The following is a 72,089-nucleotide window of genomic DNA, read 5'->3' on the forward strand; positions in this document are numbered from 1 at the left end:
TTATGATGAGAAATCTTATCACTTGGCTAGGTGGTAAAAATTGTTTGTTCCTTGGAGGAAAAATGTTTCACATGAGGTGTAGCAACCACATACTGCATTTGATTGTATTGTATGGCATGAAAGTAGCTGATGAGTTTATAGAGGCTATTAGAGATTGTGTTAAATATGTAAAGTCTTTACAAGCTAGGAAATAAAAGTTTGATATAGCATTGCCACAATGTAGATTGTCTGGAGAACTTAGTTTAGATGTGGACACAAGGTGGAACTCCACTTTCATGATGCTTAAGAATGCAATTAAACTGCAAGAAGGTTTTGAAAGACTTAGTGAGTTTGATTCTGATTTCGATATTCTACCATCTAAACAGCAGTGGGAACAAGGAATAGAAATATGTAAATGTTTAGAGGTTTTTAATACTGTTTCAACTCAGTTTGCAGGGATTAAGTATCCAACTGCAAATCTGTATTATAATGGGGTTTATGAAATTAACAAATGCATCAACAGTTGGGAAGACAGTGAGTTTTTTTATATTAAAGAAATGGGGTCGAAAATGAGAGAAAAGTTTAATGGATATTGGAGTGAGAGTAACTTGATTATGAGCATTGGAGAGGTTTAGATCCAAGGTATAAGGCAAAATGGGTAAGGTACACATATAAAAGAATGTTTGGAGATGCTAAAGCTGCAGAACTTTATGAGAAATTCAGAACAGACTTGTTCAAAGTTTACAATGCATATGAATCTCAAAACAGCACTGCAACTCCTGCTTTCTTTAGAAACTCTGTCGCTCGCATGAATGTAAGAAGCTCAGGTGCATCTAGCACAGATTATGCTAGTTTTGTGTTGGAAAATTATGAAGATGACGTTCAGAAATCTGAGTTAGAGACATACTTAGCAGAACCAATTCTTCCAACTCTAACAGCTCAAGATGAAATGAACTTTGATATATTGGTTTGGTGGAAGATGAATGGTTGTAAGTATCCAACTCTGGCAAAGATAGCAAGAGATGTATTGGTTGTGCCAGTGACTAGTGTGGCGTCAGAGTCCATGTTCAACGATGGTGGAAGGGTCCTAACAACTCATAGAACTTCACTAAGTCCAGATTTAGTCCAAGCATTTCTATGCTTAAGTGATTGGATGTCAGACTTCTTTGATGCAGGTAAATCTTCGTTTCTTTTCCTTTACTTAATTCTTTTCCATATTAGAACTGTAACATATTAATATTAGATGAGCTACCATATTAGATGAGCTACCATATTATATTAGATGAGCTACCATATTGCACTTGTTCCAGAACTGTAATTAGAACTGTAACATGTAAAAGCATATTAGATCTCATACGCTAGTAGATGAGCTAATATAGTGTCCAAGTATTGAGCTACCCTAACCAGGTTTTTGTGATTGTGAATGCAGATATGGAAGTCGTCGACTGAAGTTGATGCAAAATGAAACCAGCAAAGAAGATCTAGCCTGTTTGAGTGTAGTTTTTTGTTTGTAGTTGCAGACTCTGTTGTTGTTTGTTTTTTCATGTGTGATGTGACTGAGGTGTTTGTGTGGTTTGTATTTCTTACACCTTAACAAAAAATACTGTCAAAAAACTTGAAGAACAACCTAAATTTTCAGAATTTCTGCATTTGCTTCTGTGACAGGCATTATCGGATTTTAACGGATAAATATCCGTTATCCGATAGATTAACGTTAACGATATCGGTTTGTATTTTTGATATCCGCCGGATGTTAACGGATATCGGATATCCGATAATTCTTAACCTTAACCTTATCGGATTGTCTAATATCCGGCGGATATTTATCCGTTGACAGCCCTAGCGGTACCCCTTTTTTTTGCTGACACTATAAAACTGAAAATAATGATTTTTTTTGACTGACTCTATAAGACTGAAATAATAACTCTTGATTTTTTTTTGACTGACTGACTGACTGATGGGGCCAAAAACAGTGATGACCCTGCCCCTACTATACCTGACACTTTGAGAGAGAGATATTGGACTCCTAAAAATTCTCCTTAAGTTGTATGAGCGTTCGCCGCCCTTAGATAGATTTGAGCACTTATATTAGGTGTCGTATTTCTTTAGTTGGTCGACATTTGTAAGCTTCGTCTCTTCTCGTCCATCCAGATCAGTTAACCGGACTGCAAAACCTGGATAAATGCTTTTGATGATGTATGGACCCTCCCAATTAGGCTTGAACTTTCCTCTTGGGTCAGAATGTTTTATAGGTCTGACTTTTTTAAGAACTAAATCTCCTTCCTTTAAGCCTCGCGGATGAACCTTCTTGTTGAAACTTTGATCTATTCTCTCCTGGTAAGCCTGCGCATGACATGCGACATGTATCCTCTTTTCATCAATCAAATTTATTTGTTGAACTTTCGATTATATCCATTCATCTTCCAGTACCGTGCCTTCTTTTATCACTCGCAAGGTGGGAATTTCAACTTCAACGGGCAAAACTGCTTCTGTGCCATAAACCAAAGAGTATGGAGTCATACCAGTTGGTGTACGGATCGAAGTACGATATACCCATAGAGGATAAGGTAACTTCTCACTCCAATCTTTGTATGTTTCTGTCATCTTCTTCAGGATTCTTCCTAATGTCTTATTTGCAGCTTCCACAACACCATTGGTTTGCGGCCTGTAAACGGTGGAGTTACTTAACTGGATGTTGTACTTTTTACACTCCCTTTTTACCTCATTGCTAACATAATTGGACCCATTATCTGATATAATCTCATTTGGCAATCCGTAACAACATATAATGTTGTTTGTAAGGAATTTAACAGTCTGATTCCCCGTAGAATTCTTTACGGATATTGCCTCAACCCACTTCGTAAAATAATCAATTTCCACTATGATGTATTCATGCCCATTTGATGCAGAAGGATTCAGTTTCCCGATTACATCAATGCCCCAAACAGAAAAAGGTCATGGTGATGTAAGAGGGTGCAACTCGGTAGGTGGAAAATGTAGTAAATTGGCATGTATTTAGCATTTATGGCATCTTTTCACGTACTTGAAACAATCTGACTCAATTGTTGTATAATAATATCCCATTCGAAGAATTTTCCTTGATAACATGTGTCCGTTCATATGTGGACCGCAAATTCCTTCATGTATCTCACTAAGAAGGCGTCGAGCTTCATCTCCATCTATGCACCTCAATAAAATCCCATCATAAGATTTTTTATAAAGAACTCCTCCGAGGATGATGAATTGAAAGGACATGCGCTGTATGTAACGACGCTCTTTTCTGATCAACCGTCTGGCATCGTTCGATCCTCTAAGTAATTCTTGATATCATGGTACCATGGATTTTCGTCAGGTGTTTCTGCTTCGATCTCAACCGCGTACTAGTAAGCTGGTTGCTCTCTTCGTGCCACCTCGATGGGTTTGACTGTGGAATCTCCTGGGATCGGGATTAGTGATGCTAAATAAGCTAATGCATTTGCAAACTGATTCTTATCTCTATAGAGATGATGAAAATTAATGCAATAAAACTTCTCCACCAGCTTCATAAGGCATCCATGGTATGGAACTAGCTTTTCTTCCTTGATCTTCCAGACTTTCTGTGTTTGGTTAACAATCAGCAAGGAATCTCTATATACCTCCAACTTCTTGACTGATAACTCTAAGGCAGCTCTCAAGCCAGCAATGCATGCTTTATATTCATCCATGTTGTTAGTACAGTTGAAATTCAATCGAATAGAAATCGGAATGCGTACCTCATCAGGAGATATCAAAATTTCCCCTGCTCCTTTGCCAATTGGGTTCATTGCTCCATCAAAATGCATCTTCCACAATTCACCTTCATCATCTTGTTCAGCAACAAGAATATGCTCGTCAGGAAATTCTGTTATGAGTGTCTCATAATTTGGAATAGGTTGTGCTGCTAAGTGATCCGCTATTGCTCTCCCCTTTATTAAATTTTGTGTTACATAAGTGATGTCAAATTATTCTAACAACAACTGCCACCTGGCCGTTCTCCCTGAGATCATTGGCTTTTCAAATAGATATTTAAGTGGGTCCATTCTTGATAACAACTGCACTGAATGAGATAACATGTAATGTCTAAGCCGTTGAGTAGCCCAGACAAAGGCAAGGCATGATTTCTCCAATGTATAGTATTTTGATTCATATCCGGACAATGTCTTGCTGATATAGTAAATCTCCCGCTCTTTTTTACCATCTTCATCATATTGTCTTAAAATTGCCCCCATTGATGAGCCAGTTACTGATAAATACAACAACAAAGGTTTCTCAGGGACCGGAGGGACCAACATAGGTGGATTGGATAAATACTTCTTTATCTGATCAAACGCCTCTTGGCACTCTTCATTCCACTTCTTTTGCGAGTTCTTTCTTAACAATTTAAATATTGGTGCGCAAATCGGAGTTAGTTGGGCGATGAATCGACTGATATATTGAATTCTTCCTAGAAAACCTCGCACTTCCTTCTCGTTCTTAAGGGGAGGCATATTGATGATTGCATTTGATTTCTCTGGATCAACTTCTATTCCTCTGTTGCTGACAATGATCCCTAGTAGCTTTATTTATTTTACCCCAAATGTACATTTATTGGGATTAAGTCTCAACTTGTACTTCTTGATCCGGTCAAACAGCTTATGTAGGTCTGATGGATGATTTTCTCTTCTTTCGGACTTGGCAATAATATCGTCTACATACACCTCCAAATCCTTGTGCATCATGTCATGAAAAAGAATAGTCATCGCGCGTTGATAAGTAGCTCCAGCATTTTTAAGACCGAAAGGCATTACCACATAACAAAATGTCCCCCAAGGTGTAATGAAAGATGTTTTCTCCCTATCTTCTTCTGACATTTTTATCTGATTATATCCTGAGAACCCGTCCATTAATGATAGTAATCCATGCCCTGCAGCATTGTCAACAAGGATGTCAATATGGGGGAGGGGAAGTCGTCTTTTAGGCTTGCCTTGTTAAGATTTTTGTAGTCGATGCACATTCGGACTTTTCCATCCTTCTTCGGGACCGTTACTATGTTAGCCAACCATTCTGGATAATTTGTAACCATCAAAAACCCAGCTTCATATTGCTTGATTACTTTGTCATGTACCTTCAAAGACCACTCTGGTCGGAGCTTACGCAATTTCTATTTGATTGGCTTCATTCCGGGGATGATAGGTAAGTGATGTACTACCATGTATGTGTCTAACCCTGGAATATCTTCATACGACCATGCAAATATATATTTGTATTGTGTTGGTATTGTTTCAACATTTTGTAGGAATAAATGGCGTCTCGTTCCACATATTCGTGTTTGTAGGTAAATCCATTGAGTCCAACTATTTCTAATAAACCAGAATGTCCATAATATGTTCACCTGTTGGGTATAATCCAGTTTCTTCTTTGTGATTTTCCGTTGTTATATGTATTTGCAAAATTAGCTTGAGGATAATGTACATACGCTGTTTAGCCATTGTCAACTGAAGATTAGTCAGTATAATCTACCCGGAATGAAATAGAGTTTTGGTGCCTTTTTTGTTATTTTGCATTTTATAGAAATTTCTGAAGTCATTACTGAATAATGATGATTGTATGTGGTTATTCATTGATTTTGACCAAGATGAGATAGCTTTACAATACCAGCATTCTTTAGTTTTCCTGCCAGTACTGTATTTTAGATATTTTAGCTTTACAATGTGTTGCACTAATATACATGCTTAAGGTTTTTGGCCTCTTTGAGTTGTGTTCAACTGATGTTTAATGAATCTCATGTTGTGGAATGTCTCTTTCTAACACACGTCAGTGTCTAACTTAACACCCACCTCTTATTATGTGCAGGATTATACTTTTGTCTATCTTCCTAGATGTTGTAACGACATTTGTTGATGGAACTATAGTAAAGTGTATCCGGTGAAACATATAAGTGCAGGTCTGCATATAATACTCTCTTTTGATTGTTTGTAGTTCATTTTATATTTTGTTTCTTCATTAATAGTCATTGTTTGATTTTTGCATGCTGATATGGAGCTGCTCCAGAAGTTATGAGCCTAAAGAGGTATGTTGTGTCATTCAAAAATATCGAGACTGGTAGCGTTTTATGGTTAGGGCTTTAAGTTTTAACATCCACACCTATCAAGGCCAGCGTTGTTCTTGTTAAATGGTTTTGCTCAATGTCATGTGTGCAAGTTAACCAACTGTTTGTTTTTTATTACAGATTATTCTGCAAGTTATGGGAAAGCAACAAGAAAACCAACATCCTGCCAACAACAATTCAGTACCATAAGAAGTTTGTGCAGGAACGAGAACTTCTTGAGTAGCTTTTGTTGCTTTAATTTTGAGGAGCAAGCACTTTTTTTTGAACAACTAAAAGCATGTAATTTGTGCATAGCTTCTTCAATATAATCTCTGGCGCTCCTTCTATACGATTATGTTTACATAATAATAAGTTATATACTTTTCCAATGTTCAATCATTTTATTTAGTGACTTTTATTATTGATGGATGGGCTGTCGGAAATGTTTCAGTTTATCGGAAACTTTCAGGTCCCGGTCACCTGAAACTGCCAGGTTGCCGGTTCAGGTCATCTAAAGGTGTTCTGCAACGGAAAATATAGTGTTGCAACTGAGAAACCAAAAGACACATGTTATTTGTTTAGTGGTCATTTGATTAGTTATAGAAACAATTAGTAAAGATTATAACACAATCAATACATTGCAAAGTAAATATAAAGTGTAAAATGTCAATAGTTAGGTTATTTATTGTAATGAAGATGAAGGGTTGGACTATTTAATTTTCCTAATGGACTAAAAGAGTTAGATAAAATACTAACACATTATATAACTGCCTATGGGTAATCATTTTTCTTAGTTAGGGAAATTAGCTTTTATTTTTCCCTAACACTTTCTTTCCATTACAAAAACTTGAATATGGTGTAGTGTAAATTGGCATTAAGTGGTGGATTCGGACAAATGTAAGTAGACTTAAGTTTGGTGGAACTCATGTGCTTAGCTAACAAGACTTAGGACCAACTAGTGGACTCCTAAAAATGGTCGAACATGTGGATTCATTTTAGTCCATGCTACTCGGTTTCATTTTACTGTCAATATTAAATTGGGCTTACCGTGCCTTCGTTACTAGATTCGGTTCGCGACAACATTTTTAATTTAGACCCAATGTTTATGCGAAATTGCGGTGTCTACACTTGTTTTAAAGTGAAAGGTCTAAGTTATTTTTGAATAATTAGAACCTGATGAGAAAAATGTGGTTAATTCTGATCTTTATTTTGGTCTTATCGAACAAGCGATTGTATTTGTACAATCGGTTTAGCAAAAGAACTAAGGTACTTAGTCAAATTTTGATTTGCTAAACTATTAGGGGAAATTTCTTCGGGCCCTTGGTAACATATCAAAACAAAATTACTTTGTAGTTTCGGTTTTGATATTGGTTATTGTTAGAACACTGCTCGGTCAAACTCGCATGCGTTGCTGACTCAAGCATGTTTGTCAATGTTAGTGATCAAAATATAAGTCTTGATTTCTAGCCTATTTATAGATGTCTCGGACTAGGACATAGTTTGATTAATTGAGCTTAGACTTCACGACGCTTATCACTTGAAGACGAAGAACTACTAAGAAGAGCTTGTGGAACTTCATCGGCAAAAGGTATGTGGAGACTGAAACTCATCTATCACTTGGAAAGTCAATTTCTACTCTATATGCTATATCGAGACATAACTCGTGTTAAAATATAGTTTTGTCTATACACATTTGAGATTTCGAGCTGAGTATATCTCGCTTACATATTTTGTCGAAATATGTGTTGGTAAGCTTTCGCTTCGACCAAGTTCATCTTATATCATGAGAAAATTGCCGAGTAACATCTTACATGGTTTGTGTGATACAAATTGGTGTAAGACTTGGAATGTTTCGATAATGATTATTTCAATAACTTGAAAATTGCTTTGATGCTAATAGTGTGTGAAAACGACTATTGTCATTATAGAAGAGTGTTTCAATGATTGAAATAAAGATTTTAGAATCTTGTAACCATATTTGGATACAAGCATAGTGTGTTCACACATTAGTGTATAAGTCCAAAACCGAGAGCCTAAAGTATGCATACTTGTGTGTATACAAAAAGGTTGTAGGAGACTGGGTAAGTATGCGTACCCGTACGCATACTGGCGGAAGTTCACGTCCGTGAATTTCTGCTGAGTTTGAAAACCAAAACCAAACACATCCAGTTACCTAGAGTACACGTACCCGTACGCGTACTGGCGGAAAGTTTACATCCGTGAATTTCTACTGAGTTTGAAGAATAAAACAAACTCAAATCCGGTTACTTAAGTACGCATACTTAAGTGGTTATTTTCTAAAATCGGTTGTATATGAGTCTAAAACATTTATCAACAAGGAATGCAATCTTTGCAAACCGTGGCTGTAATGTTCATGTATCGATTCGAGTGAATCAAACCGATTTTGCTTCAATTGTGTTCTTGTATAAATACATGAGAATATAGCAATTGAACAACTCTTTAACTAGTTTCATTGAGTCATTTGAACTAGTTATGGTTAAGATGAATAAGGTTGATATGAGAGTAATCATATGGCTAACCTCGGTTAACTATTTATGAACCAACATGGTGTACACGTTTGGGTACGGTTACATAAACCTAAATGAGGGTACATTTCATTTCTGTGTAACAAGCTAAGTTCGATCTAACGGTTGAAAGATATTAGCTTGGTTGAATCAGGGTTTTCATCTAACAGTGATTATTAAATGCTTTGTTACGAAGGTAACTTGGATTGCACACCCTGATTTGAAAATATATAAAGGAGAACTCTAGAAACTGGGAAACCTAATCCCCACACCTCATGTGTGTTACTAGTTGCATAACTAGAGTCGATTCTCCTTTAACCTTAGGTTTCTTCTCGAGACCCTGTAGGTTAACGACTTGAAGACTTCATTGGGATTGTAAAGCCAGACCCAACTATTCTCTTTGTAGTTGCGTGATCTGATCTTGTTGTTTCTATCGTGATTGAGTGCAATTGTAAAATTGGCTTGAGATTTATATCTCCGATAGGCAAGATAGAAAATTAATCACAAACACCTGCTTCTCATAGTTTGTGATTTGATAGGTGTCTAAAACACCTAATTTACTATGTAGTAGTTATGCTTTCTTTGCTATTTTTTCTTGTTGATTTTGTATTTTACGTTTGTTTTGAGTGTTTTAGGTATTTTGGAGTCATACGGAGGAAAAGAAGAAGAAATCACCCAACTTGAGCATGGAAAGGGTAAGAAGGTCATTCACAGCAAGCACTATTGGGAGCCTGGTAAGGTTAAGGGGCAACTCGACGTTAAGGGGCTACCGTGGGGTGACTATATTCCAGCAGTGGGTGCAAATAGCTGTCCCGTTTTCATAACCCTAAAATCGATTTTATCATTCATTCTTTCAGTCCCACCAGAAACTGAGAAAGAGAATTGGAGGCAGCAGCTGCTGCTGTTAATACCAGATCGAGAAACTGATGAGAGCTGATATTTTGATCGGTCTACGATTGTAAAGATCGCAAAGAAATGATGAAGGAACTGTTGTATATATCAGATAGTGAAGAGTATTGTTGCTGTTGAACAACACAGAGAGGATGAAATTGAGGGTTATGGGGATGAATCAAATCGAGAGTTGCTTTTAATGGGAATTAAGGAGAAGACAAGAACTGATATGGGTTAGATGGAAATGGTCGAACTGAGAGAGGAAATCAAATCGACGACATGAATTAAGAAGAATTGAAGTTGTTGAATTAGTGTTGTTCGGAAAGAAGAATGGAACAGAGATTATGATGGAGTAGCTGCTGTTGGTCGTTATGTAGAAGAAGGCAGAAACTGCAGTTGTGGGTTTTGATAATTTAGGGTTTTCCTGTGAATTGGAGGGCTGAATTTGGTGATGGGTTAGAGACGAAGCTGTTGATGGTATCTGCCGAGAATTAAATGGGTTTTGGTTTGAATCTGAGATGGAAATTCGTGGTAGTTGCTGTTGATTTAGGCGATGGAGAAGAATAAGACGGTGGTGGTGATAAAATTGTATTGAATTTACAGTCATGAATGTTGCGGTCGAGATTCAGTAGATCGAGAAGAGAAGATGGGTTTTGAATGGAGAAATTTGAAGAAGAATAAGATGGGTTTCTGGTGGAGTTGAGATGAAATTCAGAAATGGGTTTGATTGTTCTGCTGCTGCTATAAAGATGAAGTCTGGAGTTGAGCTGTTGCTGTAATGGGTTGTGTATGAAATTGATGAATGAGTCGCTGGAATAGGTGTATGTTATGATTCTTACCAGGAGAAGACTAAAAATAATAGGCCTGAAATCGGCCTGAGAATTGTCGTAAAAACAGAAGAAACTATGTCTATTTTTCTGCTCAGGCGAGTTAACTCAGTGCCGGCGATGATCGTTCCAGACGAGTTCGATGACCGATCCATCCATGTGACTCAGTAATTCATCTGATTAAGACCGAGTCAGAGCAGCTGATTCAGTAGCTGACTATCCTACCTTGACCCAGTTGACTGACAGCTTGACCTTCTTGACCGTTTACTTTAACAGAACGTCGACAACAACAGAACTCAGGTGGCCGGCGGCGACATTTCAGGTAGGATTTCCGGTGATCTCGAGGACTTTTCAGGAAACCCAAATTTAAAATTTTTTGTGTGGATTCTTCTCATGGGTGTGAATACTTAGATTTGGAAGTTGGATGGAAACTTGGAAGATTTGGAGAATTGGACTTAAAATTGGAATTAGGCTCAAATTGGGAAAGTGGTGTTATTATGGAATGAAGATTCTTTTCCTACAAGAATTGGATAGCATTGAAGCCTATAAATAAAGAAGTTCTCTATAACCTTTTACACACCTTTTACACACACAACACTTCTCTTTTCTTTATTCTTTGTGTGAACTCCTTAGCATGAGTAACTAATTTTATTAATTAAGGATGAATTCCTAGTTCTTAACATGTTTTGAGTTTTGTTTTAAATCTACTTTGAAGTTTTCACATGATTATCGTTTGTTTTTACTAATAGGAATGTTTATACATTCATGGTTGATTGATAGATTGTTTAGGATGCATACTAAATTGATTTGTTAGTTGATCTAAAGCGAGTGAAAGTTAGGGGATAAGTAATCGTTTCTTGACTCTTTATACAAGTAGCAAACACGAGATCTTGCAGAGGGATTCCGTGGAGCAATTGTGTGTGGAAACAACGTTAGCAAGTAGACCTTGAGCTAAGAGTCTAACTACTAATATCAACCTAATAAATTCATAATTCTTAATGCGTTTAACTAAATTACATCTTGAGTGAGCTACTACTAGGTGGTTTGGTGAATAGAATCGGGTAGTCGAGAACTTCCGTATCCGGTGATACTAGGGATTTAGGGGGTTTAGCACTGAGCTACTTGCTTTACCTACGGTTGGTGATAATCTGTGACTAATAAAAAGTAAAAAATAACATAACTTGAATCATTGTTTTGCAACGAAGAAGGATTCCTTGATCTAATCTCTCTTATTGATTTCAACTTTATCTTTTTAATTGCTTTGTTTATCCTTTTACTTTATAAAATCTAAAACCCCCCTTTTTTGTGACATTATAAGACAACTAAAACCTCTTGCTCCTCGTGGGAACGATCCTTACTATCGCTATATTACTTGTTAATTAGTGAGAAAAATACTAATTAATTTGTTGTTGTTAGGACACGCATCAAATTTTGGCGCCGCTGCCGGGGAGCAGAGGAGCAGCTTTAGTTGTTTTTATTATTCGTTTTATTTTTGTTTTTAACTTTATTTTCTAGATTTTTTATTTCAGGTACCAGTTTTCCATGTACGGTGGACAAGAGCAAGCATATTACAACAATCAATACGGTTTTCAACCTCAACATTATGCCAACTTCCAACCATCTTTAGGATACAATCAAAACCAATCTTTTGGCTATGGTCAATTTCCTACAAAACCTTATGGATATTCTCCTACATATCAAAAACCTTGTAGTAGGTATGTAAGTCAAGCACCAAGGTGGGATAAGTCTACTTCTAAATGGCTTCATTCGAGTTGTATGCAGATTATGAAAGAATTGCAAGATATGCGAAAAATACTAGACCAACTTGACCGTGATAAAAAGAACGTCGCACAAACCAGTTTCTGCAACACTTTTTCTTATCCGACTCTGGATCGTAGTTATGATCATTCACCCATTCAAAGGGAAGAGTCCTGGGAAAGAGAACCTATTGTAGCCAACGGTGGTAAGCGTGTGAACGTCAAGAAACTTGCACAGAAATTATACAAGTTGGAAGATGATGGAACCTCGGAAGAGCTTGTTGCAGAAATTAGTAGGACAATTCATATGGAACTTAAACGACGTCTGGATAAAGATTATGAAACCGATGAAGATTCTTATTATGGTGAGTCTGAAAGTGAAGATGATTGTGTTGAAAAGGACCAACCTTTGGAGACTTTTGATGACGCTAGTGCAGCCTACTCGAGCCTTGATCTTAATAATGATCAATCACCTATTCAAAAGGTAGAGCTAGAGGAAGATGCAATTAGTGCTTTTAAAAAAATTCCTTAGGGAAAGAAATGAGTCCGCGGTAGTGTATGAGCGTTGCAACAATGAGGAAGTTATTCCAACTCCGATCTAATAACGATCCTTCACTTATTCAAAAAGAGGAGATTGGTGTGACTTACCTATTGTTATAAACGGTGTAACACCCTCACAAGATCTTAATTTATACCGATGAAAATCATTTTAGTGAATCCCGATTCCGATGATGAGAATGTTGAAGAGATGATGCTAGAGGATGAAACCAAATTCATTGATTTTGTGGAAGACCCAATTGAACTTGCCAATGATTTTAATGATGCGAGACTTTGGTTAAGGTAGAAAACGACGAAGAATGTTGCAAGGTTTGATAGAGGACCACGATATACAAGAGGTAAGTAATTCACTTGAATTTTTTAAGATGAAGAGGATTCCGTAATACAAGAAATTGTGCAAGGTTTGTCAAACCCTTTGCATATTGATTCTTCTCCTTTACCTCTTATTGGTTTGAATGTATGTGCTTCGAAAGTATTTTTGGATGATTTTGTTTCTAGATATCCACCATTGGAAACACTTGATGCTAACACTATGCAGGTTTGCCAAGAGAAATACATGGAAGTTCCCAAATTCTATGTTCTTTATACACTTCCGAGTGTGGACAAGAATAAGTGTGGGGGAAGTTTCTATCGAGCGATAATTTCACTATTGTTTTCTTGTGCTAACATTTGTATGGAGTTATTGTTTGCAAAACAGGTACTATGGGTGGATCCCAAATTTTCGATTGTTAGTATATGGGGAGTGAATCTTACAAGAAGCCAAGTCGGGCCGTCGACTTTAAAACAAGCGCTTAATGGGAGGCAACCCATAGGTTTTGTATTTCTTATCCTTTTGTTTTTTGTTTTGTTTATTTATTTTTTCTTGTTCCATATCATGTTAGGATTTCCCACCTTTACTTTACTTGAACGATTCAATTACATTGAGGACAATGTAAGGTTTAAGTGTGGGGGAGTGTTAAGTATTTTTTAAAAAAAAATTGCATAAAACCTCCAACTTTTAGATTTTAGAGTCACTAGCATACTTCTAAGTATGTTTACATAGAGAATTCTGACCGACATAACTGAACTTGGAAGGGTTAGGGAACTACTTTCGGATTTATTGCTTGTTGTTAGAGTGTTAAATAATGGATTTAATCATGTCGGTGATGCAGATTAGGAGCAGGGAGAAATGCATTATTAGAGTTGCTGATCAATCATTAGTGGAGACTACCCTATTTATATCATGCGAGGCACCGAACAGATTTCTTTATAAATAACTAAAGAGATTTCTTTTGAGTGTGTGTCACGTACGTTAATTCAGGGTAGAATGGTGAGTTACCCAACCTCCCACCAATAGAAGCACTACTATTTGATCTCTTGAGTGCTAATTTTGTCAATCATGAGGGTGACGTCTATAGATGAAACCTCCTTCTTGTAGTTCGATTTGCAGTTAGCAATTCTCTCCCTCGACAACAACAGATCCATAGAAACACCATCATCATCAACAAGGGAGCGACATCAAAATCTACAAGGAAAGTTGAAAAAGTTCAAGGTTTACAAGCAACGAAACAAGAAAAGAGCAAATTTCATATCAAGTAAAGCAACATAATGAGAAGATTTTTACATATATGTTGAAGACTTACATATAATGAGGTAATTCTATATCCAAGTTGAAGACTTATTTACAGAGCAAAGAAAAATCAAAAGGTGAGAATTATTGAAGTTTATGATTTCGAGACGTACAAGTTGTAAAGAATCAAGCGGTAAAGTACTTTTCCCACGGCCATGGTTTGTTTTTATTTTCACTTTGTTTGTATTTTATTTCTCTTGTCTCTAAAAAAAAAGTAAATTGAAAAAAAAAGAGACAAGAGAAAATTTTTTTTTTTTTATTTATTTAATAAGCCGTGGGGAAGGAAATCTATAAGGAAGTTTCAAGCGACAAGGATTTTGAGAAAGAAAGTTACAAATTGTCAAGGAATTACGAAGTTCGAGCATTTATCATCAATAGTTGAAGCCGAAGACGACGACCAAGAAGATGAAAGAGAGGAGCGAAGACGTTTCTATTGGATGCCGTGAGAGTGGTGTTATCATAATTTGCAATCGGATGTGAAGGTAAGTAAGTAATCTCATCCTCGATAATAGTGGTTGATTTCCTTTCTTAGGGATCGTCAGAAAAAATGGTTTTTCAAAATGTTAAAAGATGTGGGTTTTTAAAATATTTCGGAAGTTGTCCTTCCCACCATTCAACGTGTTGCAGGATTTCTCTCTTCATTCCAACCTGCACACATGTGAGAACCATAAAATTAGTCTTTTGAGTGCAATTTCATAAAACCCTTTTTATGAGGCAGAAGTCGAGGCGAAATGCTTATTGGTCGCTTTTCAAACACGCATTCTCTCATATGGTGTGGTTATTTCTCACTCAACATTTAAGAATGAGAATATGTTCTTTAGTATTTCTAACTTCTTATTACTAGCATGCAAAAACTCTATTTCTTCATAACTCTTTGAATGCTTGGGACGCTGAAACGCTTTGAAGTTGTAAGTTTTATTTGATTTGCTCGAGGATTAGCAAAGTCTAAGTGTGGGGGAATTTGATAGGTGTATAAAATACCTAATTTACTATGTAGTAGTTATGCTTTCTTTGCTATTTTTTCTTGTGATTTTTGTATTTTACGTTTGTTTTGAGTGTTTTAGATATTTTGGAGTCATACAGAGGAAAAGAAGAAGAAATCACCCAACTTGAGCATGGAAAGGGTAAGAAGGTCATTCACAGCAAGCACTATTGGGAGCCTGGCAAGGTTAAGGGGCAACTCGACGTTAAGGGGCTACCGTGGGGTGACTATATTCCAGCAGTGGGTGCAAATAGCTGTCCCGTTTTTATAACCCTAAAATCGATTTTCTCATTCATTCTTTCAGTCCCACCAGAAACTGCGAAAGAGAATTGGAGGCAGCAGCTGCTGCTGTTGATACCAGATCGAGAAACTGATGAGAGCTGATATTTTGATCGGTCTACGATTGTAAAGATCGAGAAGAAATGATGAAGGAACTGTTGTATATATCAGAGAGTGAAGAGTATTGTTGCTGTTGAACAACACAGAGAGGATGAAATTGAGGGTTCAGTGGATGAATCAAATCGAGAGTTGCTTTTAATGTGAATTAAAGAGAAGACAAGAACTGATATGGGTTAGATGGAAATGGTCGAACTGAGAGAGGAAATCGAATCGACGACATGAATTAAGAAGAATTGAAGTTGTTGAATAAGTGTTGTTCGGAAAGAAGAATGGAACATAGATTATGATGGAGTAGCTGCTGTTGGTCGTTATGAAGAAGAAGGCAGAAATTGCAGTTGTGGGTTTTGATAATTTAGGGTTTTCCTGTGAATTGGAGGGCTGAATTTGGTGATGGGTTAGAGACGAAGCTGTTGATGGTATCTGCCGAGAATTAAATGGGTTTTGGTTTGAATCTGAGATGGAAATTCGTGGTAGTTGCTGTTGATTTAGGCGATGGAGAAGAATAAGACGGTGGTGGTGATAAAATTATATTGAATTTAAAGCCATGAATGTTGCGGTCGAGATTCAGTAGATCGAGAAGAGCAGATGGGTTTTGAATGGAGAAATTCGAAGAAGAAGAAGATGGGTTTCTGGTGGAGTTGAGATGAAATTCAGAAATAAGTTTGATTGTTCTGCTGCTGCTATAAAGATGAAGTATGGAGTTGAGCTGTTGCTGTAAAGGGTTGTGGATGAAATTGATAAATGAGTTGCTGGAATAGATGTATGTTAGGATTCTTACCAGGAGAAGACTAAAAATAATAAGCCTGAAATCGGCCTGAGAATTGTCGTAAAAACAGAAGAAACTATGTCCATTTTTCTGCTCAGGCGAGTTAACTCAATGCCGACGATGACCGTTCCAGACGAGTTCGATGACCGATCCATCCATGTGACTCAGCAACTCATCCGATTAAGACTGAGTCAGAGCAGCTGATTTAGTAGCTGACTATCCTACCTTGACCCAGTTGACTGACAGCTTGACCTTCTTGACCGTTTACTTTAACAGAACGTCGACGGCAACAGAACTCAGGTTGCCGGCGACGACATTTCAGGTCGGATTTCCGGTGATCTCGAGGACTTTTCAGGAAACCCAAATTTACAGATTTTTGTGTGGATTCTTCTCATGAGTGTGAATGCTTTAGATTTGGAAGTTGGATGGAAACTTGGAAGATTTGGAGAATTGGACTTAAAATTGGAATTAGGATCAAATTGGGAAAGTGGTGTTATTATGGAATGAGGATTCTTTTCCTACAAGAATTGGAGAGCATTGAAGCCTATAAATAAAGGAGTTCTCTATAACCTTTTACACACACGACACTTCTCTTTTCTTTATTCTTTGTGTGAACTCCTTAGCATTAGTAACTAATTTTATTAATTAAGGATGAATTCCTAGTTCTTAATATGTTTTGAGTTTTGTTTTAAATCTACTTTGAAGTTTTCACATGATTATCGTTTGTTTTTACTAATAGGAATGTTTATACATTCATGGTTGATTGATAGATTGTTTAGGATGCATACTAAATTGATTTGTTAGTTGATCTAAAGCTAGTGAAAGTTAAGGGATAAGTAATCGTTTCTTGACTCTTTACACAACTAGAAAACACGAGATCTTGCGGAGGGATTCCGTGGAGCAATTGTGTGTGGAAACAACGTTAGAAAGTAGACCTTGAGCTAAGAGTCTAACTACTAATATCAACCTAATAAATTCATAAATCTTAATGCGTTTAACTAAATTACATCTTGAGTGAGCTACTACTAGGTGGTTTGGTGAATAGAATCCGGTAGTCGAGAACTTCCGTATCCGGTGATACTAGGGATTTAGGGGTTTAGCACTGAGCTACTGCTTTACCTACGGTTGGTGATAATCTGTGACTAATAAAAGTAAAAAACATAACTTGAATCATTGTTTTGCAACGAAGAAGGATTCCTTGATCTAATCTCTCTTATTGATTTCCTTTATCTTTTTAATTGCTTTGTTTATTTTTCTTTATAAAATCTAAAACCCCCCCCTTTGTGACATTATAAGACAACTAAAACCTCTTGCTCCTCGTGGGAACGATCCTTACTATCGCTATATTACTTGTTAATTAGTGAGAAAATATTAATTAATTTGTTGTGGTTAGACACGCATCAAATTTTGGCGCCGCTGCCGGGGAGCAGCGGAGCAGCTTTAGTTGTTTTTATTTTCGTTTTATTTTGTTTTTAACTTTTTTTCTAGATTTTTTATTTCAGGTACCAGTTTTCCATGTACGGTGGACAAGAGAAGCATATTACAACAATCAATACGGTTTTCAACCTCAACATTATGGCAACTTCCAACCATCTTTAGGATACAATCAAAACCAATCTTTTGGCTATGATCAATTTCCTACAAAACCTTATGGATATTCTCCTACATATCAACAACCTTGTAGTAGGTATGTAAGTCAAGCACCAAGGTGGGATAAGTCTACTTCTAAATGGCTTCATTCGAGTTGTATGCAGATTATGAAAGAATTGCAAGATATGCGACAAATACTAGACCAACTTGACCGTGATAAAAAGAACGTCGCACAAACCAATTTCTGCAACACTTTTTCTTATCCGACTCTGGATCGTAGTTATGATCATTCACCCATTCAAAGGGAAGAGTCCTGGGAAAGAGAACCTATTGTAGCCAACGGTGGTAAGCGTGTGAACGTCAAGAAACTTGCACAGAAATTATACAAGTTGGAAGATGATGGAACCTCGGAAGAGCTTGTCGCAGAAATTAGTAGGACCATTCATATGGAACTTAAACGACGTCTGGATAAAGGTTATGAAACCGATGAAGATTCTTATTATGGTGAGTCTGAAAGTGAAGATGATTGTGTTGAAAAGGACCAACCTTTGGAGACTTTTGATGACGCTAGTGCAGCCTACTCGAGCCTTGATCTTAATAATGATCAATCACCTATTCAAAAGGTAGAGCTAGAGGAAGATGCAATTAGTGCTTTTAAAAAATTCCTTAGGGAAAGAAATGAGTCCGCGGTAGTGTATGAGCGTTGCAACAATGAGGAAGTTATTCCAACTCCGGATCCTAATAACGATCCTTCACTTATTCAAAAAGAGGAGATTTGGTGTGACTTACCTATTGTTATAAACGGTGTAACACCCTCACAAGATCTTAAAATTTATACCGATGAAAATCATTTTAGTGAATAGACCGATTCTGATGATGAGAATGTTGAAGAGATGATGCTAGAGGATGAAACCAAATTCATTGATTTTGTGGAAGACCCAATTGAACTTGCCAATGATTTTAATGATGCTGAGACTTTGGTTAAGGTAGAAAACGACGAAGAATTGTTGCAAGGTTTGATAGAGGACCACGATATACAAGAGGTAAGTAATTCACTTGAATTTTTTAAAGATGAAGAGGATTCCGTAATACAAGAAATTGTGCAAGGTTTGTCAAACCCTTTGCATATTGATTCTTCTCCTTTACCTCTTATTGGTTTGAATGTATGTGCTTCGAAAGTATTTTTGGATGATTTTGTTTCTAGATATCCACCATTGGAAACACTTGATGCTAACACTATGCAGGTTTGCCAAGAGAAATACATGGAAGTTCCCAAATTCTATGTTCTTTATACACTTCCGAGTGTGGACAAGAATAAGTGTGGGGGAAGTTTCTATCGAGCGATAATTTCACTATTGTTTTCTTGTGCTAACATTTGTATGGAGTTATTGTTTGCAAAACAGGTACTATGGGTGGATCCCAAAATTTTCCGATTGTTAGTATATGGGGAGTGAATCTTACAAGAGCCAATTCGGGCCGTCGACTTTAAAACAAGCGCTTAATGGGAGACAACCCATAGGTTTTGTATTTCTTATCCTTTTGTTTTTTGTTTTGTTTATTTATTTTTTCTTGTTCCATATCATGTTAGGATTTCCCACCTTTACTTTACTTGAACGATTCAATTACATTGAGGACAATGTAAGGTTTAAGTGTGGGGGAGTGATTAAGTATTTATTTTAAAAAAAAATTGCATAAAACCTCCAACTTTTAGAGATTTGAGAGTCACTAGCATACTTCTAAGTATGTTTACATAGAGAATTCTGACCGACATAACTGAACTTGGAAGGGTTAGGGAACTACTTTCGGATTTATTGCTTGTTAGAGTGTTAAATAATGGATTTAATCATGTCGGTGATGCAGATTAGGAGCAGGGAGAAATGCATTATTAGAGTTGCTGATCAATCATTAGTGGAGACTACCCTATTTATATCATGCGAGGCACCGAACAGATTTCTTTATAAATAACTAAAGAGATTTCTTTTAAGTGTGTGTCACTGTACGTTAATTCAGGGTAGAATGGTGAGTTACCCAACCTCCCACCAATAGAAGCACTACTATTTGATCTCTTGAGTGCTAATTTTGTCAATAATGAGGGTGACGTCTATAGATGAAAACCTCCTTCTTGTAGTTCGATTTGCAGTTAGCACAATTCTCTCCCTCGACAACAACAGATCCATAGAAACACCATCATCATCAACAAGGGAGCGACATCAAAATCTACAAGGAAAGTTGAAAAAGTTCAAGGTTTACAAGCAACGAAACAAGAAAAGAGCAAATTTCATATTCAAGTAAAGCAACAAGGTAATGAGAAGATTTTTACATATATGTTGAAGACTTAAAATATAATGAGGTAATTCTATATCCAAGTATGAAGACTTATTTACGAGAGAAAAGAAAAATCAAAAGGTGAGAATTATTGAAGTTTATGATTTCGAGACGGTACAAGTTGTAAAGAATCAAGCGGTAAAGTACTTTTCCCACGGCCATGGTTTGTTTTTATTTTCACTTTGTTTTGTATTTTATTTCTCTTGTCTCTAAAAAAAAAGTAAATTGAAAAAAAAAGAGACAAGAGAAAATTTTTATCATTATTTTTAATATTTATTTAATAAGCCGCGGGGAAGGAAAATCTATAAGGAAGTTTCAAGCGACAAGGATTTTGAGAAAGAAAGTTACAAATTGTCAAGGAATTACGAAGTTCGAGCATTTATCACCAATAGTTGAAGCCGAAGACGATGACCAAGAAGATGAAAGAGAGGAGCGAAGACGTTTCTATTGGATGCCGTGAGAGTGGTGTTATCATAATTTGCAATCAGATGTGAAGGTAAGTAAGTAATCTCATCCTCGATAATAGTGGTTGATTTCCTTTCCTAGGTATCGTCAGAAAAAATGGTTTTTCAAAATGTTAAAAGATGTGGGTTTTTAAAATATTTCGGAAGTTTTCCTTCCCACCATTCAACGTGTTGCAGGATTTCTCTCTTCATTCCAACCTGCACACATGTGAAAACCATAAAAGTACGGAAATTTCATAAAACCCTTTTTGGTGAGGCAGAAGTCGAGGCGAAATGCTTATTGATCGCTTCTCAAACACGCATTCTCTCATATGATGTGATTATTTCTCACTCAACATTTAAGAATGAGAATATGTTCTTTAGTATTTCTAACTTCTTATTACTAGCATGCAGAAACTCTATGTCTTCATAACTCTTTGGATGCTTGGGACGCTGAAACGCTTTGAAGTTGTAAGTTTTGTTTGATTTGCTCGAGGACTAGCAAAGTCTAAGTGTGGGGGAATTTGATAGGTGTCTAAATCACCTAATTTACTATGTAGTAGTTATGCTTTCTTTGCTATTTTTTCTTGTGAATTTTGTAATTTACGTTTGTTTTGAGTGTTTTAGGTATTCTGGAGTCATACGGAGGAAAAGAAGAAGAAATCACCCAACTTGAGCATGGAAAGGGTAAGAAGGTCATTCACAGCAAGCACTATTGGGAGCCTGGCAAGGTTAAGGGGCAACTCGACGTTAAGGGGCTACCGTGGGGTGACTATATTCCAGCAGTGGGTTCAAATAGCTGTCCCGTTTTTATAACCCTAAAATCGATTTTCTCATTCATTCTTTCAGTCCCACCAGAAACTGCGAAAGAGAATTAGAGGCAGCAGCTGCTGCTGTTAATACCAGATCGAGAAACTGATGAGAGCTGATATTTTGATCGGTCTACGATTGTAAAGATCGAGAAGAAATGATGAAAGAACTGTTGTATATATCAGAGAGTGAAGAGTATTGTTGCTGTTAAACAACACAGAGAGGATGAAATTGAGGGTTCTGTGGATGAATCAAATCGAGAGTTGCATTTAATGGGAATTAAGGATAAGACAAGAACTGATATGGGTTAGATGGAAATGGTCGAACTGAGAGAGGAAATCGAATCGACGACATGAATTAAGAAGAATTGAAGTTGTTGAATTAGTGTTGTTCGGAAAGAAGAATGGAACAGAGATTATGATGGAGTAGCTGTTGTTGGTCGTTATGAAGAAGAAGGCAGAAATTGCAGTTGTGGGTTTTGATAATTTAGGGTTTTCCTGTGAATTGGAGGGCTGAATTTGGTGATGGGTTAGAGACGAAGCTTTTGATGGTATCTGCCGAGAATTAAATGGATTTTGGTTTGAATCTGAGATGGAAATTCGTGGTAGTTGCTGCTGATTTAGGCGATGGAGAAGAATAAGACGGTGGTGGTGATAAAATTGTATTGAATTTACAGCCATGAATGTTGCGGTCGAGATTCAGTAGATCGAGAAGAGCAGATGGGTTTTGAATGGAGAAATTCGAAGAAGAAGAAGATGGGTTTCTGGTGGAGTTGAGATGAAATTCATAAATGGGTTTGATTGTTCTGCTGCTGCTATAAAGATGAAGTCTGGAGTTGAGCTGTTGCGGTAATGGGTTGTGTATGAAATTGATGAATGAGTTGCTGGAATAGATGTATGTTAGGATTCTTACCAGGAGAAGACTAAAAATAATAGGCCTGAAATCGTCCTGAGAATTGTCGTAAAAACAGAAGAAACTATGTCCATTTTTCTGCTCAGGCGAGTTAACTCAGTGCCGGCGATGACCGTTCCAGACGAGTTCGATAACCGATCCATCCATGTGACTCAGTAATTCATCCGATTAAGACCGAGTCAGAGCAGATGATTCAGTAGCTGACTATCCTACCTTGACCCAGTTGATTGACAGCTTGATGTTCTTGATCGTTTAGTTTAACAGAACGTCGACGACAACAGAACTCAGGTGGCCGGCGGCGACATTTCAGATCGGATTTCCGGTAATCTCGAAGACTTTTCAGGAAACCCAAATTTAAAGATTTTTGTGTGGATTCTTCTCATGGGTGTGAATACTTAGATTTGGAAGTTGGATGGAAACTTGGAAGATTTGGAGAATCGGACTTAAAATTGGAATTAGGCTCAAATTGGGAAAGTGGTGTTATTATGGAATGAGGATTCTTTTCCTACAAGATATGGAGAGCATTGAAGCCTATAAATAAAGGAGTGCTCTATAACCTTTTACACACCTTTTACACACACAACACTTCTCTTTTCTTTATTCTCTGTGTGAACTCCTTAGCATGAGTAACTAATTTTATTAATTAAGGATGAATTCCTAGTTCTTAATATGTTTTGAGTTTTGTTTTAAATTTACTTTGAAGTTTTCACATGATTATCGTTTGTTTTTACTAATAGGAATGTTTATACATTCATGGTTGATTGATAGATTGTTTAGGATGCATACTAAATTGATTTGTTAGTTGATCTAAAGCTAGTGAAAGTTAGGGGATAAGTAATCGTTTCTTGACTCTTTACACAAGTATCAAACACGAGATCTTGCGGAGGGATTCCGTGGAGCAATCGTGTGTGGAAACAACGTTAGAAAGTAGATCTTGAGCTAAGAGTCTAACTACTAATATCAACCTAATAAATTCATAAATCTTAATGTGTTTAACTAAATTACATCTTGAGTGAGCTACTACTAGGTGGTTTGGTGAATAGAATCCGGTAGTCGATAACTTCCGTATCCGGTGATACTAGGGATTTAGGGGTTTAGCATTGAGCTAGCTGCTTTACCTACGGTTGGTGATAATCTGTGACTAACAAAAAGTGAAAAAGAACATAACTTGAATCATTTTTTTGCAACGAAGAAGGATTCCTTGATCTAATCTCTCTTATTGATTTCAACTTTATCTTTTTAATTGCTTTGTTTATTCTTTTACTTTATAAAATCTAAAACCCCCCTTTTTTATGACATTATAAGACAACTAAAACCTCCTGGTCCTCGTGGGAACGATCCTTACTATCGCTATATTACTTGTTAATTAGTGAGAAAAACATTAATTAATTTTTTGTGGTTACGACACGCATCATGATTCCACAATAACTTGTTTCGCTAGTCGTTTAAGTTTATTGTGAGGTGATTAATAATACTAGGCTATTCTTCGGAAATATAAGTCTGGTTTATCAATTGGTTCCTGTTCACCTTGATCTATCAAAAGACAGAACAAAAATCTTGGGTATTTCTGTGGGAGACAGATTTATTCAATTCTATAGACTTTTCTGTGTGAGACAGATTTGTTTATCAAGTCTTCGACTTTGGGTCGTAGCAACTCTTAGTTGTGGGTGAGATCAGCTAAGGGAATCAAGTGCGTAGTATCCTGCTGGGATCAGAGACGTAAGGAGCGCAACTGTACCTTGAATCAATGTGAGATTGATTAGGGTTCAACTACAGTCCAATCCGAAGTTAATTAATAGTATGCTAGTGCATGTAGCGGATTAATACAGTGTGGTGTTCAATCTAGACTAGGTTTCAGGGTTTTTCTGCATTTGCGATTTCCTCGTTAACAAAATTCTGGTGTCTATGTTATTTCTTTTTTGTATTATATTTTGTTATATAATTGAAATATCACAGGTTGTGCGTTAAGATCAATCAATTAGAATATCCAACCTTTGGTTGTTGATTTACATTGATTGACACTTGAACATTGGTATTTAGCACCGTTCAAGTAATTCCTCTTATATTCAATCAGGCTCACAGAGTTCTATTTGCTGATTGCGGATTGAATTAAGAGTTAGAGATATTAAACTCTTTGATATACTTTATTCTAGATTGGGTCTGACTGTCTAGTTGATTCTCTAGAAAGTGTATTGGATTAAGTCCTCTCAGATTGCCAAACGAATTGTTGGGTGTGGTTGTTATACCCCCACATTTTTAATTGGTATCAGAGCAGGAAAACACGTTAAAGACCTTACAAGTCTGTGTTTGTAGCGATCTGATATGGACAAAGGTGATATCTCTATAAACGTACCACCAGTCTTCGATGGATCAAATTACTTGTGGTAGAAAATTTCTATGCGTGCCTTTCTTCAAGCGCATGATTTTAATCATGGGTTTATGTATTTAATGGCTATGATGCTCCCGTTTTGGCAGTAGGGTAGGCGACCGTTCCTAAGGATATTGGTGCATATGACGCTGCTGAGATACTTGCTGCAAAGCAAAACTCCGACGGTTTTAATGCCATCATACATGCCATTACCCCAGATCTTCAACACCATGTGACTACGTGCACTCGGTCTAAAGATGCTTGGGATATCTTAGAAACAGTATTCGAAGGAAATACCGGTGAAAAGGAAGCTAGGCTTCAAAACCTTAATTCCGACTGGGAAAACCTTCGTATGACAGATGAAGATTCATTTGATGAGTTTAATCACAAAGTGTTTGAAATTGTTAACGCATATTTTGCATTGGGTAAGACTATTCCTGAAAAGGAAATTGTGATGAAAATTCTCAGATCGCTGCCATCTAGATACGATTCTAAGAAGCATGCCATCATTGAAGGAAATAACCTTGATGTTCTCTCCATAAATACGTTGGTTGGGAAGCTAAAGATCTTTGATCATGAGAATACATCCAAAATTGGAAAGGATGTTTCCTTCAAAGCACAAAGGAACACTAAATTACTTGACAAAAGTAAAAGTGTTTATGTCTCTGAGGATGATCTTTCTGAGACTGATTCATCAGATGAAGATATTGAAAAATCAGTCTCTATGATCACAAGACAGTTTAGGGATCTTCTATTGAAGAGAAATAAACGTTTTTCCAGAGACAAACCTAGGTCTTCAGTTAAACCTCACAATCACATTCCTCCTAAAAACAGGGATGTTGATGAGGATATCCACAGTGCTTCAAGTGTAAAGGTTTTGGTCATTTTGCGAATGAGTATCCGAACCGCAGAAAATACACTGGAAACAAAGGTCTTGCTGCCACCCTTGATGAAATTTCTGATCACTATGATTCCAAAGAAGACGAAAAATCAAGCGTTGCACTTCTTTGTGAAGATATTGATTTTGATAATTGTAGCAATACATACATAAATCTTGATATCTTTTCAGAAGAAGACTCAACCAATCTGGAAGAAGAAATTAACCTTTCTGTTGGAAACACTATGTTTGATTTTTCAGGTTCCACTCCATGTCTAGCAGCTTGCACATCTCGGGCATCTGAATCATCTTATCCAGTGACATGTTCTTATTGTTCACTCAAGGGTCATGAACTTTCAAAGTGTTTCAAGTACAAACACAAGATGAGACATGTCAAGAGACTTCAAAGAAGAGAAAATCGCCTATCAAACAAGATCAAACTTGTTCAAAAAACTGCCGAGATATGTAAGATTTTATCCTCTTCAAAGAAGTTGGTTTCCAAAGATAGGTCAAGAACACTAGAGAAAAGAGTATGGTCTAAACAATTTGATAGACATGGTTATATGAATTCCTTTCAAAAAGGGGATGGTGGATAAATTGTTGTTCACCGCAACGCAACTTGATTGTGTTGTTTTCGTGCATCTTGTCTCATGTGACTGATCAAAAAGAGACAAGATTGTGCACACCTCAGGCTTCAAGAAAAGAAAAGTAGTTTTTCTTTTTGGTTTTTTTTGCTTTGGTTTGCAAATTTGGAATTCGTCCTTTTCCATTAATATTGGAAGAGACTTCCCTGTGTATTCAATAAAAAAGAGTTATTCTCGATAATTCTACTCTCTCTAGGGTTGTGAATTGTGCATGCATGAACCTGTATTGTTTAAGGTTCCGTGACCCTACATCTTTTTTCCTTCTCTGAAACTCTTTTCATCTCAATACTTCCTGTTGAGTTTAAATTTTGATTTCCTCTTACAAACCCATACACGTATGGAGACTCCAAGCATCATGTGTTCTGACGGAAAAGATGTTAATATGATTGTTAAGCCATCAATCATGAAGGAAAAATAAAAATCTCCGTTACCTCCAACTTTGAAGAGAAAAAGAAGGAATGTGAGGAAGCCAAGGGTTGTTCCTTCAAATTCTCAGAAGTTTTCTGATGTTCTTGAAGATTTGAAGGAAGCAAGGAAGGAGATTCAACAAATAAAGGCTTTTGTTATGAGAACTCTCGAAATTCAGAAGGCCCTGATTCGACATCATCAGCCTAGAAGGTTTGTTGGAATTGACTCATTTCTCCATGAACCTTATGTTCCCATGGATGTTGACGATAAGGAGTTCGGGGACGATAAAGAATTCTTCAGAGGTCTCAATGTCTAGTAAATCTTCTTTTTATGTGTTTAGAAGAATAACTAGGGTTTGGAATAGCTATTATTGTGAGTACACATAGCTATGTCCAACGATTTTCATCTTCAACGGTTTTAGATTTATTTATTTAAATTCTAAGTTATTTGAAAGATGATTTTTGAAATTTTAATCTGTGTGATTTTATGTATTGCAAAGTGTTATGGGATATGTTGTTTACGTCCGTGAACCTATGACTGTCCCATACTTGTTCAAAAGTTATCTCTATTATGTCGGTATGAAAGTATTGATAGAATATAGAATTAACTTTTGACATTACAAAAGTTAAAGCCTTTTATGTCATTGTTTTGATGGAAGAAAGGATAAAAGTTTTGTTTACAAGGATTAAGTCTATTGTATGTCATTGTGCAAATAGTGATGGAAAATAGAATGAATCCTTGTCTATTCTGCAGTATTGGTCAATCTTCGATCCACATTTTTGTGCATATACTGTGTTGCTCCATTAGTTTTCTTATGTTTGAGCATGACCAATTGAATTTATCATTCTCTTGTGGTCAGTTTAGTTGTTGCTCCGTAAGTTCTCTTATGACGAGCATGTCCAATTGAGTTGATTTTTTTCTTGTGGTTAATTTAGTTGTGAAATTCCGATTGAATTAATTATGAGTTTTCTTATGATTAATTTAATTGTGCATTTCGATTGGATTAATCACGAATTCTTTTGTGGATAATTCAATTGAATACTTTGGACTCAAATTCATGTTTTCATGTGATTTGGTTATGTCCAATGAAATCCTTCTTTTCTTGTGAAAGTAAGGTCGCCTTTGTTGTTCTTTCAAGAATGACATTTTATGGGGGAGTGTTCTTTTTGAACTTGTACTTAATTGCCAAATCTTAGTGGGGAGTGCGACTGTGGAATACTATAGGGGTTATATTGTATGTTTATAAACTCCTTGATGAATGCATTTAGCTTCGCATTTATAATGACATCTAAATAAGTTGATATGGTATTGTCTTCTGGTCATGAAGTATCTCTGAAAATTTCATGAGGATCCCACTAGTTTTCGTACCTTTGCCAATTTATACTGACAAAAAGGGGGATAATTAATGTATAGTGTGATACTACAAATACATATGGTTTATGGATCATTATGTAAGGGGGAGTGGTTTTCATGTCGAGATGAAGTATTGACTAAGGGGGAGTGGTACATATAACCATAGTATTACTGTCAAAGTGTGATACAACTATGACACTGTATAATAATAATTGAGAGCATTTGTCTTCTCATTGTTATTGTTACGGATCTTCAACAACTATGATGCTGATTTTATAACCTTTAGGATCATGGAGTACTTGGAAGTGACGAAGATTTGGATCCGCGTTGAAGATGCCAAGGAGATCAAGCATTTGGATGAGAAACTACAATTTTTATTTATTTTGTAATCCATATGTGTTGATACTTTTGTCACTAAAATTGACAAAGGGGGAGATTGTTAGAGCATTTCTCGGTCGAACTCGCATGCAATGCTATCTCAAGCATGTTTGTCAATGTTAGTGATGAAAACTATAAGTCTTGATTTCTAGCCTATTTATAGATGTCTCGGACTAGGACATAGTTTGTGTAGTTGAGCTTAGACTTCACGGTGCTTATCACTTGAAGACGAAGAACTACTAAGGGGAGCTTGTGGAACTCCATCGACAAAAGGTATGTAGAGACTTAAACTCATCTATCACTGGGAAAGTCTATTTCTACTCTATCTCCTATATTGAGACATAAGTCGTGTTAAGATATAGTTTTCTCTATACACATTTGAGATTCGAGATGAGTATATCTCGCTTACATATTTCTCGAAATATATGTTGGTAAGCTTTCTCTTCGACCAAGTTCATCTTATATCATGAGAAAATTGCCGAGTAACATCTTACATGGTTTGTGTGATACAATCATTTGGTGTAAGACTTGGAATGTTTCGATTATAATTATTTCAATATATTGAAAATTGCTTTGATGTTAATAGTGTGTGAAAACGGCTATTGCCATTATAGAAGAATGTTTCAATGATTGAAATAAAGAGTTTAGAATCCTGTAACCATCTTTGGATATAAGCATAGTGTGTTCGCGCATTAGTGTATAAGTCCAAAACCGGGAGCCTAAAGTATGCATATTTGTGTGTATACAAAAAGTTTGTAGGAGATTGAGTAAGTATGCGTGCCCATATGCATACTGGTGGAAGTTCACGTCCGTGAATTACTGCTGAGTTTGAAAACCAAAACCAAACTCATCTGGTTACCTAGAGTACGCGTATCCGTACGCATACTGGCGGAAAGTTCACGTCTGTAAATTTCTGCTGAGTTTGAAAACTACAACAAACTCATATCCGATTACTTAAGTACGCATACCCGTACGCATACTTAAGTGGTTACTTTCTAAAATCGGTTGTACATGAACCTAAAACATTTATCAATATGGAATGCAATCTTTGCAAACCGTGGATATAATGCTCATGTATCGACTCGAGTGAATCAAACCGGTTTTGCTTCAATTGTGTTCTTGTATAAATCCATGAGAATATAGAAATTGAACAACTCTTTAACTAGTTTCATTTGAGTCATTTGAACTAGTTATGGTTAAGATGAATAAGGTTGATATGAGAGTAATCGTATGACTAACCTCGGTTAACTATTTATGAACCAACATAGTGTACACGTTTGGGTACGGTTACATAAACCTAAATGAGGGTACATTTCATTTGTGTGTAACAAGCTAAGTTCGATCTAACGGTTGAAAGATATTAGCTTAGTTGAATCATGTTTTTCATCTAACGGTGATTATTTAATGCTTTGTTACCAAGGTAACTTGGATTGCAAACCCTGATTTGAAAACTATATAAAGGAGAACTCTAGCAACTGGGAAACAAAATCCCCACACCTCCTGTATGTTAATAGTTGCATAACTAGAGTCGATTCTCCTTTAATATCTGGTTTCTTCTCGAGACCCTGTAGGTTAACGACTTGAAGACTTCATTGGGATTGTAAAGCTAGACCCAACTATTCTCTTTGTAGTTGCGTGATCTGATCTTGATGTTTCTATCGTGATTGAGTGCAATTGTAAAATTGGCTTGAGATTTATATCTCCGATAGACACCTTCATCTCATCGTTTGTGATTCCAAAATAACTTGTTTCGCTAGTCGATTAAGTTTATTGTGAGGTGATTGATAATACTAGGCTGTTCTTCGGGAATATAAGTCTGGTTTATCAATTGGTTCTTGTTCACCTTGATTTATCAAAAGACGGAACAAAAACTCTTGGGTATTTCTGTGTGAGACAGATTTGTTTATCAAGTCTACGACTTTGGGTCGTAGCAACTCTTAGTTGTGGGTGAGAGCAGCTAAGGGAATCAACTGTGTAGTATCATGCTGGGATCGGAGATGTAAGGAGCGCAACTGTACCTTAAATCAGTGTGAGGTTCATTAGGGTTCAAATACAGTCCAGTCCGAAGTTAATTGGTAGTAGGGTAGTGTCTGTAGCGGCTTAATACAATGTGGTGTTCAATCTGGACTAGGTCCCCAGGTTTTTCAGCATTTGCGGTTTCCTCGTTAACAAAATTCTGGTGTCTGTGTTATTTCTTTTCCGAATTATATTTTGTTATATAATTGAAATATCACAGGTTGTGCGTTAAGATCAATCAATTAGAATATCCAACTTTGGTTGTTGATTTACATTGATTGACACTTGAACACTGGTCTTTGGTACCGTTCAAGTAATTCCTCTTATATTCAATCGGGCTCGTATATTTCTATTTGTTGATTGCTGATTGAATTAAGAGTTAGAGATATTAAACTCTTTGATATACTTTATTCTCGATTTAGTCTGACTGTCTAGTTGATTCTCCAGAAAGTGTATTGGAGTAAGTCCTCTCAGATTGCCAAACGAATTGCTGGGTGTGGTTGTTAGACCCCCCGCATTTTCAGTTATCTAAAATGGTGTGTGGAACTCTCGTGCTTAACTCTTATAGGTTGCAAGTCTTTTAAGATTTGTAAGATCCTTTCGGTTTGTCCTTTTTTTGCTCGTACCTATCATTTTGTGACAAAAAGGGGGAGAAATATATGGAGTAGACAAGTGATTTGGTATCTAAGGAAAGGACAATGGTGCTTAAACGTTATATCTAACAAAAGAGTAAAGCATAGACTAAGGGGGACTAACATATCATATTGACACTTGTAGTTATATGGACTTCAAAGGGAATAACAAAGACTCGCGGATTGAAAATCCACCTATCTTACCTTTAGGGGGAGTATTAGATTTGTTATTATAATGTCAATAGTGGCATTTATGGATTGAATGTATACAGGTTATTGTGTTGTTGAAACTTGGAATCAAGCGTATATGTAATGAATTCTTGTAATTTGTTTATCCATATGATGCAAGAGTTTTGTCACTAAAATTGACAAAGGGGGAGATTGTTAGAGCATAACTCGGTTGAATCTACCAAGCGTTGGTATGTCAAGTTTGGTTGTCATATTTTAGTGAATCAAAACTCATTTAAAGAGTCGCTTGATTATTTACTAGAGTCAACTTCGTAAAGGTTAGCTAGAAAGTTACTAGGATATGAGACTTACAAGTATTACATGAAGATTTGAAGAATGTGAAGAAGTAGAGAGCTACAACGACGACATCATCCTTCCTCTTGAGGTTAGTAATATTTGACTTAAACTGTTTCATTCCTAACGTATCTTTCAAGCCGTGCATACTAAAAACATAAATGCGAAGCTGTGAATGATTATACTCTAGTTAGACATAGTATTAAGGAATTACAATACGAAGTATAACGTCTATCTTTTGAACTTCGTATATAAGACATCGACATAATCACATAAATACTATTGTGATTATTTGTATGGGTATGGGTGAAGATTTCGTCCTAGGAAACAATGTTTTACATTCGTTTAAAGGAAGTACAATTCATAAACTTGTTTTATGAATCGAAAGGGAAATCGCTAGGCTTATTGGTATTGTTATTCATTGCAAATCTTTGGATTACCAATATGTGAGTTTAGTATAACCGCTAATAACTTGTTTATGTATCTTGGTAAAACTATTCACAAGGCCTGACTTTTGTATTGGTATGACTTTTATTAGTGAAACCAATCTTAAGTAATCACCTGAGATGGTATGATCGATATTTGTAATTAGTGTGACCATTCCTAGTCATTGGGTGACCGATCCTAGAACTTGGTTGGGACTAATCACAAGATGTGTAATCGATCCTTGTAGTAGGTTAACAAGTTTTAGTAATTGGTGTGACTGATCCTATAACTTGTGCAACCGATCACAAGTAAGTACCATAAATAAGTGGTAACCGATCCCGGTACTTAGTTAACAATGTTTTAGAAACTAATGTGAGCGATCCTAGTAGCCATTTGGAGGTAGAACCGAAACTTGTTTTGGTTGAACCGTGAAACCTATTAATGGTGATTGAATGTTTTTGATCAATCACATAGTTCTTGGAAATCAGATGAACCAATTCTAAACTCATTTGGAAGTGTGGCAAATCGGTTTCAAGATTGTAAATAAATATGAAAAAGGATTTAAAAAGTAAATATGTCGACATACTTTGAACACGTGCAGTAATTCTTACCTTTTATTGTTTAAAGATATTCCTTACTAACTAAAGGAGAATCCCAGATCGAAATAAATTGAGAATCTTTTAATTAAGATTTTTAGTTTTATATGCATTTAATTTCCAGCAATTAAAATGCATATCTTTAGAAAATAAAAATTGGTAATGTGCATTTACTAGTTAGAGATTTTGTACTGAGATTTCGGTCATTATTTGGGTAGAGAATTTCCAGGAATTATGAAAACCGAATTTGGAAATATATTTATATCTGGAGAATATTTTAGGTTTTGGAAATCCCTTGGTGTCTAAACTTCCTTGGTCTATAAATATTGAAGTTTGCATTTCGAGCAAACGAATCCTAAGAGCCAGCAAAAATACCTAATTGTGTTTTTACTGGTGGAGCCATCTATTCGGAGAAGAAGTACCTTAATTAGGCGAAATCTCTTACGACCGCTCATTTTAAAGACTTCTTTGGGATTTGGAAGCTCTACGAGTACCGTTGGTGGGAAACTAGACAATTGCACATAGTTTGTTTTCGATTAATTTATTATTAGTTTTCGATTAATTTGATTGACTAACGGTTGTTTAACTTTGATTGCACCTAGTTTGTTTATGCTTGAGAATATTCTCTTCTGATATAAGATTCACTCAAACTAGATCGAGGATCTTTAGACTGTTTGTATATCTAAAGACGTCTTGTGATAATCCATTGTTGAAAGACTCTGTTATGTGTGTGATTGATCACAAGATATTCAAGTTGATTGTGTGCAGGTGTTTATTGAAGATCTAAGAAGATTTGAAGATAAAGAATATTTCTTATTTGAGTTCATAATCTTGATTGATTAGTTGAGTATATCGGCATCAATATATTGTCTTTGCGACTAAGTAGTATTGATTGCAAAATCTAGACAATTACTTTGGTATTTGTTGAATAGATAGATCTAAGAACCTGACAAAGGAGTTTATCGAGATAAATGGAAGAGCCTTTTGTTAATCTCATATCACTTGTTTGAAAAGAGTTGTTACCGAGTAGATTTGTTGTTCCTTTACTGTTTGGAATACGAACCAAAGGAATTGTTCCAAGTGCGTACTTATTACAAGTTGGAGGCGCAGGGATACAGATGGAACTAGGTGAACTATAGGTTTAGTTTCTTGGTATCAACTATACGAAGTTGGTTTACATTTTGTAAAGCAGCTTAATCTTGAGAATATTCAATTCTGGACAAGGTCCCCGAGGTTTTTCTGCATTTGCGGTTTCCTCGTTAACAAAATCTTGCTGTGTCTTTTCCTTTTCTATTTCCGAAATTATAATTGTTTTTATTATAATTAGAAGCAAAATACACAAATGTTAATTCCTAATTACTTGATAGCAATCCTATTGTGTTTAGTTAAGTATGAACCTATTATCAAGTAATCATACTTCGTTGTTGTATTGTCTCGATCTTGAATCCATAGTCAATCACACAAGTTATCTTGTTGTTGTATTGTATCGATCTCGTATCCATAAACGGTTACACGAAGTGTGAATCGATTAGGTGTATTGTCTCGACTCAGTCCATAGGCAATCACTTTCGGAGAAAGAACTTATAGGTGGAAAAGTTTTAGATTGAGGTATATTTGGATACCCTCGTCTTTTCAAAAGGATCTTTAAATATGGATATGCACCAAACTCTATTATGAAGTTGGATGTAGAGGACTTTTGAGTGTTTATTGCGAAAACCCTAACATCAATTTCTGATTTACTGACTTTTATTTGTTAGAGATCTGTCTTATTTTAGAGTATGGAAAAAACTAGTTTTGTTTCTGGTGATGCTTAACCAATTTGTACAAAAGAGGCATTAAACTGTGTGACTGAATCTCCATTTAATCAAGAAAATATTTTCCTTTCTCGAATGCTTTATTGGATGAAATAATCATCATATGGAATCAAACTCATGAAATATGAAAGTATGTACCAATAACTGTCGTTAGATACAAATCAATCAAAAAGGAAAAAAAAGAAATTCCAAAGTTTGATTACGATCGAGTATCTTAATTTTAGCCAGATAATGTAGGATTAGTGTTTCACGATGGATAATCTGAAGAGGGAATCAAGAAGGAAATAGAGAAAATGGTTGAGTTTGAAACGTAATACTCGAAGATAGAAAGGTATTTTGGATTGTCACTAAAACATCCTATAGCCAAAATACCTCGTTCGTTTTAGTTGGTTTTAGTCCAAACCAAATTTTCATCAGAATGGCCCAAACCATCAGGGGTTAGCCCAGTTGGCCAAGAGCCTGACTCTCAAGTAGGAGGTCAGCGGATCGAGTCTCCGCTCACGAGTTTGGAGATCTCATGAAATACTCCTTATATGTAGTTTAAAATCTAGTATCAGTATAATGTATGTTCTTTCCTCTTAAAAAAAAATAAAATTATGTACTAAATTTAGAACGACTTTTTAGGCACCACTCTTTTTCTTGCAGGGGACCATCATTTTATTTTTGGTAAGTTATTCGAAGTAATCTGAGGACACCCTTATCCATATATTTATTTTAATACCAAAACTACTCTCCTGATTATTTTTGTGTAATGATTAGTTAGTGTAATTAATAATTGATTAAGCTTAAATTAATAGATGATTTTTTTTAAAGAAATAGAATTATTGAGTGACTAAAGTAGTAGAAGAAAAAGAAGATAGAGATTTTTTTTTTTTTGAGATGGGTGAACATGGAGAAAAAACATCACTTGGGTACCAAGGTATGCTTGTAATTTAGTTAATGTTGCTATAAATGGCCTAAAATATCTTTCAAATGAAAATTGTAACAAAAAATTTCAACAAGGTCAATATAGTTCGGTTATATTATATGAAGAACATGTAGCCGAAATTTCTGCAAATGAAGTTCGGTTAACAAATCCGAAGTACACAGGTAACCGAACCATAGCTTTAATGGAGTTTTTGTTTGTTCGGCTAGCTGATGAAAAATCAAATGTAACCGAACTACTATGCTTTAGTTTACAGAGTTTTTTTCGGTTCAGTCGACTCGACCACATTGTAACCGAACTTTAAACATCAGAGTTCGGTAGGTTCGCAAAATCCGTACGAACAAGTCATTCAGCCGAACCCTTAGTTTTTCCATGCACTTAAAATCTATAGGTTCGGCATGATCGCAATGTTTATAAAACATTGCCGAACTCGTCGTTCGGTTAGCAAAGAAAATTGTGACTTAACCGAACTCATTATATACGTTTTCAGAGTGAAGTTCGGTTAGGAATTTATTTTTGCGATTTAACCGAACTCAACATTTGGCTATACAGAGAAGAGTTCGGTTTTGAATTTTTTTTTGCGACTCAACCGAACTTTGGCGTTTGGTTAGGAACAAAAAAACATTCTTAGCCGAAGTGTTCTTCATGTTCTTCATCTTTAAAAGTTCGGTTGTAAAACTAGATTTTTTTTTGTAAATTCTCCTAACCGAACTTACTACTGCCTCCATATTCAACCTATTTTGATGACTACTGCTCAAAATTTCAATAAAAAACGAATTTGATATAATGGGTTTGTGGGAGAATACTGATGGACGAGTTTGTTTACAAAATATTAATTAATCGACGATAAAAATTCAATGAATCGACGATGATGAAAATTTGATGATTTTGATTAGATTTATATGATCAGGTTTTGATGAAGAACGATTGTAGAATAGAGGAAGAGGAAGTTGTAGATTAATTATAATTTTAATTAGGTTAAAGGGTAAACTAGTCATCTCCACCTTTTAGGACACCCCTTATAACTATAGGGAAGGTGGCCTAATCAAATGATGGTCCCCAGAAAAACAATGGTGCCCAAAAAATCGTTCTAAATTTAGGCTTAAGCCCGGGTATAAAATTGTCCAAGCCCACCCAGCATAAGAAAAAGAAAAATTGAGACAAATAAAATGTACGGACAAAGGCTGATTTGTAATGATCAACATGATAGAGCCCATAAAGATGGAAACACTAAACAGTGTGACAAAAACCATTACTCTTCTTCACTTATCTTTTTGTTCTTCTTCATCCTTTAGCAAGTCGCACCATCGTGACCAACAAAAGTAAAATTACATAGAAGAAAAAAAATCGACCGCTTTCAATTTTCGCGGTAGCAGATGCTGTAAAACAACATGAACGATACTAGACGTGTTGACCTCTAGCTTTGCCACAAAGAAGAGCGTTTTTAGGAGGATTGTACTCAGTGTAGAGACTCTTCTCATCGTTCCATACTTTCACATACATTTCTTGTCCTAAATACCTTCTTGGCCAGATTTGAGATCTCAAATCCCACATTCCTTTGTTGTCTAGTGACACTAAAATTGCGGTCCATGACTTGGGGTACACCTGAATTGTGTAACCTTTTGGCGCATCCACTGCATTGTAGTGTTTCCTTTGTGCTGCTGTCCACTTTAGAGGTCCAAATCTGTATTTTTCAAGTCAACATTTAAAAGTTATAACCAGCCTTTAGTACTACGAACTGCAATATCTAGATTTTCAATAGCTAAAGTGTAAGAGAGAGGCTTACCCGACGATCCAGAAGTCATTACCCGCAAGATACCAAGATTGAATTGTGTTTTCTCTGTTACTGAAGATGATTTCGACAAAATCATGAAGCAAATTTGCAACAACAGGAGTTCCCAATTTAGCTGGAGTAGCAGCAGTTTTTTTGTTATAACTTTTTAAGTCGAATACTCCAGGAATGTTGAACCAATCAGCTAACTTCAATGGAGTGTCAGGGTTTACGTATGACATCCCGTTAATAGCATACCGTAGTTTTCCATTAATCTTAGTTTCCGAATTTGATAACCTGTATGTCGTCACTATCTTTTCGCTACCATAATGGTATGTCCCTTGAGGGTTAGGTCTCGCTGCACTCGCTGTCATATTGCATCTGCATTTCATATACAAACCAAATTAAATGTCAGGAATTATTTGATACCTATAGGTGTATGTACGTAATCATATAAATGAAGATTTGTAGCAAAGGTTATACCTGAAGCTTCGAGCTTGATTCATAGACCAGGGAACATCGGAAGCAGAAGGACCAACTGGCATTGCACCCGAAGCTTTTACTTGGGAGTTTGAATACGTAAGGTATCCGGTAGAAGTGAGAACAGGGGAGGTAAATCGTGAAGAAGCAACAATAAAGTAATCCTTAGCTGGTTGATTTAACGTCACAAGCACAGAGAGTGATTGGCCAACATGAACATCAAGAGAATCATATGTCTGTTGAATAGTATGAGACCCTCCCATTTCAACCAACTTCATTTTATGACCTTGAATCCTAAAATTGATCGAAGTTGACAAACCTACATTTGATAACCTGATCATGTACGTTTTACCTGGATCTCCTGTAAACTTGATTCCTCTTTGTACCCCGTTAATCAGTAAACCATCAGGGAAAGCTAGTTTTCGTCCTGAGTCCAAAGTGCTCTGCAATGCCTTATGGCCGGCCTTGTACCAGTCACCAATAAGCAAATGGAAATCATCAGCTGGTTGTGCAAATGGTAGAGGAATTTTGGGGCGAGTATACATATTGATTCCTCCGAATCCGCCGGAAGCTTTGTGCATTTGTAATGAGGGGAAATACATGAATGTTCCGATTTGATCTTTAACTTGAACATGGTATGTGAAGTTCCGGCCTGGAGGGATCGGACAATTGGTTCCGAGAGTTCCGTCTTGCCATGATGACTTCCTGTTCTTGATCCCATTCCTAAAGAGAGAACAATATTCAAAATCAAAATCTGATATCACTCTGTACGATTTAAATTAAAAGGTTTAGGCATAACACGCTAGATAGCTTTACCAGGTAAGGAGGAAAGGTTGATCTATCTTGTTAATAACATTAATGATAACATTATCGTTAGTGACAATATCAAGTCTAGGACCAGGGAACTGTCCATTGATGAGAATACCCTGCAAAACAAAATGAGACATACATCTTAAGTACCGTTATGTCAATGATAATGAACTAATTAAGCATTTAGACTCAAAATTAGGATCGGAATGGATTATTACCTGTTGAGGAGTGCCAAGAGGGGAAATGGTTCCATAAGTAACAACCCACGTGAAGTATCTGTATGGATCCTCTGCATCCACAACCATTACGGCACCCAAACATGCTAATACTCCTACTAGTAACTGCAGCATCATTGATCTGCTTCCTCTCATTTTATGACTATATCTCAGTAAAATTACAAAAATTCTCTGCTTCGTAGACTAATTTCTGCAATAGCCCAAATGAAAAGGATATTAGTAACTACAAAATGAGGTTCATTTGACCATTGTCTTCAAGAATCTGTAAAGAGTCAATGGTCAATTAACCAAGTTAAAATTTAAAATTAGATGGGGAACCGTGGGATTAGTCAAAATGTGGGACCCACCATACTAGATATTCGTCCAATCAAAGTTGGAGAAACTGAACTGGATCCAAGCAAAAAGAAATATAGTACACTGTCCTACATTTTTCTTTTCAAAAAGATGGATTTTTCTGTTAGATGGATACGGAAGAAACAAGTAACTAACCTTTGAGTGATTTTCCTCAAAATTCAAATGAATAAGAGATAGAAGCAATGCGGAATCGGAGAAAGAGAAGTTGATGGCGGTGATTGATTTGTTGATGATACTGAGTGGAAATGAGAGTTTGAGAAAATCTATATATAGAAAGTGATTATAATGGTTGGAAGTTTGCATTGATTGAGGGAACGTACTAGGTACGTAGCATGATGCCATAATCAAACCGGCCCATCTGCACCGCACTTCATGGGTCTCTCTCATGTGTATCTGACTCTCTCTCTCACTCTGTTTGTCTGTAACTATAATGAGACTAATGTCGATACTGGGTGCGATCTGTGCAAAGAGTGTACTCTTACCCTTAAACTAAACAAATTTTAAATGCAAATCTCGAGATTCTCCGTTTACTATAACTAGTAAAAGAAGCAGAAAACAAGAGAAAATGTTTAATTTTCCGGTAATTAAAAAAAACAAGTAATTTTTCCTCTGTTTGTCGCGTTTTTCTGAATTGTCGGTGGTCTATTGATTTGACGGATTTAGTCTATGGAAGCGGTAATCGGTTTACTCGTTAAAATGACATAAATGTTTTCACTCTCAAAATCATTATTGATAATTGTATTTAAGGAGTGCCATCCCGCTGTGAAGAAGATCCTAAATGCATGGTGGACAGAATAATTCATGAGGTACCGGTATGCATTTACTTCCTGAAGCTTTTCTCGGGGGAAATCTGACAAAGACCATACTCTGTTGAGCTGGATATAAGGATTTATGAGTGAATTTTCGTGATATATTTGCTGCGGAATTATCTATATGGTCGGGGTTCAGGAACCTTTATTATGTCAATTGCAAGTATTACTAGTACTTTGTTGTTACTGTATTTCAGTTAGAAGAACATTAACCCAAACAAGAAAAGAGTGAGCAACTCCATCATATTCCAATTAGACTCAGAAATTTAAGTGAATATCATCAAGACGGAGACCAGTAAAACTTATGGAAGAAAAGGATGATCAATTGTGATTAATAAAGATAGAGATGAAAACAGAGTGACACAAATACCACTACCCAGCTGGCTTCTCTTCTGCATTAATCTTCTTCTTCTAACAGGTCACACTATTGTGACCACCAATAGTAAATCACAAATATTACAAAAGCAAAATCACAAAGGAACTGGCCGCTTTTAATATTCGCGGTAGTAGATATACTAAATGAAAAGCTACTTAGCTTACTTCAGGGAATTGAAATAGTGTAGAAAGTAACACGTATTACTAGACATGTTTACCTCTAGCTTTCCCGCAGAAAAGCGTGTTTGGAGGAGGATTGTACTCGGTGTATAGACTTGTCTCATCATTCCATACTTTAACATACAATTCTTGTCCCAAATACCTTCTTGGCCAGATTTGAGACCTCAAATTCCACATTCCCTTGTTGTCTAATGGCAATAATATTGCAGTCCATGACTTTGGGTATACCTGAATTGTGTAACTTTTGGGAGCATCCACTAAATTGTAGTGTTTTCTTTGTGCTGCTGACCACTTCAGAGGTCCGTACCTGTATTTTTACGTTTATATTAAGCAACAGCCTTTTAGAGTGTGAATGTAGATAGACAGAGAGCGAGAAAGAGGCTTACCCGACGACCCAGAAATCGTTCCCAGCAAGGTACCAAGACTGAATGGTGTCTTCTGTATTACTGAAGATGATTTCGACGAAGTCATGAAGCAAAGCTCCAATCACAGGAGTTCCAAATTTAGCTGGAACTCCAATCGAAGTTTTTTTGCTGAAACTCTTTAAGTCGAACACTCCAGGAATGTTGAACCAATCAGCTAACTTAAGTGGAGTATCGGGGTTTATATAAGACATCCCATTAATAGCATACCGCAGTTTTCCATTAATTTTAGCTTCTGAGTTAGATAACCCGATTGTCTTCATTATCTTTACGCTTCCATAATGGTATGTACCTTGAGGGTTAGGTCTCGCTGCACTCGCTGTCAAATTGCATCTACATTTCAAACACAACCGAATTAAGTGTCAGAAATCAAATACAGAAAGCGAGTAAAGAAAATGTTTGTACAAAATCATATACCTGAAACTTCGAGCTTGTTTCATAGACCAGGGAACATGGGTAGTAGGACCAACTGGCAAAGCACCCGAAGCTTTAACTTTCGAGTTTGAGTACTTAATGTATCCGGTGGAAGTGAGAACAGGGGAGGTAAACCGCGAGGAAGCGACGATAAAATAATCTCTAGCTCGTTGGTTAAACGTTACAAGAACTGCAAGTGATTGACCGACATGGACATCCAGAGAATCATATGTCTCTTGAATAGTATGAGACCCACCCATTTCAACCAACCTCATTTTATGTCCTTGAATCCTGAAGTTGATTGATAATGACAAACCAACATTTGATAACTCGAAATGCTCCCTTTACAATTACTATACTAGTTTAATGAAGGAGAAGTCTTCAACATTTTCAAGGAAACTTAACTAAGATAATGCTTAATGTTTTGGTGATTAATTTAGGAAGTTCAATTCTGCTTGCCGCGTTTTTTGGATTCGTCGGTGGTTTTGGTCTACGGAAGGATCATGATTTATGGAAGTGAGCATTCGTAAATAGTTTTCTCTTTCAGACTCATTTTGCTGATTTATATCTGATCCGAGTGTTAATACATTGTGAAGAAGGCTCTAATTAAATGGACAAAAGAATTCATGGAGATGCTAGTAACTTTAATTTTCTGAATGTTCTCTTTTCTTTAAGAACATCTGACAGACCATAAATGTTTGACCGGGATTGATACAAGGATTTTGTAATACTAGATTTTTCTGATTTGTTTGCAGTCCAAATATACTTGTGGTCGGATTCAGCTGCAACATTTACATTTATAGTTATCCTAGTCGCTCAGTGAGATCTTAGCAAACCATGGACGGGCGAGCAACTCTTGAGTTATACTCCCTCCGTCCCCAATATATAGGTGGAAAAGTGAATTTCTCTTAGAATAAGAAATTTTATTGATTTCCTACATTTCCATCCTCTTTCCTGTTTTATCTTTTGTACAATTTCCAACATTACAAACAAAACTTAATTATAGTTGTAACTACCTATGATAAATAAGGGTAATATATGAAAAAATCCATCTTGGAATTGAAAGTCCGTCTATCTAATGGGACTACAATTTTTTACAACTCCGCCTATATATAGGGAACGAACGGAGTAGAAAAGAGGGTGAATAGTCCAGAAATAAGCTTTTACCAAAAATTGAGCCTATTATTGCATATATTGAAAAAAACCAAGGATCTGTTGATTACATATATTTATGTCAAAAATAAAATAAAAAATAGTAGATAATTTATTAGAAATGAACTTTCATCCCGCTAACCGCATGATCTATTCAATAATTCTTAATTAAGCATGTTTAATTAACAAACGATGGATACGATCGACTGACTTGTAAATTCCATTCATATATTACTTGGTCGTATCGTAAAATCATGTATAATTTACGTGTAAAAAGTCATCATTTCTAGTTCATAATCAAGTCATCGTTCATAATCATGGATACGATCGACCGACTTTTCAAAATTAGATTTTCGATTTCTCCTTCTTTTCTCACTCAAATTCTTTGATTTTTTGTGCCACTTTTTCCCCATTTCTCTGATCTACAAGTATGAGGTAGGATTGTGTTTTAGATTTGAGTTTGGAGGAGATTGATTGTCTTCTTCATATCTACAATGGTTGAGACGAATCAAGCTTGGGATTTGTTGTTTTCCCTCCTCTGAATCAGAGCCCTAGATCTTCTAGTGGTGATGATAAGCAGGATTCTGCTGCAGAATCAGAGATGGCCAAAGGAATTGCTGTTGGAAACCCTAGGAATGGAAAATGGAGGTCACTCTTCAAACCAAGTGATAAGGAAAGCTCAGGAAGTTTTTCTACTAGAAAATTGTCTTATTTCAAACCTCAATCAGGTAACGATAAGAAGATTATCATCTGAGCTACCAATTTTAAAGAAGAAATTAAGGTATGCAAATTTTTTCTTATTGGCTATTTTGTGGGTGGACGCCCTTCTTTATCTGTCATTGAATCTGCTGTGAAGGAGTGGAATCCAAAAAGTAAATTTCAAATGACCATTCATGATGGTTCAGTTTTCTTATTTGAATTTGAGCTAGAAGAGGATAGAGTTTCTTCCTTGGAACATGTTTCTATATTTATTTCAAGTAAAATTTTTGTGATCCGACCATGACATCTATTTATTGAAGAATCAGTTTAAGAAATAAAGAAAATACCTATTTGGATGAACTTGAGGAAGATCCCTATTCATTTATGAAATGCAAAGGGAATCAACATGATTTCTAGTGCTTTGGGTGCTCGTTTGCTTCCCGATAAACATACATTGGATAGAACTAGAATGAGCTTCGCGAAGGTCTATGTGGAAATTGAAGCTGATTTTGATTATCTAGACTTTATCCCAGTTTCTTTTGATGGGAAGGAATTCAATGTCCTTGTTGAATACTCAATGAAACCTCCAAGATGTGTCTCTTGTGCTATATTTGGACATTCTAGTAGTAAATGTACGAAGGTACCAAAGCAATTGATAGTTGATTATGTTCCCGCATCTCTGTCAACATCTGTCGAGAAAGGGCTAGATCCTGAAACGGTGGAGCAAATGATAGTTGATTTTGTGCCTAAAGTATCATCTACTACCGTTGATACCGGTGCAGAGATGTGTGTGAATGGTGAGAAGGTACTTGAACAAGAAAAAGTTCTCGGTGAGTGGGTTTCTTATAAAAGAAAGAAAGGCACTGAAAAACAGAAAAATGTAGAGCACTTACAGATTCTACATCTCAACCGATTGTAGAAGTTGCAAGCACCTCACATAGTGAGCCCGCCATACCCCCGGGTTTTGAATACCAAAACAGGTTTCATGGTATTGAAGAAGAAGAAGAAGAAGAAGAAGAAGAAGGGGAGGTAGCCACTTCCCAGTTGGCTCAGAAAGTTCCAAAGAAAGCATCGCATAGCCGTCATTGCCCAAGACAATTATACGTATTGGTATGAAGAGTATGAAATATAAAGGTACATGTATGTTTCCAAGTAGTACTCTTTCAAGTTCAAAAAAGAATAAGCCTCATAAATCTAAAGCTCCTAACAAAGCACCCGCAGATAAACTCATGGAGTTTGGATCTTCATGGGAGTAGAATTTCCACCTTTAAAGACTAATCGTGAAGAAATGTTTAGCGATTTAGAAAAAAAACCACGATGATCTAATTATAGAAGATGTTGACAGGTCTGCTAATTGACTTTAGGGAGTGGTCCTCATTGCAGTTTGCAAGTTTCTCTTTGCTTTTTGTTTTTTAAGTTTCACAAGTTGTGTCTTTTGTTGACACTCTTTGTTCTCTTAGAAATTTCTTTGTATTCTTAGTTTCCGTGGGCATTTCGCCCGCACGCGGCTTGTGTGCACTTTAATCTATTCTCTTTGATAGATAAAAAAAAATGTTTAATTGCTCGAGGTGTATTTTTTATTTTTGCTAAATCTGCATTATTCAGTTTTTGCTAAACCACGGATTTATAAATGGGTACATTAGTTATATACCCTTAGTTGGGCAACTTGAAAGGGGGAGACGCTCCAAGGATCGGCAATAAAATCCGAGTCAACTTAGCTCTTAAATATTTTTTTTGTTTCCAAGAATTACTAGCAATCCAAGCTTTTTTTATAGTCATCTTTCCTTTAATTTGTTCTGTGCCTGTTTCAATTGTTTCAATCAATTCAAATTTCCCTGTATTCTCAATATTTTTTTTGATTTCTCTGTTGATTTAATTTTCTAGGGTTTCGTTTATGTTTTCTTTTTTCAGAATTTGTTTATTGTTTGTATCATAATAAAATTAAAAAATATTGGTCCAGATGTTGTAAAGACCACCATCCAGTTGTTATCCAAATCTTCCATCGAGCCAACCGACGCAGCCCACTAGCCTTCCCAGCTTGCCATGAGGTCAACTTTTGGTCAATGGTCAAAGTCAACTTTCGGCCAATAGTCAAAGTCAACTATCGGTCAACGGTCAAAGTCAACATCAAGCGGTCAAGACTTAGTTCGCCTGAACTGGTCCCCCGGCCAAGTCCGTCGTCCAGATTGCTAGTCGTGTTTCTATCCATGATGTCATCCAGTCAATAATTCAGTCTTTCAACCGTGTTGTCATCTAGTTAATAATTCAGTCTTCCAACTGTAATGTCATCCAGTCAATAATTCAGTCTTCCAGCCATACTATCATCCATGTTGTCAACTAGTCTGCCAACAAATCATGCCAGTCAGAGCTCGACAGTGGCAGTCAACACCCAGCCAACATCAAAAAGTCAACCCGCCGGTCAAAGTCAAAATTCGCCAGAAAAGTTTTAGAAGTTTCTGGAATGCTTGTTGACCAAGGCGCTGTGGAGAAAGTTCTGGAACATTCAAGATGTCTTGCTGGCCAAGTTACTTGCATATGAAGTTCATCTCGAAATTATGATTTAACTCGTATATTCAACTGTATAAATATAGGAGAATCTCAACCCTAAGAGGACATGCCTAGATACACGAAAAAATACCACCAAACCAAAAAGGAATCAGAAAATCATGTAATCAATAGATCAATAAAATATCTCTCCCCACGTGGATTTGTCTGTGGATGTTGGATAAACTTGCCGAACCATGTTAAAGTCGTGCCTCTCATATTTATGCTTATTTCATGTTATTAACCTAGTTTATATCATCATCGTCAAATCAATTGTGTTCTGTGACTAGAAATATTTCTTGGTACAAACATTGATGCCTAGAAAACAAAAATTTCTTTAGAGTTCAACTTTTTCCCGCTGATTCAAAATCCTCTAATTTTATTAAAAGGAAATTTCAACAATGCCCAATGTCAGATGTTCCTACAAACGATTTCTTAAACTTCCTCAATGAGCTGATGCAAGATCAATCTGATCGCATTTGTCTATCATTCAGAATTCATATTGGTTTTCTTAGAGTAGTTTCTACTATTATGATTGATGAATGAAATTTTCGAGAATCTTAGTTAAGGTCTCAAAGAAATAAAAATAGGTGATGATCCTAGGGGCTTAAGAGTGGATGACATGGATTTTGCTCTGGATATGGCTTGGTCTCCAGTAGGAAGGATTATTACAAAGAAGACTGTTGATCCTCATATCTTTATAATCATATTCACAAGTGCTAGAAACTTTGCTTCTGCTTTCTATTCAAACCCAAACAAAGTTCGTGGGAAATTGGTTACAATGAGAATTATATGAACAGTGAAGAGAAGATAAAAAATGTTAACTTCAATGCTCATGATTTCTGGATTGAGTTTGAATTGCGGAATTATTTGATAGAAATAGGTGATGTTTCTAAGAAGGTTGTTGATTCAGTTGGTTTAGTTCTTATATTATCAGGACCTATCAATAATCGAGGAAAATTTGTTGCTCATGTTATAGTAAACAAGAGTGTTATGCACGTGCATACGCACGTGCATGTATCAATGGCCGATATTTCATCAGCACGTGAGTTTTTCTTGTATCACGCCACGTCTATTTCTTATTGGTAGTCCATACAAAACTGAATGAGACGTGTTGTATCATAACATTTTTCTAATGGCTCACATTTCACCAAAATTTGTATGCAATCTCATCTTAGTAACTGTCAAGTGTCATAGTAATCTAGTTTAGTCCTCCTTTGACCTGAAGACAAGGCTTGGAGATAAAAAATCCTAATATTATTTCCCTTTCCCATTCTTCATCTCTCTCTCTCTTTTCTTCCCATTGTTTCTCTGTTAAGCCTAGACAAAACCACCATTACACCCCTGGTTACACCATCACCGTCACCTTGTTTCTTCTTCTCCTCCATGAAGACCACCACATATTTATATACTTTAGTACTTGTGTAGAACAATAATTGATCAAATAAATTTCTATAATTTGCTAAAATTTCTTTTTATGATCTTATTGGATTTGGTTATTGTTCTAAAGTTTGCGATCAGTCGGCTTTATATAGACTTTAATTTTTCTATGTCAGTGCATTTCTTCTATTCTGATTATGATTTTGTATGAAAGTGATTTTCATTTTGATTACGGAGATCTAAGTTTCGATGATATGATTTTGATAATATGGAAATTACGTTTATGACCCGATATATATTTATGTAATGAACAAAATAAAAAAAAATTTAAGGGTAAAAATGGAAACTAAAAATTGCAGCTTCATTTACTGTTGCTAAGGGGAGTCGGCTTTATACAATAGAATAGATACTTCTAAAGTTTTAATCCATCAAGTTAAAATTATTATTGTTGAGCGAAAGGATAGAGAAACTATCAAGCTGAAGATTTTCTTCATTGGGCTACCTCATGGTTCATGTAGAGAATGTTAGTTCATGGAACACATAAAGAGCAGCTGTGAGAGCAGAAAATACAGCTACAATAAGACAGCTCCAAGAATCATTATTCAGGATGAATAAGGTGTTTCTTTGCATGGTTATGTGAATCTACTAACATCCTACAAATTAACCAGAGTGAGATTGATAAGTATATTCAACAAACTAGAGGAATCAAAATAAAAAGGATTAGTCTAGAAGATGAAGATAATGAAAGCTATGTAAATCAGAAATCTGATTCTCTAAAGCAAAACACCAGTAAGAAAATAGCTCTTAAAGGGAAATCGACTCCTATTATTGAAGAAGAAGACTTGAGAAATGAAGTTGAGAAGGTTAGTCATGGGGAAAAAAAGGAATAGCCCCTCAAGAGGTACTGTAATCAAATATGCGACCGTTATTAAAGAAAGGAAACAAAAAAAGAAACATGATAAATGGTTTAGAATGCTGAACCGATGTGCTGGTTTGGGAGGAAAGAAAAGTATTGTTTTTAATAATGAGATTGATTAAAACAAAGGTAATAACTCAAATGAATGGCTTGTAGTGGAGGGAAATGAGAGATATATCCCAATTGAGATTGTTGAGGAGGTGCTTTCTGAAGATGTGAAACAAAGTAGGAAAAGTAATGAAATAAATGAAGAGGTGGATGCTTTTGCTAGTGCAAACATCAATGAGAGTTTCATCACATGGAGTCTGATTGAACCTGAAATGGAAACTGAAAGAGTAACTACTGAGGGGGTATCAAATAAGCAAGCTCATATTCTCAATTCCTTGACATCTATGGAGATAACCAAATTCAAAAATATCTCCGATCTTTCTAAATCTCCAGTCTTATCTTTTAAAATTCATTGCGTGATTATTTTAAGAATTTTTGTCACATCATGATTCTTATGTCTCTAAGTTATTACGTCCTAATTTTTTATTGTCAGCATCATGACTTTTCAGTCAGTTATTCTCTTATACTTTTAAACAGATCATAATCGTCTTATATATAGCTTAATGAATAGTGTTTTTACCCTTAATAGAAATCTTCTCTTTTATAACATGGTTATGGATGAAAGAGCTTATGGATATGACTTTAATATTTTATCCTGAAATCTTCAGGGCATTAGAGCTTGCTTGAAACAATATCACTTCAACCACCTAAGTAAAATACACAGACCAGATATGATTTTTCTTTCAGAAACAAAAGTCAAAAACATAACTATAGAAAAGGTTCTTCATAAACTACAAGTTAAAGATTGGTGTACCTTACCTTAAATCGGAAGATCTGGAGGATTTTCCATTGCTTGGTATCAGAGAGTTTCCGCAAATCTCATCTCATTTATGAATAGTGTTTTAATTTTCATGTTATAAAATATAATTTGAGCATGATCATTTCCTTTATGTATGGCGCTTTAGATAATAATATGAGAATAGAACAATGGAATTCATTTCTAGTTTTTAGTCAATTAAATAGTCCTTGGGCTTTGATTGGAGACATGAGTTTTATTTTACTTAAGGATGAAAAGGAAGGAGGAAATGATACTACATCTAATAATTTAGCTTTTGTTTACAGTTGCATTCAAAACCTAGGTCTTGTTGATTTGAATTTACATGCCTTCCATTTACTTGGACTAATAAAATAATATGAGATATACAAGAAAGAATAGACAGAGTTTTAGTAAATCATAAATGGTTATAAATTCTATCAAAATCTAGCACTAAACACCTTACTAGAGTTATGTCGGATCACTCTCTCATTCTGTTAGAAACAATGCAAATGATAGATTAAGGTGATAGACCTTATATATATATATATGAGATATTGGAAAGAACATAAGTCATATAATGCATCAATATAAGTTCTATAGAAAACAGTAATAACAAAAAAAGTAGTACTAGTAATATTCTTAGAAATTTAGAAACTGATCTTAGAATTTGGAATAAAATAGAATTTGATAACATATTTAAGAACATTACTAACTTACTTGTAATGAGATTTAATCAGAACAAAAGTCTTGTAGTATAGAAACTAGGGACAAAATAAATGAACTAAGCTCATGGTATTCATGGAAATTTTTTACAGGGGTCAACGCATGTTAAAGAGAAATGGATTAAGGAAAACGATCACAATACTAGGTTCTTCCACCAGAATTCCTCGGAGAGGAAAAAAATTAATAATAAATATGCTCTTAGGTATATGGATAGAAGGACAACATGATTTAGATAATGAAATATACTTTATATTCAGTGAAATCATTAAGACTGGTATAAATGTAGATGAGAATAACAACATTTGTATAATTCTTTTGAACTTGAAATAAAAAATGAATTGCTTTCGATGAACTCTTGGGGGGCATCGGGTCCCTATGGTACCACCCCTCCCCTCCCCCCACCCCTCCAGGGTTTTATTAACACCACTGAGATAGATTCAGAGAAGAGATTGTTAGTTGCATTAAATATGTCTTTAAAGAAAAGAGCTTTTTAATCTGAAAATTAATCATACATACATTTCCTTGATTCCGAAAAATAAAACTCCCAAAACTCCTAATGACTTTCGACCCATAAGCTTAAGTAACTATTTATTTAAAATTATAGCTAAAATTATTGCATATAGGATAAAACCTTTCTTAGACAAACTCATCTCACATAATTAATCTGCTTTTATCCCCAAAAGGCAAATTACCGACAACATAATTATGGCATATGAAATACTGCATACTATGATTAGCAAGAGGAAAATTGGTTATTTGGCTTTAAAACTTGACTTATCTAAAGCATCTGATAGATTATAATGGAATTTCATTATACATGTTTTTAAGAGATTAGGTTTCCAAAAGACTTTTTTGATCTTATATATACTTGTATTTCTTTAGTTTCTTATGCTGTGCTTGTTAATGGTATCCCTGTTGAGGCTTTCTTTTCCTCCAGGGGTATCAGGCACACTATCTAAGTTGCTTTTACATGCTGAAAGTGTCGGTAAAATTTCAGGGGTTAAAATCACTAAAGATTGTCCCTCTATTTACCACTGTTAGTATTGTTCAAGCTCGTAATCTTATTAGCTTACTCAACGTCTTTAATGTTTCTTCAAGTCAGGTCATAAACTATCAAAAATCTGGGGTATATTTTATTAAAAAAGTTCAAAATAAACACTGAAAAATCTTATCTAGAATATCTTAAAGTTAAAATGATTATTAAAATAGATACTTATCTAGGTACACCCCTTTTCTTTAATATAGGTAAAACCTTTAACTTTCAAAATATGTTAGATAAAGTCCACAACAGAGTTTAGAGTTGGAAAGCTAAGCTTTTATCTCAAGCAGGTAGGACTACTCTAATTAAATCCGTCACTAATGCTATGCCAATGTTCTAAATGATGTTTTTTTTTCCTAGAAAAACTTTAGAAAGAATTGATACCTTACAGAGGGACTTCTAGTGGAAGAAAAATAAAAATACTAATCTATTTAAAAGCTTGAGATTCTGTTTGTATTAGCAAATCTAGTAGTCTGTGTATTAAAAATCCACGTAAGTTCAACTTAGCCCTTCTCACTAGACTGGCGTGGAGATTAATCGAAAATCCGGATAAACTTTGGTGTGTCATTTTTAGATGCAAGTATTTTCCTAAAACTGACCCTCTAAATTATAAGAAAAAATCAATTAGGTCCTAGGTTTGGACTAGTATTTTCAAAGGAATTGACATTATTATTTGGAAATAGGAAATGGAAGGAACATTAGAGTTTGAATGATAAATGACTTCCTAATGGTAGGACTCCAAATCCTAAATCTGGTATCAGTCCTTCATATAATCTTAAAGTCTCTGATCTAATTTCTCTCTTTATAATAAGTTAGAAAATGAAAGTACTTATCATCTCTTTTTAAAATGTTCTTCCCTGAGGCTATCTAGAGAGGCGTGTATTTATCTTCTATGTTCTACAATGCTTCTTCTTTAAATTTCAAAAATTGGTGTCTATTGTGGTTAAAAGATAAGAGGCTCAGGGAAACTTATGCTTAAAACAATAAGACATTTTCTTACGCCATCGTTTTATTAGATGGAAAAGGTCTAGTTTGCGATTTTCCAGGTGGTTCTGGGTCTTCTCCAGTTCAGATTAAGTAGAATCCAGAGCTTGCAGAGCTTGTGGGATATGCAATATTAAGGCATGCTTACATATTCAGAACCTACAATTAGTCAATCATTTCTTCGTACCATTTGGTAACTGGATATAATCCTGAAATTTGTATTCTTACGTATTTTTGGTTGTGCTATGTATGTGCCATTGTGACCCTAAATCGTACTATAATGGGTCATTTAAACCTTTGGCAGGTGATCCCTTAACCTCTAGATTTGCGAATCGTCACTTTAATGAGACAGTCTTCCTGTCGCTAAGGAGAGATAAGAAAAAAGGATTTCTTAAGGGAACGATAGGAATTGTTATGGTGTGTTCCTTTTCTGTCTCACATTGATTCTTTTTCTCCACAAGTGAAGAAGAATAATTGATTTTCAGAATGCATATTCATATTGCTAAAGTGACAAGGTCACACATACCAGCTGCAATTGTACCTGCAAGGTAAGATATCCCCAGTAAGGAATATACACCATAGACTATATAAGGTGGTTCCAACTAATCTCGGTGGAGGTGTAGTTGACATCGTGGCTCCATAAAAGAAGATGGATAGACCACCAGGTTCAATCAATGTTCACCTAGAAATAAAGTAGGTGAATAAGGCACAACCTAATTTATATCATTAATGAAATTATCTCAATAGGTTGTCTCTGATAATGTCCATGAATCAAATGGAGGACGCTCCAAAGTTTAATGATTCCAGAGAAAATGAAATCCCAGTGGATTATGAGAATGCCTACGAGTCAATGGAAAGATCATGAGATCATGTTAATGATTATTATTTTCATATACAGTTGCTTAAGAAAATAGAGCAAGATGTTATTAAACCATGATGCTTATTTTTTGATGTCAACAAAGAGCATATTTGGCCTACACTATCCAGGTAGAACTTGGTTCTTTGAAAAATATACATGTATTTGGTATGGTAGTGCTAAGCAACCAAGTTTAAAGCTTGTGGGGGACATACATGATTATTTGTCACAATACGCAATGAGAAGAATGGAGTCTTAAAGTATAAAGACTCTCCTTGTGGAGCGTGGTTCCTTACAAACCCCTGGAATTGTTTCTTTTCTTGTATATAACGTTGTGCTACTTAGTTAGCTTGGTAGTTTCAAAAGTACTTGAAATGCATCATCTTTATGTGGTTATTAGTTATCTCTGTAAGGATTAAGGGATAAAAAGGTAAGGTACTTTTCCATGCGTACTCACAAAGAAGTTCTTTAAGTGAAGTTGTAGATATCTAAGTCGATGGTATGGATATAATATGTACTATAACACTGGTATTTTTCACATGACGCAGGCTCAAAGATGCATCATTGGCTTAAGATGAAGCTAATGTAATACCCGCATATTTCTCATGGCGCATGCTCAAATATGCGTCGTTGGCTTGAGATGAAGCTTTTGTTAGAGAACTGCTCGGTCGAACTCGCAAACGTTGTTGTTAAAGCACTGCTCGGTCGAACTAGCAAGCGTTGCTATCTCAAGCTTGTTTGTCAAGTATAGTTGCCAAAACTATAACTCTTGATTTCTAGTCTACTTATAGCTAAGTCTCAGATTAGGATAGAAAGTGTAGTTGAGTATTAGACTTCAAGACGAAGAACTACTAAGGGGAGCTTGTGGAACTTCATCAACAAAAGGTATGTGGAGACTTGAACTCATCTATCACTCAAAAGTCTATCTACTCTATCTCCTATTTGAGACAAAATTCGTGTAGCTATATAGACTTCAATTATATACATTTGATATTTCGAGCTGAGTTATACTCGCTTACATATATCTCGAAATATGTGTTGGTAAGCTTTCGCTTTAACCAAGTTCATCTTATATTCTTGACGGAAGTCAAAATATGATCATGTGAAAATCGCCTGGTAACATCTTACTTGATTTGTGTGAGACAGTCATTTGATATAGACTCGGAATGCTTCGTATTGATCATTCGATCACTTGAAAATGACTTTGAAGCTAATACCTTGTTTGAGACAGCTATTGTCGTCTTCCGAGAATGTTTCAATGGTTGAAATGAGAGTTTAGAACAATTGGATATAAGCACAGTATGCATACTTGCATATGTGTAATCCAAGTCCGGGAACCATAGTACGCATACCCATACGCTTACTGGTTGGTTTGGTAGAAGTCCGAGAACTATAGTATGCGTACCGGTACACGTACTAGCGTGAGGTTCAGGTTCCGGTAATTTGTGATGAGTTTGGTTTATAATTAGTGGTATGCGTACCCGTTCGCATACTGGCGAACCCAAACATAGTCCGGCTACTTAGGTATGCGTACCCGTATGCACACTTGAGTAGGTTAAGTTCTAAAATTGATTTGTTCATGAACTAATACATTTATATAATAAGTAATGCAATCCGTGGCTATAATGTTCATGACTTGATTCGAGTGAATCAAAATCGATTTTGCTTCAATTGTCTTGTATACTTCTATGAGAATATAAACAATTGAACAACTCTAGAACTAGTTTCATTCGAGTCATTTGAACTAGTTATGGTTAAGATGAATAAGGTTGATATGAAAGTGTTCATATGGCTAACTTCGATTAACTATTGTGAGCCAACAATGTAGTACCATGTATTTTTATTCACCTTTTTGGGTCGGTTTTTTCCATATAGCTAATTACATTGTTAATTTGGGTTGTTGTTGAGTCACTTATTTTCCCATATCATAAGTTAGACACTTAAGTAAATATTTATAAATCCTTAGAAAATCTTTTTCCTATCATTTAGTTGAAAATGTTTTGAATGATGTTTAATGTATTCATATGCTTCAATTCATGTATAAAAGTTTCAATTATGTTTGGTATAAAAGTAAATTAGCAAGAATAAATATACGCATAAGTCTCGTTCCGACCCGTAACGCCTTGAGTTTGGATCTCCATATGGATTTGACCCTGGTCCGGAACTCGGGGTGTTACAAGTTGGTATCAGAGCTCTAGGATTTATATCTTTAATGGGAATGTAAATAAAATAATTTGTATGTTGCAATGCAGGCTTATCTGATATGAGTGTGCTATTGCTTGTTTCATGTCAGTGGTTGTATTATGGCTTTGTGAAATTCATATAAATTATTAATTTTGAGTTGGATTGAATTGCCGTGTTGTGTGTATTATACTATTTATATTATGTGAAATTTTAGGTTATACGTATTTTCTAAATTTCGGGACGAAATTTCTTTTAAGGGTGGTAGAATGTAATACCTTGTATTTTTATTCACCTTTTTGGTCGTGTTTTACCATATAACTAATTACATTGTTAATTTGGGTTGTTGTTGAGTCACTTATTTTTCCTTATCATAAGTTATGACACTTGAGTAAATATTTACTAGAACACCGCTGCTATGGTGGGAGGACCGACCGAAGAAAAATAAAACACCACTGTAATAATAAGATTGTAAAACAAATATTGTAACCCCGAAGACAGGTGCGGTCAATTTGCTTTTATCTTTATAGTAATAAGCCATAGTGGATAACCGGTACCATAATAGTAAGGACACGAACATGGATTTTTTAGTTTTGGATGGGTAATCTAATACGATATGATTTCTACACCAACATCACACACGTCATACACATGGAAGACGGTGGCTTCAAATACGACATCAACATGGTGAATGGGCGATAGTGGTGGTGCCATTGGTAGTCTCAATGATATTGGTGGTGGTGATTTCGAAATCCCACAATGGCACGACATTGTTATTATTATAAATGGGAAAGGAAGGAATAAATAAAGTTTTTAAGCAAATAAAAGAGCAGAAAAATGAACTCATAGATGGACTGGCAGGCTGGAACGTCATTAGATAACCCTTATAATAAATGGGACACGTGTGAAACACCTGATTTTTTCTTTTCTTTTTATAAACACAAATCTTTTAGATTAGCCTTGCCTGTTTTCCTCCTCAGTATGTAATCAGAACTCATCCACATTCGCCTACATCGCTATAACATCTTCATATGTTCACCTGTTTTAGCTTAAGTCTTCTGGATACATGGTGCTGATGAAATCTGTACATAGTAAAATTATTTCATGGGAGAAATATTTGGTTTAATTTTTGAGATTTGGGTTTTCTTTTAATCATTTACTATCAGCATACTTATGTTCAATTATATTTACTAAAGATTTGAGCTAATCTTTGAACTGGTTCCAAAATGAGTTTGGGTGAATTGTGCAATGGGTTTTGCTTCTATTGACGATGTTATGTTCTTAAGAAATGTTCTTAAGAAACTTGATGAATTTTACAATATGAATTTTTTTCTTCTAATTTGGGAGTGTATGGTAGATTTGATTTCTTATAATAATCTGATTTCTAATTTCATGTCTTAATTTTTTCTTTTCTTTCAATTGAAAAAGGTATGCATTGGAATAAAATTAATTGGTATATGAAATTGTAGTTGAAAAACGGTAGAAATTTATGTGGAGCCGGTGGTACTTATGACAGCGAGGAGATCGAAGGTGGTGGAGGATGGTGGTGTGCTCACAATTGGGAGGAGAGGAGGAGGAATAAACGATGTTATTTTGAAGATGATTTGAATTTGAAAGTTGCAATGGTTTCGGTTGAATGTGGTAATGGTGGTGGTGGAGGATGGTGGTGCTAACGTTTCAGAATAGAGTTGACTAGGTCATATCTTTTAAAATCGGAATTGCATTTGAAATCGAAGTTGCATTTGAAATCAGAGTTAAAAATAAGAAGGTACCTGGTTATGGTGCTGCTGGTGTTGGAGAAGAAGGGTGGCGGCGGTGACGGTGTTACTGGTCACGTTGGTGGTGGTGTTTTACTGGTGCTGCTGGTGGTGGAGGAAGCCATCGGTAAATATGGTGGCGGATCTGTGGGTGACTTGAATTGGTCGCGATGATGGGGTTATCTTTAAATTGAAGTGGAAAAGAAAGAGATGATATTCAACAACAAGGAAGAGGGTTATTTTCGTCCATGAAAAAAGCTACGGAATCTGATTTTTTTATATGAAATTGAAAATATCCATTACTCTTCATTTGACAAAAAAGTGGTCATAAAAGGGATTCCCTCCCTACTGGCCCTCCGGTCGGTCGGCCCAATAGATCCTTAGAAAATCCTTTTTCTATCATTTAGTTAAAATGTATGATGTGATTGAGGAGAATCAGAGGTGAAGAAAAGAGAACAACCATATTAGAGAGATAAATGGTTATATTACATAGGTTACAGTATACACAAATAAAATGGGTAACTGGATGGACCGCACATCCATGGGCCGTAGGTCCTGTAACACTCCCCCTTGTGCGGTTCAATAACAAAACTTTATACGTAGTGCTTCACATATAGTGCTTGGAATGTATTTCTTCAAATGACGTCATGTCCTTGATGGCTTGTGCCGAAATCAATCGCCTCATTAAAACTTTGACAAGTAAAAACCCAGTGGGATAAAACTTGGTACAACTCTTCACATGTAGTACTTCATATGTTATCTCGTACTTTACATGTAGTTCATCACATGAAATACGATCTTCAAGGACCGACTAGTCTAAGTTAATTGCCTCGTTAAAACTTTGTCAGGATAAAGCCAGAGGGAAAAAACCTGAACTAAATAAAAAGAGTACAATATTAAGTAAACTTATAACATAGCTGGACTCGAATATGTTGCCTCCTTAAAACCTTGACAAGGAAAACCCAGTGGGACAAAACCTTGACGAAGGGAAAAGAGTACAACGTGACAGATGCAAGTAAAGGTGATCTGTTGCAGATGATCACTTTGGTCCGTTGAAGTTGATTAGTTGTTTCACAACTCCTAAGGCAGAAAATCCTTGTGGAAAATACAATAGCCTTAGTTGGTAAATTACATTTCCGGTGTTTGTTGTTGTCTCATTAAAAACCTTGCCGAGTAACAAAACCCTGTGGGAAAAAGCAACCTCGGTGAAGGAAAATAGTTCAACATTCCATTAGATGCTCCCCATGACGTCATACAATTTTCATTAGTCTAATGCAGTCATAAGGAGTTTATCACACTTTACTTTGGTGACTTGAATATTTATAAGACCATGTTGTTGATTCTAGAAGTTACATTGCTTAACTAACTATCGCGTTTTATTTCTTTGATTTAGATATTTTCAGTAATATCAACGCAGTCTTTATGTCTTCAATGTTTAACATACATGACGTTTTAGTGTTGTCTCGCTAAAAACCTTGTCGAGTAACAAAACCCTTTGGAAAAAACTATTCTCGATCAAAGGGAAAAAGAGTACAACACAGCTCCAATTTCGAAGTAAAATATGTCGACATCATATCTTTGGATCCTCCCCTGATGTCGGCATCTCCCCCTGACTACTTTCAGAGTTGTTCTAGACTGTTCCTTTAGTCATGTACTTTTCAAAACTGAATATTGGTAATGATTTAGAAAATAGTCTACCATATCTCCCCCTCATTACTTTCGTTGGATAAGAGATTATTTTTCCTTCATAATCAACAACCTTTGGATTGCAGTTCATTTAGCAATTTTTTTATGTCTTTGCAGGGATAGAAAATTTTTATGTCAATGGTTACTTTTAAGTACATGATTACATTCACTATACCATTCCAATGACGTTGCATTGGCGCTGAGCTATATCTATCTAACAAGTTCCTTGATGATGCAAAATTTGATCGAGTACATCAATATACTAAGTACAACAATGTGTCTATTGTACTTAGATATGGAAATTTCATCTCCCAACACATATTCACCATCTTTCTTTAGACAAAATGATAACTTACTTATATTTGAACCTCGACTAATCTTGGGAGTGCTATCAGGATGCATGTCTTTGTTAAATTTCCTGACAACTTTAGACATATGCAAACTGGTGGAATAATATACCACAAGCTCAGTATTCGGTCGAGCTTTCCCCAAATTTTTCATCTCAAATTCGGATTTCAAATAGCTTTTAAGGTCTCTTATTACATCAAGAGTATCCATCATGTATGTACCATCGACATAGATAACTACAATTCCAAATCAGGAACTTTCTTGTGAACATGCAAGGAAAAATAACTTATTTATCTATCCCCTCCAAATCAAGTAGCCACTTAGAAGGGTATACCATATCCGCCTGATTTCTTCAATCTACAAGTGAGCGTTTTATCTAACTGTAATCGCACTCTGTGGTTTAGAGTCACTTGATTTGGGAAACAAAAGGCTATCAAGTACTTTTGTAAATATACGTTATCTCTTGATTCTTTCAGAGATACGTAACAACCACATACATATGCTGCATTTCAAGACCTTTTGAAATTACCAAGCTAATTAACTAAGTAGCGAAACACTATAACATTCATTACAAGAGAACAATTCCAGGGCTTTCTGAGAAACCTCACGCCACAAGGCGAGTCTTTATACTTTAAGACTACTTTCTTCTCATTATGCTTTGTGACAAATTAATCATGTGTATCCAATAGGATTTACACTTGGTTGGTTAGCACTACCACACCAAATACCTATATATTTGTCAAAGAACCAAGTTCTACCTGGATTGTATAGGCCAAATATGCTCTTCCTTGACATTAAGCAACAAGGAGCTTGGTTCGATCTTATCTTGATCTATTTCCTTAAGCAAGTGTACATGAAACTTATCATCAATATGCTCGCATGATTTTTCCATTGACTCGTGCGCATTCTCGTAACGCACTTGGGATGTCGTTGTTCTCTGGAATCATTAAACTTCAGAGTGTCCTCGAGTTTTATTCACGGACATATTCAGAGACAATCTTATGAGATGATTTCTGATGATACAAATAAGTTGTGCCTTACTCACCTACTTCCTTTCTAGGTGAGGATTGATCGAACCAAATGGTCTCTCCAACTTCCTTTATAGAGCCACGGCCTCAACCACACTTCCACTAAGTGTAGTTTTAACACCTTAGTCTAAGGTGTATATCCCTTATTGAGGATTTGTAACCTTGCAGGTAGGTTTGCAACTGGTATGTGTAATCTCATCACTTTAGCAACATCAGTGTACATTCTGAAAAATCGATTATTCTTTGTCACTTCACATTTACATTTGTGGAGTACAAGAATCAATATGAGACACAGTAGGAACACAACACGACAATTCCCGTCGTTCCCTTAGAAAATACTTTTTCTTATCTCCCCCTAACGAAGGGAAGACTGTCTCATTAAAATCATGATAACCCGCAAATATAGCGGTAAGAGATCTCCTGCCAAAGGTTTTAAAATGCAGATAATTGTTGGGAGTAAATATCCAACATAACTACTTAATCGTTTTCGTGACCCATCATGGTACGATGTGGACTCGTAATGGCACATATATAGTGCAACCAAAAATGCGTCAGAACACAAGCTTATTTCCAGTTACCAACTGGTACGCAAAGAATGGTTGACCAATTGTGGGTCTAAAACGAATAAGTGAAGATGCGTGTAATATTGCATATTCCCAAAGCAGTTAAACGTAGGTTTGTACGTATAACCATTCCTTAGGCACCATCTGTAACCTTTGATGATAGCCTTTGCGAGACCATGGGATATAGGATAATCTACATTGATCCTATTAAACATGCAATCACCAGCAAGTCATTTTTATGTATACTAGCTAGCATATACAGGGGGTACGGTGAGCCCTTACATGTATAATATGTGCTAGTAGTTTTCCAAACACAAAATTTCTTGGGAACTATAACTAGTCAAAAATGTCAAAACATTCACCAGAGCCATAAGTCACTTTAATGGTCCCCATTCTGCATGAATATTTTTCTAAATTTCACCTTGTTTTCTTTGTAATATGGATTGTTTACCATTTTCATCTTAGGATAGTCTCGATCTTGTTTTACTGACGACTTTGTGAAATGAGCGATATGCTTTCTTACTTAAAAGCAATAGGGTGAGGGTGGGGGGGGGGGATCTAGTACTTTGGAAGAACACTTATTGAGAGATATGCCGTCATTTCGCATTCTGTCAATTTTTCTCCCGTTTTTGTTCACTCAAATAAATTGATGTTCGTATGAGTCCTTTCAAAATGATCATCATGTCAAGACCAAAGTAGTTTTATGGTTATGCCCAAATCCTGTATGAGTCAATTCCCAACATTTCATCGTCGGAGTCAATATGGATTCAATAATACAAATACTATAGTGATTTACATCTCACTAGATTGACTCACTAGTTTCTCAAATACATTAGAGACTATAAAAGATGCATTCAATTACATTCTCATCACTGTGAGTTGCCACATGATATCCACTTGCATGGGTTTCTGTGGAATTTAACAAAGTGTGATTATCTCTTGGTACATGTAGAAAATTTGTGACGTCTTTGTTCTATCTTGAAAACAAATTTTGAATAGTGCTTCGCTCGATGATCCAATCCTCGAAGTCACATTATAAGGAAATAGTTCAACAACTAGTTTAAATTTCTTAAGCTAGTGGAAGAAAAACAAATATGAGTTAGACACTTGGGTCTTGAGAGTTTTTAATAAGTGGTGTGGCCTTATTACGTAATAAAAGTGGGATTCAACTCAAGTACTTTAGAGTGAATATATATTACGTGTCACTCAATATATCTCAAGTGCTTTAGAGAATTTATGTCTCATTTTTTCATTCCATAAGTGCAGACATTGGATCTTGTTCAACTCAATAAGATAGTCAATTGGCCCGACAAAGTTCTTGTTGCCATTAAAGTTGATGTGAAAATTGGTTTCTACTATGATACACACATTACATTATATATACCAACACCTATGACCAGGTGTATTTCCAACTCTTTCATTTATGATGGGATCTACAATTACATTTTAGCTTATCCCATACTTGGTTGATACTTGTGTATTACTACCTAAGACAAAAGTACATCTTTGTCTCATGATACATATGTCCCTTTTCACATGCTTTATATGAGTCGGTACGTCTAACCCTCATTAATTTGGGGTTCTTTCCATTTTAAACTATGCTACATTTAGCTTAATTTGATAATTTCTTTATCTCAACAGGCCAAGAGAATCTCATTCCACATGTCAACCAATTACTTTAGGTTGAATAGATTACTAAAGATAGTTCTCTTGTTGTCATACTTTAACATATACTGGTTCGTTAGTATCATGGATGAAGAATAGAAATGGAAATTTTCTGACTCATATCACCTTTTGTGAGTTCTTGCACAAAAATTGGAATACATGTGATTTTATTTGCAACGTATCTTTTGAAACTATCGTCTCTTTAATAGTCGGGCCAGTGGATTACACCTTACGCAACATTAAATTTGGTGAGAAAATAAGATAACATTCAACCAATTGAATCGAGTTGGTACAACCAATTGAACGAAAGACACCATTCAATTATAGACAATATCATATTCAAGAGAACAAAATAACATTAGAATCAAAATTCTTAATGATCGAAATCAACAATCACTAATGTACATTGATCGTTTAAATGTTATGGACTTATCTTAAGAAAAAAATAGAACTAGACATGTTCTAAACAAGCAAATAAATAAGCCCAATAAGAGTTACATACCTTAGACTTTGGTTCCCACTGTACATTGATAGAACTAGAACACCCTTGGTCGCGCACAACCCAGGCCCATATAGGAACAGGGACATAACCAAACAGAAACCCGCTGAAACAGGGACATAACCAAACAGAAACCCGGCTAGAACAGAGACAGAACAGTACATAAACTGGAGCCGGAACGTGACCGGACAGGAACTGGAGCCGGAACGGGACCGGATAGGGCAGGAACTGGAGCCGGACAGATTCCTTTCCCAAGGGGTTTCGTTCCCCTCTTTTCTTTCGCTTTCCTCTTTACCCAGATGATTCCAAACCATGGATTATTATCACATGAACATAATCGACTACAATACAAACATACAATATTATTATAAAATGCAAATAAATTGATATGGGATGCATCATGCATAGACATAGCTTGTATAGATTAGGTTAATTTTCATCATGGATTTAGTCAATTAATTATGGGATACATAGATATAGCTTGAACAGATCTTGAACATACATATCAAATTAATTTTCATCAACACCAACAGATTTAATAACTAGTTTGTTACAGTCAAATCAATTTTAACAATTACGGATCTAATATCTAGCTTGTATGTATGTAGGGGGTCGGGATTATATTATATTGATATGCCAAAATCATCAAAATCGAAATCAAAAACAGGAAAAAGAATAAAAAAATAGGAGAAAATAGATCCAACTTAGCTGTCCAACATTAGCTTGACGATAATTGCATAACCGCGTCGATGTAAATCATCTATGAAGAAAAAATAATTCGACCCATTCAATATAGCTTTGCGGTAGCTTTGTGCATGATAACGTGATTGAGGAGAATCAAAGGTGAAGAAATGAGAACAACCATATTAGAGAGATAAGTGGTTCTATTACATAGGTTATACATATAAAATGGGTAACTGGATGGACCGCACATCTATGGGCCGTAGGCCATGTAACATGATGGAAATAGTCAACTAACTATGTTTTGACAAGTAAATAAATTGGAGGAAAATCAAATAAAATTAAAATTAAAATAAATAGAATGTGTTATTATTATTATTATGGTAGTATTATTATTGTCATTAGTGTGTATAGTTATAAAAGGAAATAGAGTAAAAGAAATGGGAGAGTTATAAAAAAATAAGAAGGAGATGGAGCTTGGTTTTGTTTTAGAAAAGAAAGCTATGGAGATCCAATAGAAGGTTGTATCTAACAAGGTAGAATGTGAAACCCTTTCTCTTTTGGTGTGTATCTTTGGTGTTTATTTCACATGCCTTTGTATTGTTAGGTTTCTGAAATTTAATTGAATAAATATATATATATATATATTATCGATGATCAACCTTCTCCTATTGATTTATAACATGATTAGGTATCTCTTGTTAAAATTCGAGAATTTTCCTACGCAAATTCACCGTTGAATGTTCCTTGTAATTTGGATTGTGATTTCTGAAATTATGGATAGTTTCGTTTTTCCGTGGTTTTGATGTTCTTAGGAAGTCTTAATGATGTTAAAATGATTTGAGGTCTTAAAAAAAGTTTTAGATAAATGTATTATCTTTCATCGTGATTTGGGTTTGCTTAAATTGAGATTAATATGTATTTATGGTGAATAGTTTGGTAAAATGATGTTGTCTGCCTAGGTTTTGTAATGCGTTTGTAAAATCAATATCTTTTGATTGAGTCGTTATTTTCATGTGAAATTTGGATATGTTATACATATGGTGTTTACAATATTCACTAAATTTTTTATCGGACAAAGTTATCATTACGAAACCTATAACGTAAAATTCTGCAGTTAGTGTGTTTGCTTAAATGTTGAAAGAATTACATCGTTAGTTAGGTTGTGAACTTATGACTTGTTGATGAAGTGGTTTGGAATATAAAAATGTATATTGTATGAAAAAATTATTTGTATAAATAATTGGGTATGCTTGTTTTGATTGCGGTGCCCGTACCGAGGATATACGGATAGGTGGGGCACGACCAAAGGATACTCGTGCTACGGTAGTGTGAATTTATAAATGAATGAATATATTTGTTTGAATGGAGGTACCCGTACCGAGGATACACGGATAGGTAGGGCACTACTCAAGGATACTCGTGCTACGGTAGTGTGAATTTATAAATGAATGGATATATTGTTTGAATGGCGATTCCCGTACCGAGGATACACGGATAGGTAGGGAACGACCCAAGGATACTCGTGCAAGTGCGGCTGGCGGTCCCGTGCCGAGGATACACAGATAGGCGGGGCACCAACTGAGGATACTCGTACATTTAAGAGGAGTTGATAGATTGTGAATATAGTTGATGAACATAAATATAATTAAATCCTTGAAGGTACACCATATACTCTTGTTGTACACATTTTGTTTGATTGGTTAACATATTTTGATATATTTTGACAACGGGAATGCATTCTATTGAGCTGTTATCTCACCCCAATTGACATTCCTTGCAGATTTATGGAAGTTGGAAGTGGAAGATATAAATGAGTAGCTTAGTGATTTCCTTGTTTTCTGCATTGCTTGAAGTATAGATTGAATTTAAAAAATGTTTAGTTGAAAATGTTTTGAACGATTTTTAATGAATTCATATGCTTCAGTTCATGTATAAAAGTTTAAATTATATTTGGTATAAAAGTAAATTAGCAAGAATAAATATACGTATAAGTCTCGTTCCGACCCGTAACGCCTTGAGTTCTAATATCCATATGGTTTAGACCCTGGTCCGGAACTCAGGGTGTTACAAACAAGGTGTACACGTTTAGGTACGATTACTCATATCTAAATGAAGTCACTTTTCATTTGTGTGTAACAAGCTAAGTTCGATCTAACGGTTGAAAGAGATTAGCTTGAGTCTAATCAGGTTTTCATCTAACGGTAAATATTGAATGCTTTGTTACCAAGGTAACATTGATTTCAAATCGTGATTTGAAGACTATATAAGGGAGAACTCTAACAACTGGGAAACCTAATCCCACACCTTCTGTGTCATACTAGTTGTGACTAGAGTCGATTCTCCTTTAACCTTAAGTTTTTCCAAAACCCTGTAGGTTAACGACTTGAAGACTTCATTGGGATTGTGAAGCCAGACCCAACTATTTTCTCTGTAGTTGCATGTTCTGATCTTGCTGTTTTATATCGTGATTGAGTACCATCTTCTCTAAGATTTGCTCGAGATTTAATCTCCGATAGGAAAGATAAAACGTAGTCACAAACATCTTCGTCTCATCGTTTGTGATTCCATAATATCTTGTTTTTCTACCATACGATTAAGATTATTGTGAGGTGATTGATATTTCTAAGCTGTTCTTCAGGAATATAAGTCCGGTATATCAATTGGTTCGTGTTCACTTTGATTTATCAAAATACGGAACAAAACTCATAGGTATATCTTTGGGAGACATATTTATCTATTCAATTGACTTTTCTATGTGATACAAATTCGTTTATTAATTCTTCGACTTTGGGTCGTAGTTAGTTTTGGGTGAGATCAGCTAAAGGAATCAAGTGCGTAGAGCCCTGCTGGGATTCAGAGACGTAAGGAGCGCAACTGTACCTTGATCAGTATGAGATTGGTTAGGGCTCAACTACATTCCAGTCTGAATTAACTTGGAGTAGGCTAGTGTCTGTAGCGTCTTAATACAGTGTGGTGTTCAAATCTGGACTAGGACCCGAGGTTTTTCTTCATTTGAGGTTTCCTCGTTAACAAAACTTTCGGTGTCCGTGTTATTTCTTTTCCGCATTATATTTGTTTACATAATTGAAATATCACAGGTTGTGCGTAAGTTCAATCATTTGTGAATCCAAACTTTGGTTGTTGATTAAATTGATTGACACTTGGATATTGGTTTTTGATACCGTCCAAATTATTTCTTATATTCAATCGGGCTCACAAATTCCTATTTGTTTGATTGCAAATTGAATTGAGAAATAAAGATATAACTCTTTGATATACTTTTCTTAAGATTGAGTCTGACTGTCTAGTTGATTCTCTTGAAAGTATATTGGAGTTAGTCCATACAAATTGCTAAACGAAATATTGGGTGTGGTTGTTAGACCCCCGCTTTTTCAATTGGTATCAGAGCAGGAAAACACGTTTAAGACCTTATAAGTCTGTGTTTGTAGCGATCTGACTCTATGGACAGAAGTGCTATCTCTGATAAACGCATCACCAGAGAAAAAAGTTTTGTTTCGATAAAATCTATTAAAGAGAAAGATTCGTCTATATTGAATTTATATGAACATTATGTTCCAACGAAACATGATTGCACGTCTGACTCTGTTGAAGAAAGGGATGCAGGCAAAGAGGTTAAATCTATTCTAAATCTTATTATAATCCAAGATGATAGAATCAATCGGTTGAAAAACACTGTCGATGCACTCATTGGTATAGTAAAATATCGTGACTCTAATTTAACGGCTCTTAACGAGGAAAACAACAATGTTTGTTCCTCTCTCGAGGCGAAACTCAAAAAGGATGCCTTGGAAATCGAACATCTTTTGAGTAAACTCTCTATTTGAGGATGTTCTAAAGAGTCCACTATACCAATCGCTTCTATCCCAACTGAAATCAGTCCCAGAAGCTAAATCACAATCTCTTCCGATTAGAAAAGATGTGCTTGTATCTTCCTATAATCAAGGAAACTTCACATTGCTCAGAAGGAAGAAATCTCTTAACAACGCTGTTAAGTTCATTCACTCTAATCACTCAGGTGATCAGAAAGTATGTCTTTTTTGTAATTCAAAATGACATGTTGAACGAAAAAGCAAATATAGGTTGAATAAAAATTCTATTGTTCAACTTCAACACACCTTAGATTTAATTCTCAAAGGTGTAATTGACATTCAGATGTCTAAACCAATTGGTCTTAGTACTCACCCTATGAAGTCTTCCAGGAAAGTCAGTTCAACTTGCTCATCGAATGTTCGGACAAATTGTAACTCTAATACAATTTGGTCAAGGAGATTCAGAAAGGTCCCTCTCAACCTTATGAGAAGAATGATGTTCAAGATGTGAAAAAGGTTCCTGTAGATGGACGAAAAAGTGGAGTTATGAAGGACAACCTTAATCTGATAATTGAAGGATATAAGGATCTTATCAACAGGCTGTCAAAATCCTCCACACAAACCTCTTCTGGTTAGGATTCTAACTTAGTCTCATATTTTGACGACAGTAAGTTTTATGATGATTTTTCATATCAAAAAGGAATTTATCGTAGAATTGGAAGAAAGAAAAGAATCAATCGTGAACCCCATTCATTTAATGAGCTTAGGGCTTATACTTGTGCTAATTAATCACAAGGGTTGAATGCTTACTCATAAAAATCCCGTTGAGTAAGATTTGTTAATAATCGGGTATACTTTCGGCAAAAATGTTTTCTGATTAGTTGAGCTATTTTCTTACCGTCCAGAGCTAAACTATTGTCCGCGGATAGCTTTGCCTAAGTATTGGTTGGGTCTCAGGAATTTCTTCGATTGTTTTTTTTTTTTTTGAAAAAATTGTTGTTGCAACTATGTTGCATGCTACTCTTATACTCTAAATTGTTTCTCAATGGAGATATAAAATTTATTGAGCCAAAATCTTTGTGAAAGAAAATCCTCACATAGCAAACATAATTTGTTTTGCCTTACCTTGTAAAAAGGTACGTTCAGTTTTTTCTTTCTTTTGGGTTCGGATTGTGTTCGTACGGATACGTTGACTTACTTGTCACGAACTATCTTTAGAAACCTTAAAAATTACCTTCCCTAAGAAACCATTTAAATACCAAACCTATTGACTCACGTACGCATACTCTAGGTTTTTGTCGTTTGGTCAAGAATGTCTTCACCTTCTCGCGTTGGTGGTTTTGCAAGAGGTTTTCTTGATAAAGGTATTGGTTTCGAGTCCAAGAGGAGGAAGAAAATAACCCTAGTAGAAGATAATGATCAAAATCCTAATGCCTCATGCTACTATGCCTATACTCATCAGGATGTTGAGAATGAGGATATGATTATGCTGAAGTGGTTCATGATTTTCTTAAATACTTTGAGGAAGCAAAACTGCAACTCATTGATACTATGAAGGGTCTTGATGTATTAAGAACTGAGTTGTAAAAGGTTAATTCAGACCTTGTTCTCATGAAGACACATGTTAAATATCTTCTCAATGAGGATATCTTTTCTGAAAAAGCAGTGAATGCTGTCAATTACAAGCTCGAAGGTCTCAAGACTCGTGGGGGTTCCTGTCGTGTCCCTGTTGGTGGCTACTATCTTGTTAGTGAGTGCCTTAATATTAGTTGGTGATTATGTGTGTGTGTCGCACATGTCTAGGAGTTGTGCCCTATTTAGTGGTCTGTAATTTCCTGTTGAAGATCATCGAATAGAAATTGTTGTTTGTCCTTCTCCCTCGTTTGAGGTTTATCTTCGATCTCTGTAGTGTAGATCCTGTAGGATTGAGCCTGATTACTCATTTGTAGTGTAGATCACTACAAGTGGTATCAGAGCAGCCACGATCCATGGAGGATTTGGAGGCTATAACGATGAAATTGATTGAGTTGCGATTGGAGTATATGGGGTTTCTACTGGATAGGAACTTAGAAAATCGGGAAAATAAGCTTCTGATGATAGAGACGCTCATTTAAATCAAAGAGATGAAGCAATAATCAATCAGGAGACTCACTGCAGTTAATAATCAACCACCATCTGAATTACATTCAGACAAAGAAGTTGGGGTTATAGAAGAAATGAAGAATAACGAAGAAGATTCAACAAATCCAAATCAAGTCAGCGAACTAATTTGTAGTTCTGATTCTCAATCTTGCACTAATCAGGTTCTCTGTGATGTTGAATCTCTAGGTTTCGAGTTGATTATTCCTTCGTTTTTCTTTGAGGAACAAATTGCTGATAAGTTGGAGGTAACTTCATATGATTCCAGTTCAGTAGGAGAATTGAGTGGTGATTATTCCAGTTCGTTTGAGGGTGGTAATTGTAAAGCTAATTCTGGAATCACATTACAGTTCTCTAATGGTGATGAAGTTAACCCTAGCTATACTACTCGCAATTGTGAGCAACTGGTATCATTTCACCAACACTTTTTGTCTCACAGATTTGAATTAGTTTCTTGTTTTTCGGATTGGGCTAAGGCAAAGTTGATGTTTCCGGATTATCAAGAAGGTAAACCTTTCATTCCTGGTACTGGTGTGGTGGATTTTCAAAATAAAAACGCTGCAACTATTGAGGTAAATAATTTTAATTCATTTAATATGAACTTTAAGGATGAAAATCAGCAGTTTGAAGATTTGAAGTTTATTCTGAATAATAACGTAAATCAAATATTATTCTACTTCATCAGTTCTAAGGGGTTGTATTTCTTAGCACACATAACTCAGGTTACTTCGATTAGTGATGTTTCAACTAGTGCTAATGATACGCGAATGATTTTTGATATAGGAAGAGAAATGGATGGGTCTAATTTAAGGGATAAATACACTAACGACCTTGTTTCAAAGTTAAATTCTGCTCATGAGTATTGTTTGAAACTTTGGAGTGCGAATTCAAGTGAATTTTGGTGTGCTATTTCACCTAGTTCTGATTATGGTCGTATGATTTTTTATAGTGGAATGGTGTTTGAACTTATTAAAGGATTTACTTATTTTTTCAAGGAATTTTATAAATTTTGTTTCCACATGTATACTTCTTATATGTATGCGCTTAAGCTGTGTTTGATTTTATTGGATAAACGTAATACAGAGTTTTCTCAGGAGATAATTATTAAGAATCGTTATCCATTTAGAATGTTATTTGAGAATTCAAATGTGTTGGAGTTTGTTAAAAGTGGAGATAGGATAGTTGCCAGCAAGATGATTGAGGAAAAACAACAGCAGGATAAGGCTATCTGCACTATTTGTCATGTCCCTGTTGGTGGATACTATATTTTTAGTGGGTGCATTAATATTAGTTGGTGATTGTGTGTGTGTGTCGCACATGTCTAGGAGTTGTGCCCTATTTAGTGGTCTGTAATTTCCTGTTGAAGATCATCGAATAGAAATTGTTGTTTGTCCTTCTCCCTCGTTTGAGGTGTATCTTCGATCTCTGCAGTGTAGATCATGTAGGATTGAGCCTAATTACTCATTTGTAGTGTATATCACTACGGTTCCGTATGTGATCCTTGATTTCCGTTCATGGTCGGTTTTGTTGGTTTAGGAGTCTTTTGATTTTTGCTTGATTGTCTTTATTTTGTCTAGGAAACTTCTTATGAGAATTTATTCTTGTGTTTTAAGAAGGATAACTAGGGTACGGAATAACAATTGTTTTGAGTACACATAGCAATTTCCAACGATTTTCATCTTGCAATGTTTTTAGATTTATTTATTTAAATTCTAAATTTTATCTGGAAGATGATTTTGCAGTATTAATATTTATGATTTTATATATTGGAACTTGTTATGGGATATGTATGTTTGCTTCTGTGAACTATGATTGTCCCATATTTGCTCAAAATTTAAGTCTATCATGTGCCATTATGCAAATATTGATAAAAGATATAATGAAATTTCGAGAATAAAAGTTAAGCCTATTATGTCTTTATGCAAATATTGATGGAAGATAGGATGAAATTTTTTTTACAAAGATTAAGTCTATTATATGTCTCTATGCAAATATTGATGAAAAATGAAATGAATCTTTGAATATTCCGCAGTATTGGTCTTTCCTTGATCCACATCTTTGTATAAGTACTGTGCGTCTCCATAAGTTCTCTTATTTCAAGCATTTTCGATTAAATTAATCATGGGTTCTCTTGTGGTTAATTTAATTGAGTATTTTGGATAAAAATTCATGTTTCATGTGATTTGTTAATGTCCAAAGAAATCCTTCTTTTCTTGTGAAAGTAAGGTCGCTCTTGTTGTTCTTTCGGGAATGACATTTTATAGGGGAGAGTTCTTAATTGAACTTGTGCTTAATTGCCAAATCTTTGTGGGGACTTCGGTTGTGGAATATTGTAGGAGTTTTCTTGTATCTTTATAAACTCCTTGATGAATACACTAGTTTGGACTATGTGAAATCATCGAAACAAAGTTGATATGTTCTATTTTGGTCATGAAGTATCTCTATGGAAATTTCATTAGGATCCCACTAGTTTTCATACCTTTGTCAATTTATATTGACAAAAAAGGGGAGAATTAATGTGTAGTTCACACTACAAATACATATGGTTACGGATCATTATGTAAGGAGGAGTGGTTTTCATGTGAGATGAAGTATTGACTAAGGGGGAGTGATACATATCACCGTAGTATTGTTGTCAAAGTTGTGATACAATTGGACTTTGATGGTGTGTAATATACTATGACACTGTATAATAATGATTGAGAGCTACTGTTTTCTCATTGTTATAGATACGGATCTTCAACAACTATGATGCTGAGTAGAACACATTCAGAATCACTGGAGTACTTGGAAGTGACGAAGATTTCGAGTAATGTTGCAGAACCAAGGAACTCAATCATATGTATTGAGAGCTACAAAGTTTATTTATTTTGTATTCCATATGTATCGATAGTTTTGTCACTAAAATTGACGAATGGGAGATTGTTTGAGAACTGCTCGATCAAACTCGTAAGTGTTTCTATCTCAAGCTTGTTGTCAAGTTTAGTTGTCAAAACTATAAGTCTTGATTTCTAGTCTACTTATAGCTAAGTATCGGATTAGGATAGAAAGTGTAACTGAGCATTAGACTTCAAGACGTTCATCGATTGAAGACGAAGAACTATTAAGGGGAGCTTGTGGAACTTCATCAACAAAAGGTACGTGGAGACTTGAACTCATATATCACTCAAAAGTCTACGTACTCTATATCTTTTTTTTTCGCTTAATCATAGAAATTTTATTACCAAAGATCAAATAAAAGTTGTACAAAAAAACTGTCTAGACAAGCCAATAACAAATTAAG

The 72,089-nt window shown here is 35.6% G+C and overlaps 2 protein-coding genes across 2 annotated transcripts; both read right to left on the minus strand.

Annotated features, from left to right (window-relative positions):
• Positions 1-36,659: 36,659 nt before the first annotated feature.
• LOC113289370 (L-ascorbate oxidase homolog) lies at positions 36,660-39,296 on the minus strand. Its single transcript, XM_026538608.1, has 6 exons — positions 39,204-39,296; positions 38,697-38,904; positions 38,485-38,594; positions 37,672-38,391; positions 37,204-37,569; positions 36,660-37,101 (listed from the first exon to the last, which is right to left on the minus strand). The coding sequence occupies exons 2-6, from the start codon at positions 38,847-38,849 to the stop codon at positions 36,819-36,821; spliced, it is 1,632 nt and encodes a 543-aa protein (XP_026394393.1). The 5' UTR covers positions 38,850-38,904; positions 39,204-39,296; the 3' UTR covers positions 36,660-36,818.
• A 1,073-nt stretch (positions 39,297-40,369) lies between these two features.
• LOC113291513 (L-ascorbate oxidase homolog) lies at positions 40,370-43,501 on the minus strand. Its single transcript, XM_026541039.1, has 4 exons — positions 43,467-43,501; positions 41,272-41,610; positions 40,819-41,187; positions 40,370-40,739 (listed from the first exon to the last, which is right to left on the minus strand). The coding sequence occupies exons 1-4, from the start codon at positions 43,499-43,501 to the stop codon at positions 40,457-40,459; spliced, it is 1,026 nt and encodes a 341-aa protein (XP_026396824.1). The 3' UTR covers positions 40,370-40,456.
• Between the last annotated feature and the right edge of the window lie 28,588 nt (positions 43,502-72,089).

Source organism: Papaver somniferum, chromosome 6 (genome assembly GCF_003573695.1).
Source record: "Papaver somniferum cultivar HN1 chromosome 6, ASM357369v1, whole genome shotgun sequence".
In the NCBI taxonomy this organism is placed as follows: Eukaryota; Viridiplantae; Streptophyta; class Magnoliopsida; order Ranunculales; family Papaveraceae; genus Papaver; species Papaver somniferum.

Bases quoted from the DNA above. Each gene is read 5' to 3' on its own strand.
- LOC113289370 (XM_026538608.1), bottom strand. From the start codon at position 38,849: ATGAGAGGAAGCAGATCAATGATGCTGCAGTTACTAGTAGGAGTATTA. The intron at 37,570-37,671 runs GTATAACCTTTG...TATGAAATGCAG, and splicing joins AATCAAGCTCGAAGCTTCAG to ATGCAATATGACAGCGAGTG. The intron at 37,102-37,203 runs GTAAGCCTCTCT...TGAAAAATACAG, and splicing joins AATGACTTCTGGATCGTCGG to ATTTGGACCTCTAAAGTGGA.
- LOC113291513 (XM_026541039.1), bottom strand. From the start codon at position 43,501: ATGAATAGGGATCTTCCTCAAGTTCATCCAAATAG. The intron at 41,611-43,466 runs GTATTTTCTTTA...GTAATTGTAAAG, and splicing joins CCTCAAGTTCATCCAAATAG to GGAGCATTTCGAGTTATCAA. The intron at 41,188-41,271 runs GTATATGATTTT...TTTGAAATGTAG, and splicing joins AAACAAGCTCGAAGTTTCAG to ATGCAATTTGACAGCGAGTG.